Here is a 60,948-nt window from a genome sequence, read left to right on the forward strand (position 1 = left end):
CTTCTACATTCAATTTAGTTTTCCCCACCTACCTCTGTTCTGCCCTGCTATAGGCCCAAAACAGCTTCTTTATTAACCAATGAGAGTCACAGAATACAGAGGAGAATCCCATGTCATATTTCTACTCTTGTTTAAGGTATTGTGTTTATGCATCTCAATTAAAAATATAATGTGTAATTAAGAAATAAAAATTAATAGTTATTTATACATAATAGTCAAACCTGTAGCCATGTTAGATAGTTTTCAAAAAAAGATACTTTCTTTTTTTGTTTAAACAGAAAAGGGGAAATGGTGTAGGGGAGTCCTTTTGTTTGTGTGTTGCTTTCATTGGTTGAAAAAAGAGAGTGCCTTGGTCTTTTGATAGGGTAGAACTTAGGTGGGTGGAATAGACAGAACTGAATGCTGAAAAGAAGGGCAGTGTGGCAGATGCCATGAATCTACTGCTTGAGACTGACGCTGGTTAGAATCTCTCCCAGTAAGCCATGACCTTGTGGTACTATACAAATTATTAAAAAAAGGGTTAAATCAAGATGTGAGAGTTAGCCAATAAGAGGATAGAACTAATGGTCCAGGCAGTGTTTAAATTAATACAGTTTTTTTTTGTGTGTGATTATTTTGGATGTAAGCTAGTGGGGCGGCCAGGACAGAACAAGGGGCCCTGCATTGTTTAATAAAACCCATTTGAACTTAAAACTATTGAAAGTTTTAAAATTGCAAACCATTTTGTTCAAGCAATAATTTACACAGACACACATGAACTACATAAACAAATGCCACAAGTCATGCTTAGCACCACAAATAAATAAGGAACTACTAATTTGAATAAGGAAAGATACCTTTTTTGGGAAAATATTTGCTTAAACAAGCAAAATCTATTAACAACATACTCGTGATGAAAATATGAAGAATCAAGTGTTGCTGAAAATTACAGTTTGGAGAATGATAAAGGTACAAACAATGTGAATATTATTAAATATCTGATAAAATTTAAAAAATGAGACAGAAATTAGAGTAGCAGAGGTTTATTATGGAAATATTCTTCATGCTACATAAAACTGTGTAAAGTTTCACTCACTCCAGGTCTTATGTAATGGTAATTCTAGAGTAAGCTGAAATACCATTTTTAAAGTACATTTTGGCACATCTTTTTCTAGCATAATACTCGCAGATGCTTCCAAAAAGCCATCTCCTTTATGTCTTGACAAATAACCAGTCTGCAATGTCTAAATATTGAAAAGCACATGTGAGGCTGGGGGTACACACCTGCAATCCAGCCTTCAGGAGGCCCAGGGTGAGAGAGTCACCATTAACTTCATTATTCTGTTCTATGTGAGTTTCAGGCCAACTACAGCTGCATAGTGAGGCATCACATGAAAACCAAACTCCCCATAAGTGAAAAATCCTAGACCACAGTTTAAGCATTTGCAACGTTTGCTTTATAGATAGAAAACATTTCCATATAATATCCTTGAAATGATATTCATAATCTAGTTGTTTGAGTCGGAGAGTTTTTGGAAACCAAGGAAAGAATAAGTGATTTTACAGTTCAATTTTTCTTTCTTTTGTGTTTTAAACACTGCAAATCTATCACTCATCCACTGAACTAAATTTACCTAGATGATTAGGAGAAATAGATACAAGGTCTTTTACCAAAAAAAAAGTGTTTCCTAGTTTTCAGTTTATTGATTTTTGCCATTTTACCATATATATATATATATATATATTAGGTAATATTCTGTATATAATATTATATATAGTGTATATATTATATATATGTACTTCTTGAATTTATTTCATTTACTGCCTAAAAATCTTTGCTTTATCATTTCAAGAGAATAAGGCTTTCTAAATCATGAAGAGTTTCCTGATTTGGGTCAATATTCTAAGCTCTTTGATTTTATTTTACTAATAGCAATTAAGGAAAAAACAGAAAAAATATGATTTTATCAATTCTTTGAAGTAACAATGAAGGGAAAGTTCTTTTCACAAATGTAACGGAAATATCGACTACATACACCAGAACTGAGGGCCATGGGCTTGAGGTATCCACATTCTTCAGATGTTGAATGTGTTGTGAGAAAATGCCTGAGTCAAAAGAATTTTTAAAATCAGTCATTCATTAAGCATAACTTTTATTATCATAATATAAAAATACTCATGTGTGATTATTCCAGTGTGCATCACAACCTTCTTAGATAAGACTGCTAAATGATAAGGCCTCATATGGGGGTTTAAAGACATTTTCTTTTCTTTTTTTTTTTTATTGCGAAAAGAAGAAAGAAAAAAAAACATAAACAAAAAAACAAGTTTCCACCTCCTCCCAGCCTCCCATTTCCCTTCCCCTCCTCCCACCCTTCTCCTCCTCCTCCCACCCTTCTCCCCCTCCCCCCACTCCTCTCCCCCTCCCTCTCCAGTCCACAGAGCAGTCCGGGTTCCCTGCCCTGTGTTAAGTCCTAGGTCCTCCCCCCTCCGTCCATATCTAGGAAGGTGAACATCCAAACTGGCTAGGCTTCCACTACTTCCACAAAGCCAGCACATTAAGTAGGATCAAAACCCCCTGCCATTGTTTTTGGTGTCTCATCAGCCCTCATTGTTCGCCATGTTCAGAGAGTCCGGTTTTATCCCATGCTTTTTCGGTCACAGTCCAGCTGGCCTTGGTGAGCTCCCCGTAGATCAGCTCCACTGTCTCAGTGGGTGGATGCACGCCTCGTGGTCCCGAATTGTTTGCTCATGTTCTCCCTCCTTCTGCTCCTCCTTGGGACCTTGGGAGCTCAGTCCAGTGCTCCTGTGTGGGTCTCTGTCTCTATCTCTATCCATCACCAGATGAAGAAAGTATGGAATATATACACGCTAGAGTACTACGCTGCGGTAAAAAACAATGACTTCTCGAATTTTGCATGCAAATGGATGGAAATAGAAAACACTATCCTGAGTGAGGTGTCCCAGACCCAAAAAGATGAATATGGGATGTACTCACTCATAATTGGTTTCTAGCCATAAATAAGGACCACGGAGTCTACAATAGGTGAACCTAAAGAAGCTAAGTAAGAAGGTGAACCCAAGGAAAAACATATAGTTGTCCTCTTGGCTAAGGGAAGTAGACCAAATTTCCGGGGAGAAAATGGGATCTTGGGGGTGGGGTGGGATGGGGGTAAGGGGAGATGGGGAGAGAAAAGGTAGAAGGGAAGGAGGGGGGACCTGGGGAAACAGGAGAATTGGGATAAAGGAAAGGTGGATAGGGGAGCACGGAACCACAATTCTTAGTTAAGGGAGCCACTTTAGGGTGGGCAAGAGACTTGACCCTAGAGGGGCTCCCTAGTGCCCAAGATGAGGTTCCCAGTTAGTTCCTTGGGCAGCTGAGGATTGGGAACCTGAAATGACCCTATCCTAGAGCAATACTGACGAATATCTTGCATATCATCATAAAGACATTGTCTTAATGGAAGGGTTAGAGAGATGGCCCAGCAGTTAAGAGCACTTACTACCCTTTCAGTGGACTGTCTCCATTCCTGCACCCACTTGGCTGCTTCTCTGGAACAGTTCCAGAGAAGCCAATATCACCCTCTGGTCTCTGAGTGCATCAGATATGCACATGGCACAGACATATGTGAATCATGCATACACATTTTAAAACAATAAAATAACAAATAGAAAAATAAGAAACCTGGAATAATCTTTCTTTACTCTGATTAATTAGGTCTTTAGCTTTCCATGAGGTTCCATGCATAAAAAGCTATAGTAGTGAACTAACATGATCTATTTTGCCAGGGTCTTTCCTTTATAGTGAACATTTGTTAAGGAAGTATATGAAATAAAAACTCACAATTCTGAAGAAAGTTTAGTGTCCTTCTGGTTCACCCACTGGAATTGTCTTTCATTTTTACGTAATCCAACCCAATAGTTGTAATTCAATCGTGACTGAATAAAGTTCTGTGGGAAAATTAGAATTTTAGTATTTCTTATTGTATCAACAATACCATTTAAGATAGTATACATTAAGTTCAAAATTTAGCTACACCACATTTAGAATTTTTGAGTATCAAAAGACAGTTTAAAAAACATGTTAAAACAAGTCTCAGATATGGAGATGTTTGTAGTTATTTAAAGGACAAATAAAGACATCTTGTAAGTCAATGAAGGAATAAATCCCATAGGAAAAAGTGTAAAAACCCAAGTAGATATACTTCATGTAAAGAAAGCATATATAGAACAGTACACAGAGACATGTTAATGGCAGTTCAAACATTCATGTTAAAGCTGTAATAATTTCCAACAAATCACCTCATGAGATATGGAAATAATGAGAAGAGAAGTTCTGTGGGTAAGGAGATCAGAAGATTTATTTACTACTGTTATTGATATCATATTGAAAAGTACTGGGGAATGTGAAAAAATTTACATGCTCTATTATTCAAGTTGTACTCCTACAGTTATGTATGAAAAAGAAAAGACATATTGAACAATATTTCACAGAAGATAAGTCTAAGGGTGTTGAAGCAAAAGCAAATGACTATGACTAGCTAAAGAAAAAAAAAACCTGCATCCATCCATGTCATGATGTCTTATGTCATGTGAAACAAGAAACTTTAGGAAATTTTAAACTAGAAGTCATTTATAATAAGAAAATTAATTACCTTGCATTTTCCTTATGTGTAAATGTAAATCATAGAATTGATTAAATCTGTCTGAAGATTTTATGTGCTAAAATAGTTTTTTATATTCATATTTCTCTTTCCAAGTCATATATATTGTTCACTTCAAATTTTTTCTTATACATCTATGACAGTTAATCATTTTTACTTATCTTCTTCTCCTCCCTGTACTTCTGTCTTTCTCTTTCTTTCTATGTGTCTGTATCTATGTTTGTATCTCTCACTTTCTCTCACACACACACATGCATGCACGCACACATACAGACACACATAGACACACACGCCCCTAAAGTAAATCTTTGAAATAAATTTATTGAAAATTAAATAGTTATATGTAAATTGTGCAAAATCATGCAAATGTCATCATAGTAAAACAACATTCCAATTTCTAATGAACTCATTTACAACAATAAAAGTTCAAAGGTATATATAAATTATAAATTGATCTTTGTATTTCTTTGTCTCCAACTTCTACTTCTTTATGAAGTATCTACTTTAATAAAAAATTATATATTAGTAAACACAGTGGCATTGTATACATCCTGCATAAAAAACTATTAGAAACAGCATTTCTAAAAGTAAATATTAAAATGGACTTTAGTGCCTAACTGAATTTTTCAAAATAAATCTACAAAATATGCTAGAGTGACCCTTTTCTTCTTAAATTTTGGGAATAATGGCAAATGTCATACAAACAACAGAGAAACTTATGTCATTCTGAGCTATGAATAAAATAAAAATTATTTCAGAGGAATAATTCTATCATCATCCTAGTATATATTCTGTTTTTATTTTAAATTCTGTTTCTTCATGTCCAATGATAAGGACTCATGTTCCATCCTAGAAGTAAATTATTTTTCCAGATACTGATGATAGAAGACCAGAACTCAAAAATAATTGCTTCTTTTGGACTGCTCATATCAACAAAGACAGCTTTTCTCACTAGCTTTTCATTCACAATAAATGGTCTGCTCTGGCTAAATTCTGAAGATGCAATGCAAATGATGTGGCTCAGAATTATCCCATGGAACCCTCACCAGGGCTATTTCTCATGACATAAAAATTTTCTTCTAGGTATTTTTTATGTCTCTGCCCTTTTCTTTGCACATAAATATGTACTAACATACACATGTGCTTCTGTTCAGTAGGCAAAATACTGTAGAAGGAACATAAATGATTTTTCCAGCTCAAGATATATGAACTTCCCCAGAAACACTCAAGGAACCCATTCCCCGCACCTGCTCCTCTCTGTTGTCAATCGTAGCCAGGTGAAAACCCAGGAGTCTGCAGGATGCCTCACTCTCATTCCATGTCTTTTCTTCTTCTGAAAAGTAGTAACATTTTTTTTCCAAAACATGACCATCTTCCTTGACATGTGCAATAGCCTTTTTCTGAAAATAAAAGCAACTATTATCCTCAGACTCCTTTCAAGACATGGACTTTTGGTGCTTCATTGTTGGCTCCAAAGACTAATTGAACTCTAAAGAGCAATTGCTTTCACTAAAAATAGCTCTCCTGCTCAATTTTATAGGAAAGAATATTGTGAACACAGAAACTGTCTCTGACAGACACAGGGCTTTGTTATAGTTGCACTGACAAATCCTGACTTTTTAAGGAGAAAGACAACAGCATTAAGCATTTCTATCTGCAAGAAGAGATTCATCAAAATGAATAATGGGAGTGGCATTGATATAAAAGACTTTCCATTAGGTAAATAAACCTACAGTATACACCCACATTAAAAAATGTATAAAATGTTCAATAAATTCAAGTGAAAACCAATAGCAACCCCTTCTATGAAGGCCAAAAGTTTAATCAACTATAAGAAAACAGACCGACTTGGTAAGAAGTGAATAAAGTTAAAATTTTAAAATATAATCTGAAATGAGACAGAAACATAAATGTCTTTAAAAGTATGTCAGTTTTCAGTCCAGGTTTTGATGCATACCTGTAGTTGGCGGTAGAGTTGAAGGACCCGCTTCGTCGACTGAAGAGACAGCAGTTTTATTTGCATCTTTTTCATGTTGAAATTTGAAGTTAGAAGTGCACTGAAAAACTAAGTCCATGCTATGAGATTAGAACCACAAATGGTGATAAGTCTCCAGAATTCAATTAATTGTAATTGTAAATAGTAGATATTGTTCGTTAAAGAACAGTAAGAAAAGTATAAAATATTTTGAAATGCTAGAATATAAAATAGATTTTTAAACACAGCTGTTTATAACTTGCAACATACTACTTTTAAAGTATTTAACATATTTATAAAACAAAAGTTCAACTGTAAAGAAAATTTGTTTAAACAGAATCCATGCTTTGTATCTTCCAATAATGCTTTGAAGATTATTATTCCATTTAATGATTAAATGTGTAATTTAAAGGATCTGGCTTTATATTTCAATTTATAATGGCCTCTTTGAAAATGGATGGAGAAAATCAAACACATTTTTTAAGTGCAAACAGAAGGCCAAGTCTCTGTAAGGAATCATTGGTTTGGATATGATGAGAGAGTTCAGTGGTTAAGAGTATGTACTGCGCTTGCAGAGGAACCAGTTTTAGTTCCCAGCACTCACATCAGATAGTTAACAACTCACTGAAACTCCAGTTGTGGCAGAGCTGAGGTCCTCTCCTAGCTTTGACAGGATTTGCACTCCTATGCATTTGTCTCCTCCACACACATACGCCCATGACTTAAAATAAGTAATAAGTCTTTTAAAGAAGGAAGTAATATATGCCTTACAAAAACTCACGAACTAGCAATGTAAGATCATGGCACATGCAACTCTGTTTTCTCACTTCTTTTTTCATGATTATTTAGAAAAAAAATATTGTTTGCAATTCTTTGTAGATAGGGTGTTATCATCATTGTTCCATGAACTTTTCTGTTCATTTAGTTATTCTATTCAGTGTTTTCCCAAACCGGCACTAGAACCTTAATAATTAAATGTATTTATTTATATATTATTCCTTTGATTAGGTTTACAGCTACTTTTAGAGTCTCTTATTCCTTAAAATTGTTCTTACATTACTCCTTTAAGGCTATAGTTTTATAAAAGTGCATCATGACATGCAAAAATGGCTGCTTTTTCACTTTGTATTATCAGGCTAATATTCATCCACATTGTTACATGTCTCCATAGTTATTTTTGACTACTGCAAAAATTCCATTTTGTGAATCCACAAGAGATCATGTAAATCAAAATACTTTCACCATTTGATAGTTTAAAGGATACAATTTTCTATGCTTAATGATTGCTAATACTAAAAGTTTCAGGTATTGCAACCTGGTTTGGGGTCAAGTCTTTGTTCTACCAAATCCACATCAGCAGGAGGCTGTAATCTCCCTCTTGATCAAAGTTCTCTCTGTATGGACTGTCATATCACTTCAGAATTGGCTGTCCTTAACACACAGTGCCTGGTGCCAGATAGCATGTTTCTGACTATCTACTAATCAGATTTTTCTGTTTTATTTTTTATCCCCAATCATTTTCACCTATTTTTGATCTTTATTTATCTAAGGATCATCATCCTGACTTCTTGTCTTTTAACATGGCAACATTACCCCCCTGGTTTTGAGATCTGCATGATCTGCATTCCATCTCCATTGAGCATGTTCTCAAGTAACTTGATGTATCAACTGGACACAATTCAACACATTTCAAATCTCCAATCTACATATTTGTCTTGATCTCATGTGTGAGACGAACCTACTGCCAGCAGCTAACTATGAAGAAATAACCCAACATGAACTTGGTGGGTATGTCCACTGTTATGCCAGATGCCTCTGCATCTTTATCATTAATCATTACTCTTTCTCTTGTCTCTACCCCCTCTCTCCTCTCTTACACACACACACACACCGTAACTATTCAGTGTGTCTCATCACTGTCCTAATTCTTGCTTGTTTCTTATTTAGCCTCATTCACTGACTCAGCCAGGAAGGCTTCTTGACATCAGGATGTCATATGTCATCCATATAAAATAGAATCATGTCCTTGCCATAGAATTCATTTTATTTACGAGTAGTTTTAAAATACTTACTTACATACATATGTTTTCAAATAAACTCATTAAAGGCTTTTTATTCTTTAAATTTCTGTGATATTGATGCTATACATAGTTTTTACTCATGGGAGAGAACCAAAATTGTTTATTGAATCAATGAACCAAATAATTTATTTTAAACCAAAATGTTTTTAAACAAACAGGAAAAAGATGTTGAAAAAAATTATAGAGTCCAATTTTTAAAATCTGTTAGATCAGGTGTATCACTGTAACTCTGTAATTTCAGCACTGGGAGCTAAAGGCAGGAGATTGAGGAGTTAAAAAACAACTTCACTCAGGTGTGACAACCAAGCTTTTAATCCTAGAACTGAGGGTAAAAGGGACAGAGGCAAGTGAATCTTGGTGAGTTCTAGCCTAGCTAGGCTTACAGAACAGGACCCTGTCTTAAACAACAACCAAATCAACTAAATAAACAATAAAACTAACTGATTATAAATGAATCAAAACTGAATAAAATGCATATTCATGGAGCAAAGAGGTCAGATTTATTCTCCTTTGTGCTTCCAGCAGTATTTCAGGAAATTGAGACTTAAAGTGCTCATACATAGTACATTTATTAACTAGCTTGCCCATTTACCATACAGTGTATACTCTGCTTAATGGAGATTTTTGTTAAACATTTGTATGACTCTTTAATTTTTTACTTTATTTTATTTTATTTTGTGTGTATGAGTGTCTTGCTTGAATATATGTAGGTGAACCACGTGCATTCAGTGACCTTGGAGGCCAGAAGAGGGTGTGGACTCTGCCCACTGAAACTAACGTTATAGATGGTTGTGAGTTACCATGTGGGTTCTGTGAACTGAAGCCAGGTCCTGCAATTACTGTGCTCTTTACCATTACAAGAACTGCAAGAATAAGAGATCTTAACCACTGAGTCCTCTCTCCAGCCCCTTGTCTGACTCTTGAGTGTTTGGAAACCAATCTAAAAACTATCTATATTATAAATAAAGAAAGAAACAATCATTCCAATCCAAGAAGCTCACTGAAATTTTGCTTACTGAAACTACATACGGATTTCAGTTTTGTTCTTATTGTAAGTTGGTCAATACATCTGGAAGAATTTGACTTCATGCATATTGTGTTTACTACATGATATATTAACACTTATTTTCATTAAAAAAGAGTTCAGTAAGAAAATATAAGTATTCCCAACTCACTGATTATAAACAAACTAGTTCATACAAAAGTTATTCTATATATTAACTGGCATTATACTTACACATGGTATTTTTGTGTATTTAGAGCAATATAATGTTTTATGTGTCATAAAAATAGAAATATAAGATATTAATAAAGACTTTATTACCATCACCATTATCATTAATACACATAATCACTAGGATGTTTATAGAATGTCAAAAATCACAAAGGTTAAGCAGTTGTAACTTTGTTTCTTACCTCATATTTACCATAAAATATATATGTATATGTAACATACTCACATACATATCCTAAGACTGCATTTGACACCGTAAGACAAAGACATACTGTTCCCAGGATTGCAGCAGTCATGCGCCATTGATTGTCTACACAAGAGCAAAAAGCAAGATACATAAAAAGCATAGGAAACCTTGTAATTAGAGCAGATGGATAATTATGCTTGAGGTTAAAATTAAGATCAGTCCACTCACTGGCTATTTACCCAGTAATAATTTTTAAATAATAGAAAGAGCCAGATATATAACATATATAACATCAAATATCAATGAACGTATTTAATATGAATTCATGCTTTCATATTTGATATTGTGTTTTCAGCACACACACAAAGGCAGAGAAATGTTACCTTCCTTTTTCTTAACTGGCTGTTTTTTGTCTTTGCTCCTAAGGGATATTGTCAGCTCTGCATATGTTGTTCTTTCCTTGCTCATTTCTGATGGCTGCAAACAGGAGCACAGAAAACATCCTTACCAGTGTTTCACAAGGTAGAATTAATCCAATTAATAATGCAAACATGAATAATGAAATAATAACAAAAAGAATGATCTGGAAAAAGTGAATTTCTCCATAAATGTAAATGATTTTTAAAATATTTTCTCTGTGATACCTTATATCAGAAATTTAACATAATTCAGTAATGGTTTATAACAATTTTCAAATATGTTATCTTATGATGACAATTTAATTCTATAGGTTTCTAAACTTTAGAAAGTGAAGTCCATCATCGCCAAATAATGAGATTTAAGAATTTTGTTGAAAAATTATACCTGACCACTGAATGCCTGAATTAACTAATGGCAACTATAATAGACCTTGTATGGAGTCATTTTTATCAAAGGCACACTCTTATATAAACTCTACTATTGCATTATACCAAAACAACCTTTTGTTTTCCTATCTTGTTAATTTTGTAATCACTGGACTTCATGGTCCTTGTACAATGTGTGAAAAATAAGAATTCATGCCACAGAGACAAAGCAGCCAAGAGAACAGCTCCAACTCTAGCTCTAACAACAAGCATAGTGATGACAGCTCTTGCCTTGTTTTATAAATGGGGAAAGTGAGCATCAAGGAATCCAAATGCTATTGCCTATATCAGACAGTCAATTATTGACATTACTTAGTTTGTATAGATAACCGAAATCCAAAAATATTATTCTTCTACACTTAACTCATTTAAGTAACATGTCTAAAAGGGTATAAAATAAGCTTTGCTCCCCAGAAAGCAAGGAAAGAATCGGAATTAATGGGAAAATATTTCTTCTGAGTTAAATACTATTAATAAGAGAAGCAAGTATACCCCTTCTTACCAGATAGGAGCAGGTATTCAAAAAATATATTGATGGATTACTCTAAAACCAGATTATCAGAACTAGAGATACAGGCCTGAAAACCCAGAGCTCTTGAGGCAGACCCGTAATGCTTCTAGAAAAAAAATGGGTCAAAAGAAACAGGAATATGCCAATATTTTGAACTTTAATTTCTTTAAAACCTTATCTACTAAAACAATAAACAGATTACAGGTGATTAAGAATAAAAGGTGCTGGGGATTTGGCTTGATAGTAAGAACTTGGCTAGCATTTGAAATCTGGGTTTGATACCCAGAACTGGCAGAAAGAAAAGCAATAAAAACATTCTTAAATCCCATAAAAATGATTAAATGTTGCTGCATTCATATTTTAATGTACCTCATAAAAGTCATATTTAGGATACTGTTTGTAATGGAGAAAAATTCTTATTGGAACGAAAGAATATAAAATTAAAACCATATATATTAAAATGGGAAAGCAAATTCATAAAAGAAAGTAAAAGAAGCAGACAATAGCACAAGTTGTTGGTTTATAAAATGTACCCTTTGGAGAAGGTTTGATTTTACCGATGTGCTTTATTTCTAGAGCTTTTTACTTGAATAGATACAATGTTACTTTGCTATATTTAATGAATTTTCCCACATGGTCTCAAATATTTAGGTGCACTTAGATATAACTAATTTGAAATCACTCGCTGAGAAAAAAGGGATAATTAGTGATTTAAGCAGACAAAGCTACTTTCCTCATACAAAAGCTTCAGGCGATTCTGAAGATAAAGTCAGCGAACTATTCATGAGAAAAGATGAATTCTTAAAATATACTACTATCTAACCTTGTTATTTCTTTTAGAATTCAAAGTAAACTTATTTAAATGATTGCCAAAAGTAGTAAAATGCATTGCTTTTTATGTTAAATTATAAGATATATATTATTTAAGTACATCTAACTTACTAGCTATTTTTTTATATTAGTTATCTAGCAGACAATCTATAAAATGTAACCGGATCAGCAAACTACTTGAAAGTTTTGTTTTACAATTAATTTCAGTTTGTGGAAATAACCTTTTGGAAAACTCACTGCTGATCAGCAAGGTATTATCCTGTGAAGGAAATAATGCCTATTTAGAATGTCTACAAAGTGCATAAGTATTTTCCAAAATATCCAATAAATTCAAAATAATCTTCACGTTGCGCTGTGAATAATTTTTTAAATATACTCTCGTTTTGGTCCAATCTGATCTTCACCTCTGTGACGAAGTTAACACCAGATTTGAAGTGGCAGCTCAGGTCAGTTCTCTCTTGCAAAAACTCAAAGCCCTCTGAACTTTCTGCCCAGCTTCCTATGGCATTCTTCTTTATCCCTCTGTCCCAGGCAGTGTGCGAGCACAGCCCCAGGCCCACACTCACAGACTCTGATGTCATCTGGGTCAATTTTCTTTGGTTTTCACTAGCTGGAGAGCAGGATTGGTCTGGCTGCTAGCTGAAATTTATGATTACCTGACTCTATTAGTTTTTAACCTCCACAGTGACGTGGGGAGGAGCCTGCTGATAGGTATCACTGACTCTAGGAGCTGATAGTGTATATGATGTCACTCTGTTCCCATATCAAAACGTCTCACTGAAGTGTCAGCATCAAATTTTCCAACAATATCTGTGTCAGTCTTGGGTAAAAAAAAATAATAAGCCTGTAAATGTCAGGAAACATTTATTTCCTGAAAACTTGAATTTGTTGAGTTTGAGAAAGGTATAATCTTGGAATTCGATGAACTTGGGAAATCATTAACAACCAAATTTTACAAATGATTAAAACTAAAAATAGTGGTACAAACGTGTTTTCTGCCTGAGTGGTTTATGTATTTTTATAAAATTGAAAAACTCTGCAAAAGCTTCTGATTTCAGTAAAAACATGAATACCAAAGCTCTAGCCAGTACTTCCACCACGCTGAGCATGCCAGATTATCTGATCAGCTGTAGCAAATATCAGAGCAGACAGAACTGAACGAGTGCTGAATACTAACGTTACTTGGAATTAACTAAGAACAATGCTTTAGAGATTTCCAGCTTCTAAGATAGACTTGTGTTTGGTTTAGTCTATTTTTTGTTTGTTTGTGTTGTCCCCTTCCCCTTGTATAAAAACTAATTGATTCTTTTCAGACAGTGGGTTTCCAAAAAAGTAACGATAAAGAAGCATAGTAGAATTTTTCTAGGCAGGTGGAGTGTCTTTTAAAGGTGGGCACCGGTCTCTAGACACTGTTAAACGCCATACTCTGTGCTCACAGGTATTGATTACTCTGTGAATGATGTCAAATTCAGTGTGTGACTGCCAAGATGTGTCAATGAACAGGTGCATATTTAACAACACTCTTTTTTATTAGAATTATATATATGTGTGTATTATATATATATATATATATATACATGTATGTGTGTGTGTGTGTGTGTCTGTGAGAATGTATACTACATACATGCAGTTTATAAAGAGGCCAGAAGAGGACATTGAATTCTCTTAGCTAGAGTATGGAAAACTTTGAGTCATCTGGTTTAATTACTGAGAATCAAACTCAGGTCTTCTGCAAGAGCAGCAGGCATTCTTACCTGCTGAGCCACCTCTCCACCCTCTTAATAGCAAAGAGAGAATTGATTTTAAATTTAGCATATAAATAATTTCAATAATACACCATTTCTCTGTTTCTTAACATTAGCTACTCTTACGTTTATGATTTTTAGCATTATCAAATCATCTGATACATAGAATATGTACCTTGTACATGATAATATATGTTATATATTATGATAATATATATATATGGATTATGTATAAATACATTCAGTTCTTTAGTTCTTAGGGCTTTAATAATAAACTACTGTTTTATTAAATTAAAATAAACATAAAGTATTTTAAAACATCTAGCAATTTACAGAACTAAACTTTTTACTAATAATATTTACTGTGAGTAAAATACAATATAATCACCAGAGTATATATTGATTATAAAGCCATATTCACTAAAACTATTTCCTTTCCTTAAAACAAACACACACCGACATACACACACACACATGTACCCAAAAGCATTTCTGTGCTTCTTAGAATGTTTCATTAATAAACAAACTCTTTTGTATATTAACTTTCATTTTTCTTTTAAAGACATGTATGTTTGACTATTTCTATTTTACATCCACCCAAATTTTAGTCCAAATTAAAATAAAAATGTAAATGAAATTGAATGAAATTATGACAAGGTTGTTAAAGTCAACTACTAGATGAAAACCAATGAAAAGATACATGAGACATGAATGAATAAGTAAGGAGGGCAGAGATACTCGTGATAGAACTTGTAATCAGAAGATGGAAGAGTGACAGTAGGATACAGCTAAGCTAAGGTGAAGGTGTAATTTTCAGAGCTAAGGCAAATAGTGGCTATAAGAGAGGGAGATTAAGCCCAACCAGTTATCAAAGAGGTAGCTTCAAACTTTCAGTTATTAAGAGTCAAGCAATTCTCAAACACCTTAGCTCAAAGTGAACCAGAACAGTAGCTTGGGTCCCTGAACTGCCCGCAAAGCTGACTTTTAAACTAATAGCAGTAAATAGACAAGCTGTGCTTTCATGGCCCCCAGCAAGCAAAAACTACAAGGGGTACTTGTGGTAGCAAATGTGGTTGGCCACACAGAATAGCCTTTAACTGACTTCTTAGTTAAACCAAGATGATGGAACGTGGTTAATTGTTTATGTCTCCGTTGGCTCACAGAAGTGGAGGTCAGTTTTCACACGCATGACTTGCATGGTCCTGGGGAGAAGAGTTTCCATTCTCACCTTTGTAAACTACCCAGAAGAGAAAGGTTCAGCCACCCTGCTACTTGTGTTAGCTGCCGTATCCACTTTGACCTTTCAAGATACTTCTTCCTACATCCACCATATTGTAATCTTTTTATTCTTGTTTTGTGCTTCATTCTTTGGGGAAGTGATCAGGAGTAGAGTTTCCTAACTTCAGAACATCTCACCCAAAGACTGAGGTGAATCTCCAGTAATACTATCATGTGATTTTGGACAAGGAAAGAGTCAAAATGCAAAATTTAAAGTGGGAATTCTAAGGAATGTATATTGCCTTCACATTATTTAAAGCTAATAATAGGTCATTCCACAGCAAGTTATGAGGTCACTGGTATTTTCAGATGTGAATTTAAGCAATGTTTCAAAAAGCATTTGTTTTCTATATGCACCACAATGGTAATGAACTATCAACTTGGTGAAATTCAAAGTCATCTAGGAGACAAATCTCTGGGCACATCCCTGATGTTTCCACAGAGGTTCAACAAAGGAGAGAAGGCCCATCAAGAATGTGGGCATCGCTATTTCTTTCAGTGAGGTTCATTCTGCACTGAATAGAAAAGACAGAGACCTGAGCTCCAGCCATATTACTCTATTGCCGGACCTTCTCTCTTTCTCACACTGTGAGCCAGAGTAAGTCCTCCCAGGTTACACTGTGACCTGAATAAGTCCTCCCAGGTTGCACTGCGAGCCTGAATAAATTGTCCATGGTTAAGCTGCTTGTCTCAGGTGTTTTGTCACAGCAATAAGAAAATTAACTAATACAGTTGTTTACCAGTAATTTCTGATAATTGCAAGCTTAAAATTCTGAAATTCATCTGTACAAACTTATTAGATTAAAAGATAAAATATAAGCCGGGCGGTGGTGTCGCACGCCTTTAATCCCAGCACTCGGGAGGCAGAGGCAGGCGGATCTCTGTGAGTTCGAGACCAGCCTGGTCTACAAGAGCTAGTTCCAGGACAGGCTCCAAAACAACAGAGAAACCCTGTCTCGAAAAACCAAAAAAAAAAAAAAAAAAAAAAAAAAGATAAAATATAGAAATCCTCTTGAAAAACCAAAAAAGATAAAATACTGTTAGAATGAAATCCCACTTTTGTTTTCAAAATAAAAAAATATATTATCAGGAAAAATAATTTTTCATAATTTAACCTTTAAAAACCATATGTTTTCTGACGACTGAGGAGAGTAGGCATACATGTGGTGCATATAAACACATGCTGACCATATTGTTCATACACATAAAATAAAAATAATTGAATATTTTTTAAAAGGAAATTTTTCCATTCTCTCCTTTGTTCAGTTCATGAAGAACTTGTTTTGTCATTGTCCAAGTTCTGCCTGAAGATTGTGGTTGTATCTTGTCAAGGGATGGTGCCTGTTACCATAGTCTTTCTCTAAGGCGTAGCCTTGCCTGGCCAGGGATATGTGTTCAGCTCTCTGAACCCTAACATCAACAACTTCTACAGTTGCTGTTTCTCTTTCTTACAGTGAGATAAGGTTTAGTCATTCTGAAGAAGGAGACTGTTAAGGAACTTGCAAGCAATTCAGAACATGAATGGATGGAAGGAAACTGTGCTCATACACAATCCACGGAATCTAATCATAATGAAAAATATGATTTGGGGTTTGGTGTGGCTCACCCCTTTAATTCCAGCATTAGGGAGGCAGAGGCAGATAGATCTCTATTACTCTGAAGACTGCCTGGATTTCACAGTGAGTTCCAGGACATCCAGAGCTACATAGAAAGACACCGTCTCAAAAAATTATATAAGATTGCATGTAAGACTTGGTTTTAAAGGTGGAGTTATAAAAAATAGTTACAGGCTGAGATACAGGAGAAAAGAAAGTATAGGCCGCTGTGAGATGTTTATAGAACACTTTGCCACAATTGTAATCTGCATAAATTAAGTGTAGGCATAAACTGAGTTGACTATCACTGAGAACTTTCTATTCAATATGATGGCTTTTGGTCACCTACAGCCTCTGGGTACCTGGAATGTGCCTGGTCTAGATTGTAGGGATAAGTCCCGCCCCTTAGGGGGCATGTTTGCCTCGAGCTAATGTTTGCCTATAAATTTGTCAAGTGTGCTCCCAGCCACTGCTTCTGCTTTCCTGGTCTCCACTGGAACGGTGGTTCTGTAAGTCTATTTCACCATTAAAGATATATATATATATATATATATATATATATATATATATATATATATATACATATACAATCTATCTGCATTCATTTACGCTGTTACACTAGATTTAGAGATGTCATAAACATGTAATGTACACTGAAGCTGAAGATTTGATTTTAGAAAAGCAGGCAAACTTTCTCAACAATATTTACAGTACCTGAAGAACTAATGACTTCTTAGTGCTTAGAATAAATAATGTAAAACATCAGTTTTTTAAAGAAGAATGGAATTTTTGAAAATATATGAGACAATTTTAGTCTGCTACATAACTCTTCTATACCACAACATAGTCTTTAATGTCATAGCACTAACGAGTTCACATATAGTGGCCAGCACTTTTCATGACTGGTAAGTTTCTTATAAACAAAATACCCAAATATCCTGAGTGGTGGGTTTGGGCATCTATCTAATAGCAATACTATTCATTCTGTAGTTTCATTTTTAATCTATATTCGTCTGTTAGTCACACTTTATCAGATAACAGCTCATTTGAAAACTTGCGGACCCTTTTTCTGTAACTGACACATCTGTCTGTCGGGTGTATTTCTACAAGGATTCTAAGAATTATTCTCTCTGTTCTTATGACAATGTCAAGAGGAACAAAATGGAAGTCTTCTATGGACAGCTCATTTCCTTATGGAGGGCAGGGTGACTTATCTTAAAACAGTAGTTCTCAACCTGTAGGTTGTAACCTGTTTGGGAGTTGCATATCAGACAGATATTCTGGATAGCATATATTTACACTATGATTCATAATGGTAGCAAAATTACAGTTATAAAATAACAAATCATTTATGGTTGGGGGTCACCAGAATAGGTCAAAGCATTAGGAAGGTTGAGAACCATTGGCCTAAAGACTTTGTGCTGATTCTTGGACCCCATGATGGCAGGAGAAAACTGACTGCTGAAAGGTGTCCACTGACCTCCACATGCTGTTCTTTAGGTGAGTGTTTCCGTGTGGTAGACCACGATTTAATGAACAACCAGAGTGTGTTCTGTAAAGCCTCCTTGGTTTATGGCTCTTCACACCCTTAAAAGCCCCCTGCACTATTTTGTGTTAAGCACTACCTGTTTCTACCTTATACCCTGTCTCACTGGAATCCACTCAAGAGAGATCACAAAGACTAGAGAGATAAGTAGAGCTGGGAGTGCAATTCCAGTAACAACTGGACAATTACTTCATCAAAGTTTACTCAAACCAGTAGGAAAATATGACATATAGTTAACTAACTGATTGGTTTTAGACAGCCTATGGCTTGTCTATGCTAACTCCCCACCATCGCAAGAATTGAAAGGCCATTATAAAACATTGTACGTATTGATTCTAAAAAAATAAGACATAAAAATAGACCAGGTGTTTCCTGAGAGGCTAGCTCAGCAGAGGAAAAAAGTATCTGGAGTTACTTAAGGCATTTGTGCTAAACCACACAGGAAGCCGCTGCCTCAGAAGCTTACACTCCACACCCAGGGCAGAGAACTTTAACAGAATGGGCAAGATGACCTTCACAGTGCCATCTCTTTTCTTCCTGTCATCCACATAGCAGCAAAGGTATAAAATTTTTAGAAGTAGTATATAACATATGATTAATATTTTTTCAAATCTTGCATTAAATTCTTGGAATGATTCAAACTTGGGTTCTTCGGGTGTAGATTCCCACACATATTCATTATAACATTCACGAAAGAATATGGTATTGCACTAAAGTTTCAGTTTCTATAACAAGACACCATGCCCAAGTGAATTTATAAAAGAAGCCATTAAAGTTGAGGGCTCATGATTCCAGAGTGTTAAAGTCCATGACCATCTTGTTGGGGAGCAAGGTAGGGGATATATGCTAGAGCAGTGTCTGAGAATTTACATCTACAGGTATGAGACAAAAAAAAAAAAACTAACTGGAAATAACATGGGCTTTTGAAAGTTTTAAGCTCCCCCCTCCCAACGCCCAGAGACATACTTCCTTCAACAAGCTCTTACCTCTTTATTTATCCCAAATATTTTCAAAACCTGGGACTAAGCAGTCAAATATATGAGTCTATGGGTCAATCTAATTCAAAATACTGCAGCAGGTAAACTCACTGACAACTCTTCCAGAATACTTGAGCTGGGTTTTCAACACCCACATGCCAGCTAACAACTCCAATTCTAGGGTTCGGACACCCTCATTTGTCCTCCACAAACACTGAACAAATGTGATGCACAAAAATGTAGGCAGGCAAATTATCTATACACATACAAATTAATTAATTGAACAATATAATCCAAGAATTGTTTGGTTTAAGAAATCATTTCACAAGGGGGTGTTCAATATATTTTTAATATAAAATATATTATATATTTTTATTTTATGTTCATTGGTGTTTTGCCTATATATATATATATATATTCCTGTTTGAGGCTGTCAGAAGTTCTGGACTGGAGTTACCAATAGGTGTGAGATGTCATCTAATTCTTGGTAATTGAATCCCGAACCTCTGTAAGAGCAACCAGTGTTTTTAAGTGATGAGCCCTCTCTCCAGTGAAAGGCCCAGTGTTTTTAAAGTAATTTTTGACAAAAGTTTTACTTTATATTTTATATTATGTGAGTTATTGGTTTTATCATCTATTTTACTGAAAGAAAATAACCAACTCCTTTCATCACTATTTGCTCTTTAGAAATTAGCCTTGGGTCATTGTCGGTGCTGGTATCCCCATTTCATCCTCTGCGAGCTCAGTCAAAAAGGTCTAGACCAACGTCCAAGTCCAAATAGTTTGGTTTAGGGGAGGATTAAGGGTATTTTATTTTTCTAGCTTTGCTGTTTGATCCCACAAATTGGATAATAGAGGTGTTATTATAATTTCTTAGTGAGAAAAATTTGAAATGTAAGCTCTTTGGTGGCTCACAAAAGCATCCTCAGTGGGTAAATACAAATCTATACATTGTGCTGCAAACCTGTTTGTTGGTTATTTGTAGATAAGGAATGAAGGCCAATAGTGAACACTGAACCAATAAAAAATTAAAATAAAGTAAAATAAGAGAAATGAAGAAAAAAGATAGGAAAGCTTTTGGAATCTTGTTACAAAATTATACCACTATATTGCCTTCCTTTCTTCTACAGAACACAGCAAGATTATCACATTACTTTGTAACCTTGTTTTCTAGTTAGCATTGCATCATAAGCATCTACCAAAGCTTTGACTACTTATTTTAAATTTTCATCCTTATCAACTGTATGTTTACAGTTATCAGATATTCTTTTTTGTTTGTTTGGTTGAGTTTTTAATTTTTTTAATTTTAGCTTTGCTGTTGTTATTGCCATCATTGCTGTTTTCTTAGTTTTGATTTTGTTTGGTCATTTTTTTTTTTTTGTTTTTCAACATAGGATTTCATTGTGGATACCTGATTGTCCTGGAACTGGAACTTTTCTCTGTCGACTAGAATAGTCTCAAACTCAGAAATCCATATGTCTCTGCCTTCCAGTGTTGGAATTAAAGATGTGTAAAAGCACACCCAGATTGATTTTGACTTTTTGTGAAAAGATATCTCTCTGTAGCCAAAGCTTGTCTCAAACTCATGATGGTCCTGCTGCCTCAGCTTCCCAAGTGCTGGAATTATGGGCATAAATATTGTAATGGCCTCTATAAAATATTTTTAACTTTTACTCTAATGTTTTATCTGGTATTGCCAATATAACAGATGTTAATGATAAGAATTATGGGCATTTTGTAATACATGTTGTATTCTGGAAATGGATTTCAAATTTTACATTATTTTTAAAATATGAATATATTTGCCAAGTTTATGTGCAATGATGGCCTAATAATATTCCAAATTGCAGCATCTGAGAGTAAATTTATTAATTCTCATCAGAGAGATTTATTTTCAAATTTATGAGCCTTGAATTTGTGTAGTTCATTGAAGATACCCTTTAGTAGTCACTCTGTAAAAGTCACAAAATCTGGTGTGCTCTTTGGCCAATTTAGGACAAAAGTGGACAAACAGCACAGGTCTCAAAGGTTCAAAAGACATACTTCCTATTTGAACTAAAAAATTCCTCAAAACCATTTAAAGCCATGTTACAATCACATGGTAGTTATTAATTTATCCATTCCACATGGTGAGCTTTCTACTCATTGGCTTAACAGTTCACTGAGGGTATGTATAAGTGGATGTATCATTAAAAGACTTGACTAGGGTCTTTTTCTAATATGTGTAATTATCCTCCTTTATAAAATGTACAATATTTAGTTTTTGTTGGCAGACTTTAAAATAGTCATTACCAATCATCATTACAGCACCCCTTGTCATTTATGCCACTGTGTTTCTTGTGTGAGTTTTCATGATACCTGTGGTGGCCCATTAGTGAGTTTTACCACTCAGAAGATAATGGCAGGAGGATCAAGAGTTTGAGTCCAAGCTGAGCCACATAGCAAAGTCCTGTCTCAACAAAGAAGCAAACAAAAACAAAAAAAAATATATTTTCATAAACACATACCATGTCTGTGTATAGAATATCCATACACATATTTGGATGTAAGACAAACTTCTACCAATTGCTTAGTAATAAATTGATACTGTGCTGATTTTAACATTTAATCAACCATTGAAGTAGAATTATTTAGTTCAAGTTTACATTAAATAAAACTTCTAAGTTTTCTTCACCAAAAGCACATTTTTTTTCATGTTGATATTTTAAAAAACCTCTAGGTTTATGTTATTAAAAATAATTACAAATAATAATTTTCATATACAAGCTGATTTGAAGTTTTCCAGAGCCAAAAAAGATAAGACAATTTCTGCTGAATGTCAATATGGGTCCATTTGTAACTGAATAAAGCTGCCAATATTATTGTCTTCATAACAACAAGAACTTGACCCAACTCTATTGAAATCTATGTTCAGTAAAACAGATCTTTCTTTTTATATATATATATATATATATATATATATATATATATATATATATATGATGTATGGTAGCAGTTGAAAGATCAAAGAGAAGATCCTCTTATTTGGAATTGTTGGACTCAGCCTTGAAAATCACTATGGGTGTTTTGAATATCACTTCTTCACCACTTAAGGTTCTAAGTAGCATTTGTGTGTATCAAATGCAGGAGGAAACATAGTTGATAGATACTTAGCAGTTAAGCTGTAAAGAGAAATACACACTTTCTTGGGTTGTTGGACCTGTGTGTTCCTGTTCTAAGCTAATGATTCTGAAAGCATAATATTTATCACAATAGGATCAACTCTCAGAATTTGGGAGTTACATTAGTTTTTATCTATTGTCATGAGATTTTACCACTGTGAAAACACCCTCCTTGATCATTTCTGGAGTGGAGAGAAAAGTGATGAGATAGAAAAAATGGAAAGTTGCTTCTGTTGACAGAGGTTTCTGTCCCACCAGGTCATCATTAACTTTTATAATTTATATTAGCCCATAATTCTTTCCTATGTTAGCCATGGGGCTTGGTACCATTTTTGGAAAGGAAGTCACATCTTGCTATTGCTTCCTCTGTGGCTGGGTGACAACTGCAGACGGAGTCTTTCCCTGAATTCTCCTGTTCTCATTGTTCTGCCTATACTTCCTGCCTGGCTACTGAACAATCATCATTTTATTAAACAATTACAAGAAACAAATCTTTATAGGGTAAAACCACAGCACTTACCAGGCCCCATTTTCAATATAAGAACTCTGAATCAAATCTTCCTTGTTTAGCTTTCTTGTAACAACTTGTAACAACACTCTAAACAAAGAAAAATATCCATATTTCATTTTTGGCGGGGAATGTGGGTACAGTTTTCCAAGCAACTTCCTTCTGATTGGGGGTGCTGATTATCTTATGGGGACATCAAGAAAATTTAGAATTATGATTAAATCCTGATTAGAGGTTTGTGAGGCTTGATCGACTCAGTTAGCAGTCTTGTGGCTGTTCTGGATGGAGAAATCAGACATCCAAGCCATCTGCTCCTATTGGAGATTTCTCAGAGAGTTTTCCTTAATCAAAACTTATTTTTCTTAGCCCAGAATGAATCCACAACCTCTCATTTCCTGTGGAAACAAAAGCAAAACCTCTTCTCCAAAGTAACATATTTTTTTTGGCTTCAATTTAAAATCAAGGCATTTACAAATATTTATGTTTGATTAATCTAGAAGCATTTATATTCAGATGTCTTTTAGCAGCTTTTGCTCCTTCCTCAGGCATCAAACAATTTAAAGACAACACAATAACATACAGTATCCAGACTCTCTGTGTATTTTTCATCTTTACAGGGCTTTATTTTAGCCTCTATTTTATTTTTATTTTTAATTTTTGGCTTTTTGAGAGAAGGTTTCTCTGTGTACCATTAGCTATTCTGGAATTCAGTCTGTAGGCCAGGCTGTCCTTGAACTCACAGAGATCCATCTGTCTCTGCCTCTCAAGTGTTGGGATTAAGGAGTGTGTGCCACCACACCTTGAACTCACAGAGATCCATCTGCCTTTGTCTCCCAAGTGTTGGGAATAAAGGTGTGTGATACCATACCCAAATACTCTTTTTTTTTCTTTTTTCTTTTAGGATTTTATCCTTTTTTTCCTCCCAGGCTTACATATAATTTTAAACACACAGTAAACCATTTAGAGGTGTTTTTTTTTTCCATCTTTGAGTCTATCTTCACTGTATATCTCCCTTTTTCTGACCACATGAGTCTTTAATTTGCTAAATGATATGGGTAGAATAAAAGTTTTGGCTTTGATGGCTGGATCCAGCCCATTCCTTAGCTATAGGAGATTTTACCCTCATGGCAGAGGTGCTGGCCAGAGCCATATTTATTGCCACACTCTATGACAGCATTTCATCAACACCATTTAAGTGTTTCATGGCAGGACGTCTTAAAAGAGCTGCAAGATTTTGTACATAAAGCTGAGTCAGGCAGCTTCTCTTAAATGAGAGTGCTTGCCTCTAGCAAGCAGGGCCCACCCGAGAGAGTGCTATTATCAATAAGCTATGCTTAATTCTATTCTTTTATGGCTAGAATTACTTCTTAGGCTCTCTCAGGTTCTATGTGGATGCAGTTATGCACATGGGTGCCATTTGTTGACTGAGGTTTCTGTCCCACCAGGTCCTTATTAACTCTTATAACTTATATTAGCCCATAATTCTTGTCTGTGTTAGCCATGTGGCTTGGTAACATTTTCAGTAAGGCAGTCACATCTTGGTATTTTGCTTCCTCTGTGGCTGGGTGATGACTTTAGACTGTGTCTTTCCCTGGATTCTCCTGTTCTCATTGCCCCACCTCTACTTCCTGCCTGGCTTCTGGCCAATCAGAATTTTGTTAAATAAATACAAGAAATAAATCTTTACAGTGTAAAATCATTGTCCCACAACATGCTTCCTCTACAGACATGCAGAAAAAAAAAACAGCACAGCACACACATCCATAGTATATGTCCCATAGAATTTCTAGTAAATGTCATAGCACAGAGCACACACATCCACACTATTAGCCACATAAAGTGGCTAGTATAAATCATTGTTCCTCAGATTTTCTTCTCCATCTAAATTCTTCTGAGTGGCTTTCTTAAGTGCAAATTGCTTTGGCATCCCTATGTACTTGAGACCTGAGCAATGCTGTCTATTAGTGATGGATGAAAAACACTTTTTGGTCAAAGGAATAAAGTTTTAAGGTGTTATCCCTTCAAAATAAATTATCTTTCTATGGGTGAAAAATTCAAAATAACAGACCAATGCACATAAAGCAAAGATCTCAGGAAAAGACCAGGGTTCTGCAGCTTTGATCACATGTACCTAGGGTCCTCTTAATTCTTTAACCATAAACCATAAAAATTTCTGTTTCAATTGCCATCTTCTGTGTGCTGTTTTTCATCTTAGATCATCTTATTTTTCACTGTGGTATATTCTCTACATACTGCACTGCCAGATTGTAAGACCAAAGTTCATAGTCATGGAGATAATAAATCCTGCAAAGTTATGATGAATCCATATGCCTTACCTTGCCTATGAGGCCATTCCTACTTCTAGAAACTGCATGCACTCTTAAATTCTTCTATGTGATGTAGAAGCCAACTGACATGTATAACAACTATTACTATGTAGTTCTTTATCATGTATTTGCACATGTATAATGAAAAATCTATTTTGTTGAGTTGCTCAAAATCATTTTCAAGGCAACTGACTTTCTAAATCTCCCTAATCTTTGGCACTTGTCCTACTGGCAATATGTGGCTCTAGCATACCTGCCATAGTACAGGTCAAAATAGCTAAAATTTAAATATAGAGAATGCAAGGCATCCATAAAGTCCGCAGCCAACTTTATCATAGGTTTTCACAGAAACGGTGGTATCAGGGGCCATGAGAGGAACCGGGCAGCTGGAGGAGTGAGTAGCTGGTATGGTTGGCAAAAGAAAATGTAGTTTGGATGGTTGTAGTTAACAGTTGCTACCAACATAAGTTAATGATTGTGTAAGATTCATCTAAACACCATTAAAAATTTGAGGCCCTTCTAGAACATGAAAAAGAGAAACTTATACTGTAGTAATCATATTATCTGTTTGTTTTCCTATAGTAAGTATCAAAGAAAGGGAAACAAAGAAATATGGGTTAATTTAAATGTAAGAGTTAGCTAATAAGAAGCCTGAGCTATTGACCAAGCATTTATAAGAATAATAAACCTCTGTGGGATAATTTGGAAGCACTCACGGCGATGAGCAGCAGGCAATCAGGACAAGAAATATCTGACTACAGAATTCATGTCTTTTCTCTGCTTTTCACTATACTTGTCTTTTTAAGCCTCTAAGAAACATGACTACCTGGTGGATAACACCCTCTATGGTTTAAATCAGATATACCCCATAAGTTTCAGGCATCTAAATACTTGGTCTCAAGTTGATGGCTGTTTAGAGAAGATTTAGAGGTGTGGTCTTCCTGAAGGAACTATGCCACTGAGGACAGGCTATGTAATTTCAAAAGATTTCATTATATTGGAGTTAGCTCGTTCTGCTTCCTGTGTGTGATCTGAGATGGAAGTTTTCTGTTATTTCTTCTACTATGTCTCTGCTCAGCCATTAAGGACCCTAACTTTCAAGAACCATAAGCCTAAAACAAACCCTTCTTCCTATAATTTGTATTGATCATGGTGTTTTATCAAACATTGAGCAGTAGTTCTAATACTAATTTTGCGGGGAATGAATGGAAAAGGTTTTCTAAGCAAATGGAACTAAGAAACAAGCAGATGGACATATTCTATTATCTGACAAAAGAGATGTCAAACCAAAACTTGTGAAAAGTAACCAGGGAGGTCATTTCATACTCATTAGAAGAACATTCCACCAGGTTACTCCAAGAAACATTTGCTGGCTTCATTAAAAGAATTTGTATGTATGGATGCTCACCTTCCTGGACCTGGATGGAGGGGGGAGGACCTTGGATTTCCCACAGGGCAGGGAATCCGGACTGCTCTTCAGACTCGAGAGGGAGGGGGGAGGAGTAGGGGTGAGAGGAGTAGGGAGAGGGGGAGAGGAGTGGGAGGAGGGGAAGGGAAATGGGAGGCGGGGAGGAGGTAGAAATTTTTTCTACAAAAAAAATAAATAAATTAAAAAAAAAAGATAAAAACCAGACATCTAAAAAATAAAAAAAACAGAATTTGGAAGTGTTCCCACTTTGTGCTCCAAGTTTTGGGGCAGCCAGTTTTCACTTGAATGAAATACAAGATTTTGAAAAAAGTTTGTCCTTATGATTTCCTAAATTTCTTCAGTGTTTGTTGTAATGTCTCCCTTTTCATCTATTTTATTAATTTGACATTATATTTGTATATTTTAGTTAATTTGGCCAAAGATTTGTCAATTTTGTTAATAGTTTTAATGAATCAACTTCAGGGCTGGCCCCATATCCAAAAGTAGCTGGGCAACACAACTGGATTTAATGTGCTTTGAAAAAAAAAAAGAGAACGAAAGCAGGGAGTTGAGTGGGTAGGGAGGTGGGAGTGAATTGGATGGAATTGAATGAAGGGAAGTGAATATGATTAAAATACATGGTATGAAATTATCAAAGAATTAATAAAAATATTTTTATAAAAAAGAAATTATAGGCTAATATTAAAAACTTGATATGCACTATGAAGGCAGATACAAGCTGTAATGGGAATAGAACTAATTTCCAGTATAAGAAAGTACAGCTCAGACAAGAAAGGAATTGAGAGGAGATGGAAATATTCTGTTTGTATTTAATGGAGAATAAGAAGTATACTTATTAAGTTCCACATTTCTCACCTGGACTTGGCATTGCAAGTCTTTAATCCCAGCACTTGAGTGGCAAAGACAAGTGAATCTCTATGAGTTTGAGAGCAAGCTTGTCTATATAGCAAGATTTATGCTGATCAAGACATTTATGCACACATCTTTAATCTCAGCACTCAGAGGCAGGCAAATCTCCGAGTTCCAGGTCAGCCTCTTCTACTGAGAGTTTCTAGGACAGATACAGAAACACAGAGAAAAACTTTCATGAAAATAAAAAAACCAAGCAAGCAAGCAAACAAAAACTACCAGCAGCAACAAACCACCAGAAAACATAAAACAAACAAACAAACAAAACTATTCAGGACTAAAAGACACTAAAATGACATCAGCACTAAATGTTTCTGAACTTGAACATAGAGGAAACACCAAAGTGACATTATACAATCAGTAAATGAGTATACAGATCCTAGATTAGAATAAATTACAGTATCAATGTTAGATGTCCTGAGTTTGATCGTTTGGGTATGGCTGTATAAAATAAATTTTGCCCCTTAAAAATATTTGGGAACATTTGGGACTCTATTTTGTTTTGTTTGTTTGGTTTTATGACATAGGCTCTCACTGTATTAATTTTGGCCCCCAGCAATCTTGTCTTAACCTCCTAATGGCTAAGATTACAAGTGTAAGCCACTACATCTAGCCATCTTCAATTATTACCACCATCTCTATAAAACCTCAACTAATGATATACGGATTAAAGAAGGGTGGGTAGGATAACTGATATCTTAGATAAACTATAGTCAGCAGTTCCTTGAACTATCCTTGTAATTGTTCACCAAATTTGAACTTATATTTGATGGCCATAAGAAATGTTTATAACAATGAAGAAATCTTTTATATGAAACAAAATACACAAATAAAATAGAACAGAAATCAACTAACAACTAAGAAACTGAAGGCCAAAACTACATTGTAGTTCTTAATTGCACTTTCAATTAAGATGATTTATCCTAGTGATAAAGAAAATTCAGACTCTTTATTAGAATTCTTTATTTACTTCTATGAGTATATAAGAAAATAGAAAGTATAGATTCTTTTTTTTTTTTTTTTAATAATTTTTTTATTAAGAAAAGAAGAAAAAAAACATAAACAAAAAACAAGTTTCCACCTCCTCCCAGCCTCCCATCTCCCTCCCCCTCCTCCCACCCTTCTCCCCCTCCTCCCACCCTTCTACCCCTCCCCCCACTCCTCTCCCCCTCCCTCTCCAGTCCACAGAGCAGTCCAGGTTCCCTGCCCTGTGGCAAGTCCTAGGTCCTCCCCCCTCCGTCCATATCTAGGAAGGTGAACATTCAAACTGGCTAGGCTTCCACAAAGCCAGCACATTAAGTAGGATCAAAACCCCGTGCCATTGTCCTTGGCGTCTCATCAGCCCTCATTGTTCGCCATGTTCAGAGAGTCTGGCTTTATCCCATGCTTTTTCAGTCACAGTCCAGCTGGCCTTGGTGAGCTCCCAGTAGATCAGCTCCACTGTCTCAGTGGGTGGGTGCACGCCTCGTGGTCCCGACTTCTTTGCTCATGTTCTCCCTCCTTCTGCTCCTCATTGGGACCTTGGGAGCTCAGTCCAGTGCTCCAGTGTGGGTCTCTGTCTCTGTCTCCATCCATCACCAGATGAAGGTTCTATGATGATATGCAAGATATTCGTCAGTATTGCTCTCGGATAGGGTCATTTCAGGTTCCCCATCCTCAGCTACCCAAGGAACTAACTGGGAACCTCATGTTGGGCACTTGGGAGCCCCTCTAGGGTCAAATCTCTTGCTCACCCTAAAGTGGTTCCCTTAACTAAGAATTGTGGTTCCGTGCTCCCCTATCCACCTTTCCTTTATCCCAATTCTCCTGATTCCCCAAGTCCCCCCTCCTTCCCTTCTACCTTTTCTCTCCCCATCTCCCCTTACCCCCATCCCACCCCACCCCCAAGATCCTAATTTTCTCCCCGGCAATTGGGTCTACTTCCCTTAGCCAAGAGGATAACTATATGTTTTTCCTTGGGTTCACCTTCTTACTTAGCTTCTTTAGGTTCACCTATTGTAGTCTCCGTGGCCCTAATTTATGGCTAGAAACCAATTAAGAGCGAGTACATCCCATGTTCATCTTTTTGGGTCTGGGACACCTCACTCAGGATAGTGTTTTCTATTTCCATCCATTTGCCTGCAAAATTCGAGAAGTCATTGTTTTTTACCGCAGCGTAGTACTCTAGCGTGTATATATTCCATACTTTCTTCATCCATTCTTCCATTGAAGGGCATCTAGGTTGTTTCCAGGTTCTGGCTATTACAAATAATACTGCTATGAACATAGTTGAACAAATGCTTTTGTCATATGATAGAGCATCTCTTGGGTATATTCCCAGGAGTGGTATTGCTGGGTCCAGGGGTAAGTTGATCCCGAATTTCCTGAGAAACCGAAACACTGACTTCCACAGTGGTTGCACAAGATGGCATTCCCACCAGCAATGGATGAGGGTACCCGTTCCTCCACAGCCTCTCCAGCAAAGGTTATCCTTGGTGTTTTTGACTTTAGCCATTCTGACAGGTGTAAGATGATATCTCAAAGTTGTTTTGATTTGCATTTCCCTGATTGCTAAGGAAGTTGAGCACGACTTTAAGTGTCTTTTGGCCATTTGAACTTCCTCTGCTGAGAATTCTCTGTTCAGTTCAGTGCCCCATTTTTTAATTGGGTTAATTAGCATTTTAAAGTCTAGTTTCTTGAGTTCTCTATATATTTTGGAGATCAGGCCTTTGTCTGTTGTGGGGTTGGTGAAGATCTTCTCCCAATTAGTAGGTTGCCTTTGTGTCTTATTGAATATGTCCTTTGCTTTACAGAAGCTTCTCAGTTTAAGTAGGTCCCATTTATTCAATGTTGCCCTTAATGTCTGTGCTTCTGGGGTTATACATAGGAAGCGATCTCCTGTGCCCAGCTCCTGTAGGGTACTTCCCACTTTCTCTTCTATCAGGTTCAGTGTGTTCGGGCTGATATTGAGGTCTTTAATCCATTTGGACTTGAGTTTTGTGCACGGTGATAGATAAGGGTCTATTTTCATTCTTCTACAAGATGACATCCAGTTGTGCCAGCACCATTTGTTGAAGATGCTTTCTTTCTTCCATTTTATACTTTTAGCTCCTTTATCGAAAATCAGGTGTTCATAGGTTTGTGGGATAAAATTCGGGTCTTCTATACGATTCCATTGGTCGACTTCTCTGTTTTTATGCCAGTACCACACTGTTTTCATTACTGTGGCTCTGTAATAGAGTTTGAAGTCAGGGATGGTAATGCCTCCAGAAGATCCTTTATTGTATAGGATTGTTTTGGCTATCCTGTGTTTTTTGTTTTTCCATATAAAGTTGATTATTGTCCTCTCCAGATCTGTGAAGAATTTTGATGGGATCTTGATGGGGATTGCATTGAATCTATAAATAGCCTTTGGTAGAATTGCCATTTTTACTATGTTGATCCTCCCAATCCAAGAGCAAGGGAGGTCCATCCATTTTTTGGTATCCTCTTCAATTTCTTTCTTCAATGCCTTAAAGTTCTTGTCAAATAGATCTTTCACTTCCTTGGTTAGATGTACCCCAAGATATTTTATGCTGTTTTTGGCTATTGTGAATGGTGAAGCTTCTCTGATTTCCCTCTCTGCTTCCATATCCTTTGTGTATAAGAGGGCGACTGATTTTTTGGAGTTGATCTTGTATCCTGCCACATTACTAAAGCTGTTTATCAGCTGTAGGAGTTCTTTGGTGGAGTTTTTGGGGTCGCTTATGTACACTATCATATCATCTGCAAATAACGAAAGTTTAACTTCTTCCTTTCCAATTCGAATCCCCTTGATTCCATTATGTTGTCTTATTGCTATTGCTAGAACTTCAAGCACTATATTGAAGAGGTATGGGGAGAGTGGACAGCCTTGTCGTGTTCCTGAGTTAAGTGGGATGGCTTTGAGTTTCTCTCCGTTTAATTTGATGTTAGCTGTCGGCTTGCTGTATATAGCTTTTATTATATTTAGGTATGACCCTTGTATCCCTAATCTCTCCAAGACTTTTAACATAAATGGATGTTGAATTTTGTCAAATGCTTTTTCAGCATCTAATGAAATGATCATATGGTTTTTTTCTTTCAGTTTATTTATATGCTGGATTACATTGATAGATTTTCGTATGTTGAACCAGCCCTGCATCTCAGGAATGAAGCCTACTTGATCATAATGGATAATTTTTCGGATGTGTTCTTGGATTCGATTTGCCAGTATTTTGTTGAGGATTTTTGCGTCGATATTCATGAGTGAGATTGGCCTGTAGTTCTCTTTCCTGGTTGAGTCTTTGAGTGGTTTTGGTATCAGAGTAATTGTGGCTTCATAAAAGGAGTTTGGTAATGACCCTTCTGTTTCTATCTTGTGGAATACATTAAGGAGTATAGGTATTAGATCTTCTTGGAAGATCTGGTAGAATTCCGCATTGAAACCATCTGGTCCTGGGCTTTTTTTGGTAGGGAGGTTTTTGATAACCTCTTCTAATTCTTCGCGACTAACAGGTCTATTTAGATTGTTCACCAGGTCCTGATTTAACTTTGGTATATGATATTTATCTAAAAAAGTATCCATTTCCTTTACATTTTCCAATTTTGTGGCATATAGGCTTTTGTAGTAAGATCTAATGATTCTCTGAATTTCCTCTGTGTCTGTGGTTATGTCCCCCTTTTCATTTCTGATCTTATTAATTTGCAAATTCTCTCTCTGCCGTTTGATTAGCTTGGATAGTGGTTTGTCAATCTTGTTGATTTTCTCCAGGAACCAGCTTTTTGTTTCATTGATTTTTTGTATTGTTTTCTGTGTTTCTATTTTGTTGATTTCAGCCCTCATTTTGATTATTTCCAGTCTTCTACTCCTCCTAGGTGAGTCTGCTTCTTTTTTTTCTAGAGCTTTCAGGTGGGCTGTTAAGTCTCCAATGTGAGCTTTCTCTGTTTTCTTTAAGTGGGCACTTAGTGCTATGAACTTTCCTCTTAGGACTGCTTTCATAGTGTCCCATAAGTTTGAGTATGTTGTTTCTTTATTTTCATTGAATTCCAGGAAGACTTTAATTTCTTTCTTTATTTCTTCCTTAATCCAGCTATGGTTCAATAGTTGACTGTTCAGTTTCCATGACTTTGTATGCTTTCTGGGGGTAGCATTATTGTTGAATTCTAACTTTAATCCATGGTGATCTGATAAGACACAGGTGGTTACTAATATTTTTTTGTAACTGTGGATGTTTGCTTTGTTACCGACTATGTGGTCGATTTTCGAGAAGGTTCCATGAGCTGCAGAGAAGAAGGTATATTCTTTCCTATTTGGATGGAATGTTCTATAGATGTCTGTTAAGTCCATTTGATTCATTACCTCCACTAGTTCTCTTATTTCTCTGTTAGGTTCCTGTCTGATTGACCTGTCCATTGGTGAGAGAGGAGTGTTGAAGTCTCCTACTATTAGTGTGTGCGGTTTGATGGCTGCCTTGAATTTTAGCAATGTTTCTTTTATGTACGTGGGTGCTTTTATATTAGGGGCATAGATGTTCAGGATTGAGACTTCATCCTGATGAACTGTTCCTGATATGAGTATAAAATGCCCCTCTCCATCTCTTCTGATTGATTTAAGTTTAAAGTCAACTTTGTTAGAGATTAGTATGGCCACACCTGCCTGTTTCTTAGGACCATTTGCTTGATAGGCCTTTTCCCAGCCCTTTACTCTGAGTAGGTGCCTGTCTTTGTGGTTGAGGTGTGTTTCTTGTAAACAGCAGAATGTTGGATCCTGTTTTCTTATCCAATCTCTTAGCCTGTGCCTTTTTATAGGTGAGTTGAGTCCATTGACATTAAGTGATATTAATGACCAGTGGTTGTTAACTCCGGTCATTTTTTTTTTAGTCGTAGAGTTTGTGAGTTTCCCTTCTTTGTTTTGTGTTGGTGAAGGGTCTCTAGATGTCTGAGGTATTGTGGTCATTGTTGGACTCCTTGGTTAGTGATTTTCCTTCAATTACTTTCTGTAAGGCTGGATTTGTGGCTGCGTATTGTTTAAATTTGTTTTTATCCTGGAAAATTTTATTTTCTCCATTTATAGTGAATGAAAGCTTGGCTGGGTATAGTAATCTGGGCTTGCACCCATGGTCTCTCAGTTTCTGCAGTACATCTAACCAGGACCTTCTGGCTTTCATGGTTTCCATGGAGAAGTCAGGTGTAAGTCTGATAGGTTTACCTTTATAAGTAATTTGGCCTTTTTCCTTTGCAGCTCTTAATATTCTTTCCTTATTTTGTATGCTTTGTGTTTTGATAATTATATGGCGAGGGGATGTTTTTTTTTGATCCAGCCTATTCGGTGTTCTGTATGCTTCTTGCACCTTCATAGGAAAATCTTTCCTTAGGTTGGGAAAGTTTTCTTCTATAATTTTATTAAATAGATTTTCTGGACCATTGAGCTGCCCTTCTTCTCCTTCTTCTACTCCTATTATTCTTAGGTTTGGTCTTTTTATTGTGTCCCATATTTCCTGAATGTTTTGTGATGAGAGTTTGTTGGACTTGCTGTTTTCTTTGATCAGTGTGTTTATTTTCTCTATGGTATCTTCAGAATCCGAGAGTCTTTCTTCTATCTCTTGTATTCTGCTGGTTATGCTTGTTTCTGTAGTCTCTATTCGTTTACCTAGATTTTCCATGTCCAGACGGCCCTCTGTTTGTGTTTTCTTCTTTGCCTCCATTTCAGTTTTCAGGTCTTGAACTGTTTCCATTATCTGTTTGATTGTTTTTCCTTGGTTTTCTAGGGTATCATTCACTGATTTATTCAATTCTTCAAACTTTCTGTTATATTTCTCATCCATTTCTATAAGGGCGTTTTTTACATGCTGTTTAAGGGTGTCAATCACTTTCATGAAGTCAATCTTTTCTCCTTCCTCTTGATTAAGGGGTTCTTGTCCTCCCGTTGTGAGGTCGCTTGTTTCTGGTAGCTTCATGTTGCTTTTCAGCTTGTTGGGCGAATTCTTGCCTTGACGTCGGCCCATCTCTTCTTCCAAATGCTCCCTATGGATCTTCTTTTACCGGATTAGGTCTCCTTGCCTACCAAACGCTGTCTCTCCCCAATGTTGGCTCTCCCAATGCTGGGTCTCCCCAATGCTGGGCCTCCTGGCGCCGAAAGATCAGGCCTCCGTGCTGGTTGGGCAGCCCGCAGACAAAGTGCCTACCCCGCTTGGTGCAGGCAGGCCACAGAAACAAAGGAACTGCTGCCCGCCCGGGAGCCCCGGGTACTCGGACCCAGCGCCCAGATAGGCTGCGCTGGGCGATGCTACGCGCCAAAAGAGGGCAGTGGGGGCGAAGTGGGGAGGGGTCTGGACGGAAGCTGGGTGGGCCAGGAAGAAAGAGGCAGCAGAGAGCCCAAGCAGGACAGGGGGCCAAGAAACCCCCGAGCTCCCCGTCCCAGGCTGGCGCCGTGGGCCAGAAACTCACCCCAATGCTGGGTCTCCTGGCGCCGAAAGATCAGGCCTCCTTGCTGGTTGGGCAGCCCGCAGACAAAGCGCCTACCCCGCTTGGTGCAGGCAGGCCACAGAAACAAAGGAACTGCTGCCCGCCCGGGAGCCCCGGGTACTCGGACCCAGCGCCCAGATAGGCTGCGCTGGGCGATGCTACGCGCCAAAAGAGGGCAGTGGGGGCGAAGTGGGGAGGGGTCTGGACGGAAGCTGGGTGGGCCAGGAAGAAAGAGGCAGCAGAGAGCCCAAGCAGGACAGGGGGCCAAGAAACCCCCGAGCTCCCCGTCCCAGGCTGGCGCCGTGGGCCAGAAACTCACCCCAATGCTGGGTCTCCTGGCGCCGAAAGATCAGGCCTCCGTGCTGGTTGGGCAGCCCGCAGACAAAGCGCCTACCCCGCTTGGTGCAGGCAGGCCACAGAAACAAAGGAACTGCTGCCCGCCCGGGAGCCCCGGGTACTCGGACCCAGCGCCCAGATAGGCTGCGCTGGGCGATGCTACGCGCCAAAAGAGGGCAGTGGGGGCGAAGTGGGGAGGGGTCTGGACGGAAGCTGGGTGGGCCAGGAAGAAAGAGGCAGCAGAGAGCCCAAGCAGGACAGGGGGCCAAGAAACCCCCGAGCTCCCCGTCCCAGGCTGGCGCCGTGGGCCAGAAACTCACCCCAATAAAGTATAGATTCTTCAGGGGCTTGGGGTAATGGGGTGTCCATGTATCTGAGAAGACATACTCCTCCCGGAAGGAAGATGGCCTCTGTTCTGTCAAGTCAGATTCGGGAGAATGTTTTGAACTTCTTCCAGAACATCTCTCCATTTGCACAAAGGACAAAATCCTGGGATAAAAAACACCTTTTCATAAGGAATCACAGATTATTACAGGAAGCAAATAAAAATCAACACTTCCCATTTTACTTTTACCTCTTGCTGGAGGTGAATTGGGGAATTTATCCATTCTCATCTCACAGATACAGGGGTAAGAATCTTCACACTTAGTATCAACTAGTCTTGTTCTAGATAAAAATGCACATCTTCTGGTTTTACGACTGGAATTTGCTATTTTCAAGTCACTAAAGAAGAAAAACAATGGGCAATTGTTTAATTATGAGCAGTCACTAAAATATCATGGTTTGTAAATTCTATATAGAGAACATATGAAGAATATGGCAGCTATTACTATGTGGGACAATGATCTGTACCCTGTCTCTTGTATTTTAAATAAATGCTGTTGGCTAGTAGTCAGGCAGGAAGTATAGGTGCGGCAACCAGGCAGGAAGCAGAGGTGGGACACCAAGAATTCTGGGAAGAGTAGAGAGTCAGTCTGTAGTCATCATCCAGACACAAAGGAAGTAAGATGTGACAGCCTGGTTGAAAAGGTACCAAGCCGTGTGGCTAACACAGACAAGAATTATGGGCTAATATAACTTATAAGAATTAATAAGAAGCTTGAGATAATAGGCCAATCAGTTTATAATTAATGCAGACCTCTTTGTGATTTCTTTGGGATTGAACGATCGTGGGACCTGGTGGGACAGAAACCTTGGTCAACATAACTATACTATTCTATATGAAGAATATGGGAATTATTGCTCACAATTTCATCACTAAAATGTTTTTTCTCTAAGCTCATTAATAAGAAATGGTCTCTTGGTCATACCAAAATTCCTGTCTTATCCCACTTTCACAGCTTTTGGTCATGACATAAAATTGATTTTTAATATTTCCAAGGAATTATTTTATGCTAAACCTGCTTTCCCACTTACATTTTGTCAGTTAATGGACTATGTAGAAATAAAAGTGTGTAGCACATGGAACAAGTTCTCATTTGCTTGTGCCTTAAGGAGAAAGGGAATATTTGTAGTACAGTCTCAGGTAAGGGCTTATCACTAATGTTTGGGGCTCTTTTCCCTATTTCTTTCCCCCACCTCCCACCGCTTCACAGTTAATGGGTCTTCACTGAAGCATAGTAGTCTCCAGAATTCTCTGCATGCATATCACCCCATACTTCTGCAGAATGATAGATTAGAAACGATAACTCTCCTTTTGTAAAGAAGAAAAAAATGCTGCAAAATAAAAAATGATTAAAAATTAGAAGACATAGCAACTAGTAAATGTGCTAAAACAGAAAGACTGTCAATTTCAGTTCAACCTGGGTTATGTAGCAAAGCTAGAAGTCAAAAAGTAATTAATTAATAATTAATATAATCCTGTAAAAACTGGCAGAAATCAGATTCCTACTCAGGCTGAGGTTTTAGCAGAAGTTTGAAAAAACCATAAATGATCATGGAAGCACTTTAGCCAGGTTTTCCCTTAATAGATAAAGGAAACTGACTAAAAATGCACTCAAAATGCATATCCTCAATAACAAATCCTGATGGAGGAGGATCATCTGTCAATCTGTTGCTTTCATTGGTTAATTAATAAAGAAACTGTTTGGCCTGATAGGTCAGAACATAGGTGGGTGGAGTAGACAGAACAGAATGCTGGGAAGAAGGGAAGTGATGCAGATGCTATAGATCTCCTATCTAAGATGGATGCAGGTTAAGAATTTTCCCAGTAAGCCACCACCTCATGGTGCTACACAGATTATTAGAAATGGGTTAATCAAGATGTGAGAATTAGCCAGTAAGAGGCTAGAGCCAATGGGCCAAGCAGTGTTTAAAAGAATACAGTTTCAATGTAATTAATCTGGGGCTAAGCTAGCCGGTGGCTGAGAGCTGGGTGGCTGGAACCAGCCCACAGCACCCTACTACAAAATCCAACCAGGCATAGTGGCACACAATTCGAGTCCCAGTATTTTAGTAATGAAGATAGGAGGATCACAGTTCAAGACACAGGGAGTTCAAGTCTAGTCTTAGCTAATGAGACTGTGACAAAAAAAAAAAAAACAGAGAGAGAAAATGAAACCCACACATACTACATGGAACTGAGACTTCAAAGGGATCAGTTTTTAGCAAAATAAATCACTTTTTTGAATCTTAGATATTAGGTGGGAAGAAATGGAATATTCAAATTTACCATAGAAATTTAAGAGAAATAAAGGTAAATGAAACTCAGTGGATTGTAGGACAGAAACAGAACAGGTTAGATACATTATGAATGAAATATACATTAGCCAGCCATGAGAAATGCACTTTTATTAGGGTTCTGTATTAACTTCTGTGTGTCATTCAGGAAAACAAGACACTGATTGTTCAGGGCTTTGGACCAAAGGTATCCATTTCTCAGACTGCTGTGTGTATAAGGGAGAAACATGACTTCTGCTCTCTGTTAAGTCAGATTTCACAAGAACATTTCTTTTCTTTCCCTTCCAGCTCATCTCTCTATTTTCATGGCAAACTGAGACCTGTGTTTCAAACTGTTAAGTAGTCACAATTCATCACAGGAAACCAACAAATAAGACCACATTCCATTTTCACCTTTCCTTTCCTTCTCACTGGACACGGAAAGAGACAATTTATCCACTTTCTTTTCCAAGATACAGGAGTGAGTTCTAACATAGTCATCATTATCTACACCTGGTGACCTGAAAAATGCAGTCTCCTGTCTTATGCAATGACTCCATTACTGTCAGATCACCATAAAATGAAAAATAAAATGGGCAGTTATTTAAATTCAAAGCTTATATTAATTCAGGCCAAGGTTTTTAAAACAAGGTTTGTCAGCCAAAATGTACAGAATATTGAATTAATCTTAAGTACATCAATAAAATATTTCCATTTTCTCTACATTCATAAAAAAATGTTCTTGGGCCAGTAACATGGCTCAGTGGGTGGCGGTCATTGGCTTCAGACCAGTCAACCACAGCTCAAATCACAGACCCCATACAACAGGAGAGAAACAACTCCTTCAATTCTCCTCTAACTACACCTGTGTTGTGACCTGTATGTCACAGTATTTTGACTATATACACAAAAATAAGTAAATTGAATAAAATGAAAAATAAAAGTGATCTTTGATCACAAATATCTTTTTGACTGATTCCCACTGTCAATTTTTTTGTGAGCAAGTTAAATAAATTTTCAATATTTCCTTTGAACAACTTTACATTGAAATTGTTTTAATCTGATACTTTTTGCAATAAAGAAAGTTTTAAAAGAAGAAAAAAAGAAATAAATTCATATGGCACATAGAAAAAGCTCTTATATGCCTTTGTTCTAAGGAGTAAAGGGACATTTGTAGTATAGTCACAGAAGAAGATTTGTGAGTGCTCTTTTGCTTGTTTATCTTTTTTCTTCCACTCCTCAGAGCTATTGGGACTTTACTGAAATATGGTGATCAAGTGACTTCCCTATGTGAAACACAACCACAACCTTTGATGGATGGTGACTACTAAATCCAAAGCTACCTTTTCATGGAAAAATAATGCAAAATGATATATAAAAAATAAAACACAAAGAAAAATGATATATTAATGTAACCTGGCATTGGGAAGCCTGGTATAGGAGGATTATAAACCTAGTCAAACTGGCCTATGGAGCAAGACACTAATCAAATATTAACTAATAATTTAACTTAATTCAATTATATGAACAGGCAGAAAGCAAATTCTTATATAGATTGAGGCTTCAGTAAAGGTGAGAGTCCCAAAGCATCAGTAAAGCATGGCAGCCATATTTCTACTAATAGTAGGCAAAAATAAATAGTGAATCTTTGGAAAATGATCATTCAAATACCAAATAACTAATCCAGGAGCACCAGGAGTTCAGGGCTGGCTTGGGAAATACACTGCGTTTGAATGAGGTTAGTCTCATGAGAATCTATGTCAAAGAGCACCAGACAGAGAAATAAATCTACCAAATTCCATGGGGCTGAAAGGACAAAGAGGTAAAATTTTAACAAAGGTTGCCTTCGTTTAACATTGTATCTAAAACAGGTGGAAGCAGAGACTTTAGATTTCACAATAGGAACAGAAAAGGATCTAAATAAAATTAAGTGGCCCATGGATCACAGACAGAACATAGGTAGAGATGTTGCATTAGGAATGAGTAGACACATTAATTATCCATGAAATGTGATTATGGGTCCGATGAATAAAGCATGTGTGTTGAACATGAGCAAAGAGGAAAAGACCCAGCAGACACTAAGTATTCATAAGATACACATGGAACACATATTCTGTACCATGACCTCTTTGCTTTACTCCATGGTGATGCCTGCTTGAACCTTTACCCTAGAAGCACAGCTCGCAGCTGCTCATGAAGTTCATTTAGAAGCTGACATTGAGTAGTACAAGCTTCTGTGTCTTCCCACTGGAGAAAATGATATGGAAGCCACAGAAACCTCTGACCACTAGGCTTCCATGCCTCATGTTTGGCCGTAGTTACCACACCATCATCAGGGAACACTTCTGCAGCATAGTCAAGAACTACAAAGATCATTTAACCTGGATACAGGCATCCTCTCAGCCCTTGGCACCTCACTTTACAAGTCACCACCTGTACATTTGACTCTGAATGGTGCTGTAGGATACAAACAAATTTATTATCTCTGGCTTTCACAGTGCAAGCACCAAAAATTCTAGTGCTTGGGAGGTAGATGCAAACAAAAAAACAAACAAACAAACAAAAAACAGAGCTAGCCTGTATAAAATGATACCTCATATAGAAAAAAAAACAAAATTAATCAATTGATAACAATGGTATTGATCTGTACAACTTGAACATAATAATGCATCTTATAAGGCCTTCTATCTTCTTGTTACCTATGTGACAGCCTACTTGCCAGTGTCCTTGGAGGAGAGAGCAGAAGTTATTTTCCTGCAGATTTGGGGCCTAGGTGTCCACTTTGGCAGAACCATGTTTAAATAGAAGAAAGCCAGACCTGCTATAATCTTGGGCACTGAATGAAACATTCCTGAGACAGTTAACACTATTGATGCCTCCAGTTCCTCCAGCTGCTGAAGAAGAAATTCACTGAATACCACAAAAATATACTATCATGAACAAAATCTAGCAGAAAATCCACAAAAGTAGGACAACAAGACTATCAACCGATACATGTAAATTAATTATGGTAATATCTTTAAAGAGATAAATGACAGTTACACCTGCCTGTAGTATCAACACTTGAGAGATGGAGATGAAAGGATCAGGAGTTCAAGACCAGACTGGGTGATACAAATCCCTATCTCCAAACAACAACAACAACAACAAAACAGTAAAAATTAAATCTATTTTTAAATGATATAATAAGCAACTTAAAATGTAACTAGCTAACAATGTTATTGAAGACAAACAGAATTATTAGGAGATCTTTATAAAAAAAACCCTGTATTTCTAAAAAAAATCAATTATCAGGAAATGATGAAGATGCAATATGAAGGCACAAGGGCTTCTGAGAATTAAGGGATAGAATGTGTATGAATACTGCAAGAGAATGAACAGGAGAGAGTAAAGGATGGATCAACCAAAACTAAGGATTATAAAAAGCTTTGTGGATACCCACTAGTTAGTAAATTCATAGTTGACTAACAGAAAACAGACTCCTTTTTTTCTTTTGTTATTTGTGAGTGTGTTTGTTTGGTACAATTTTTTATTTTATTGTTTTTTTTTTGTTGTTTTAGTTTGATTTTATTTTCCTTTTTTGTTTTGTTTTTGTTTTTGGTGAGAGAGAGAGAGAGAGAGAGAGAGAGAGAGAGAGAGAGAGAAATAACATGAAATTGAGAGAGTAAGGAGGGAGGTGGGAAAGAACTGGGTATTAAGTGGGGATGAAAACCTGATCAAAATAGATTCTATGGGAAAACTTTAATTTAAAAAAAAACCAAGATAAAATTTTAAAAAGAGTTATATCCACAGAAGATGTGCGTTATTAAATGATAATAAAGTGCAAGGCAAGTGACACATCCAAAGGAGTTACTGGTCAGAGACCACAGATGTCTTCAAATAACAGTCTGTTGTCATGCCTTTGGTTTTTCACAGTAACTACATAGTAATACCCTCTTGCTGAAGACACCATATGTTTGGTGTCAGGACATAGATAAATCAATCTATTTTCCCCCTCTCTTTTTCCAGTCTACACAGCTTTTCTTCATGCCTCTCTCATGATTCTCTTTATTTTTCAATTTGACAGGAAGGAAAATTATTGGCTCACCATCTTTCCTTTTGACACTTCCCTGACTTACAGGTCTCCAACATCTGTTAAGCTGTGGGTCTGCACTGATTGCTTCCTTCTCTAACATAGGTCTTTATTCTTTTTAAATTTGTACACAGCAAGCTTTCTGGAAATCCCATAATTTGTTGGTATGAGTTGTTGAAAGATATTGCGTTTTTTATTTTATTTTTTTATATTATTTAATTTTTATTTATTTTTAATTAAAAATTTCCACCTCCTCTCCTGCTCCCATTTCCCTCCTCCTCCCACCATCCCCCTTCCTCTCCCTCTCCAGTCCAAAGAGCAGTCAGGGTTCCCGGCCCTGTGGGAAGTCCAAGGTCCTCCCGACTCCATCCAGGCCTAGGAAGGTGAGCATCCAAACAGACTATGTTCGCACAAAGCCACTACATGCAGTAAGATCAAAATACAGTGCGATTGTCCTTGGCTTCTCAGTCAGCCCTCTTTGTCTGCCACGTTCAGAGAGTCCTGTTTGATCACATGTTCCATCAGTCCAGTTTTATCCCATTGCTTTTTCAGTCCCAGTCACGCTGGCCTTGGTGAGCTCCCATTAGATCAGCCCCACCGTCTCAGTGGGTGGGTGCACACCTCATGGTCCTGAATTCCTTGCTCACGTTCTCCCTCCTTCTGCTCCTCATTTGGACCTTGGGAGCTCAGTCCAGTGTTCCAATGTGGGTCTCTGTCTCTAGCTTCATCCATCGCCAGATGAAGGTGATATGCAAGATATTCATCAATATGGCTATAGGATAGGGCCATTTCAGGCTCCCTCTCCTCAGCTGCCCAAGGATCTAGCTGGGGACATCTCCAATGGGAATCCCGCTAGAGTCAAATCTCTTGCCAACCCTAAAATGGCTCCCTTAATTGAAATATATACTTCGCCGCTCCCATGTCCACCCTTCCTCCATCCATCCCATTCCCTCAAGCTCTCCCCTTCCTCACATTCTCACTCTTTTCTCCCCATCTCCCCTTTACCCCATCCCACTCCCACCCCCAAATTTCCAATTTTTGCCTGGCAATCTTGTCTCCGTCCAATATCCAGGAGGATAAATATATATTTTTCTTTGGGTTCACCTTCACATTTAGCTTCTCTAGGATCACTAATTATAGGCTTAATGTCCTTTATTTATGGCTAGAATCCACTTATGAGTGAGTACATACCATAGTCATCTTTGTGGGTCTGGGTTACCTCACTCAAGATAGTATTTTCTATTTCCATACATTTGCATGCAAAATCCAAGATGCCATTGTTTTTTACCGCTGAGTAGTACTCTAATGCATACATATTCCACACTTTCTTTATCCATTCTTCCATTGGGGGGAATCTAGGTGGTTTCCAGGTTCTGGCTATTACAAATAATACTGGTATGAACATAGTTGAACAAATGCTTTTGTAGTATGATAGAGCATCTCTTGGGTATATTCCTAAGAGTGGTATTGCTGGATCCTGGGGTAGGTTGATCCCGAATTTCCTCAGAAACTGCCACACTGTTTTCCAAAGTGGTAGCACAAGTTTGCATTCCCACCAGCAATGGATGAGTGTTCCTCTTACTCCACATCCTCTCCAGCAAAGGCTATCATTGGTGTTTTTGATTTTAGCCATTCTGCCAGGTGTAAGATGCTATCTCAAAGTTGTTTTCAATTGCTTTTCCCTGATTGCTAAGGAGGTTGAGCATGACCTTAAGTGTCTTTTGGCCATTTGAACTTCTTCTGTTGAGAATTCTCTGTTCAGTTCAGTGCCCCATTTTTAATTGGGTTAATTAGCATTTTAAGGTCTAGTTTCTTGAGTTCTTTATATATTTTGGAATTCAGACCTTTGTCTGTTGCGGGGTTGGTGAAGATCTTCTCCCAGTCAGTAGGTTGCCTTTTTGTCTTAATGACAGTGTCTTTTGCTTTACAAGAGCTTCTCAGTTTTAGGAGGTCCCATTTATTCAATGTTGCCCTTATTGTCTGTGCTACTGGGGTTATACATAGGAAGCAGTCTCCTGTGCCCATGTATTGTAGAGTACTTCCCACTTTCTCTTCTATCAGGTTCAGTGTGTTCAGACTGATATTGAGGTCTTTAATCCATTTGGACTTGAATTTTGTGCATGGTGATAGATATGGGTCTATTTTCATTCTTTTACAGGTTGACATCCAGTTCTGCCAGTACCATTTGTTGAAGATGCTTTCTTTCTTCCATTGTATACTTTTAGCTCCTTTGTCAAAAATCAGTTGTTCATTGGTTTGTGATTTAAAATCTGGGTCTTCTATTTGATTCCACTGGTCAACATCTCTGTTTTTGTGCCAATACCAACCTGTTTTCATTACTGTAGTTCTGTAATAAAGTTTGAAGTCAGGAATGGTAATGCCTCTGGAAGTACTTTTATTGTATAGGATTGTTTTGGCTATCCTGGGTTCTTTGTTTTTCCATATAAAGTTGATTATTGTTCTCTCAAGTTCTGTTAAGAATTTTGCTGGGGATTGCATTGAATCTATTGATTGCTTTTTGTAGAATTACCATTTTTACTATGTTGATCCTCCTAATCCAAGAGCAAGAGAGATCCTTCCATTTTCTGGTATCTTCTTCAATTTCTTTCTTCAAAGACTTAAAGTTCTTGTAAAAGAGAGCTTTCATTTCCTTTATTAGAGTTACCCCAAGATATTTTATGCTATGTTTGGCTATCGTGAAAGGTGATGCTTCTCTGATTTCCCTCTCTGCTTCTTTATCCTTTGTGTATAGGAGGGTAACTGATTTTTTGGAGTTGATCTTGTACCCTGCCACATTGCTAAAGGTGTTTATCAGCTGTAGGAGTTCTTTGGTAGAGTTTTTGGGGTTGCTTATGTACACTATCATATCATCTGCAAATAACAAAAGTTTGACTTATACCTTTTCAATTCGAATCCCCTTGATCTCCTTATGCTGTCTTATTGCTATTGCTAGAACTTCAAACACTATATTGAAGAGGTATGGAGAGAATGGACAGCCTTGTTTGTTCCTTATTTTAGTGGGATGGCTTTGAGTTTCTCTCCATTTAATTTAATGTTAGCTGTTGGCTTGCTGTATATTGCTTTTATTATATTTAGGAATGAACCTTGTATCCCTAGTCTCTCCAAGACCTTTATCATAAAGAGGTGTTGAATTTTGTCAAATGCTTTTTCAGCATCTAATGAAATGATCATATATTTTCCTTCAGATTATTTATATGATGGATTACATTGATAGATTTTCATATGTTGAACCAGCCCTGCCTCTCTGGGGTGAAGCCCTACTTGATCATAATGTATAATTTCAAATGTGTTCTTGGATTTGTTTGCCAGTATTTTATTCAGAATTTTTGCATCGATGTTCATGAGTGAGATTGGTCTGTAATTTTCTTTCTTCATGTGTGGTTTTGGTATTAGGGTGACTGTAGCTTCATAAGAGGAGTTTGGGAATGACTCTTCTGTTTCTATTGTGTGAAACACACTAAGGAGTATAGGTATTAGCTATTCTTGGAAGTTCTGGTAGAATTCTGCATTTAAACCATCTGGTCCCGTGCTTTTTTTTGGTAAGGAGGTTACTGATGACAGCTTCTAATTCCTCGCGACTCACAGGTCTATTTAAACTGTTCACCTGGTCTTGATTTAATTTTGATATATGGTACTTATCTAAAAAAGTGTCCATTTCTTTCACATTTTCCAATTTTGTTGCATACAGGCTTTTGTAGTAAGATCTAATGATTCTCTGAATTTCCTCTGCATCTGTGGTTATGTCCCCCTTTTCATGTCTGATCTTGTTAATTTGGATGTTCTCTCTCTGTCATTTAATTAGCTTGGATAGGGGTTTGTCAATCTTGTTGATTTTCTCCAGGAACCATCTTTTTGTTCCACTGATTCTTTGAATTGTTTTCTGAAGTAATAAGGGCGGTGGCGGGGCTGCGTCCCCAACACCCCAGCCGCCTGCCCGGCTAGCTTATGCCCCGAAATAATTGCACGGACATTGTATCCTTTTAATCACTGCTTGGCCCATTCTCTTCTTGGCTAATTCTCACATATTAATTTAGCCCATTTCTAATCATCTGTGTGTAGCACCCCAAGGTGCACTTACCGGGAAGATTCTAGCCTATGTCCATCCTGGGTCGGAGCTTCATCCCGGGAGCAGGGCATGGCGTCTCTCTCGAGACTCTGACCTCACTTCCTGTTCCTCCCAGCGTTCTGTTCTGTTTTTACTCCTCCCACCTATCTTCTAACCAATAAAATGGGCCAGGGCAGTTCCTTTATTAGCCAATGACCTTCCTCCATCAGTTTTCTGTTTTTCTATTTTGTTGATTTCAGCCCTCAGTTTGATTATTTCCAGTCTTCTCCTCCTGGGTGAATCTGCTTCTTTTTTTCTAGAGCTTTCTGATGTGCTGTTAAGTCTCTAATGTGTGCTTTCTCTGTTTTTTTTTTTTAAGTGGGCACTTAGTCCTATGAACTTTCCTCTCAGGACTGCTTTCATAGTGTCCCATAAGTTTGAGTAGGTTGTTTCTTTATTTTCATTGAATTCGAGGAAGACTTTAATTTCTTTCTTTATTTCTTCCCTGATCCAGGGGTGGTTCAGTAGTTGACTGTTCAATTTCCATGAGTTTGTAGGCTCTCTGGGGTTAGAATTGTTGTTAAATTCTAACTTTATTCCATGGTGGTACTATAGTACACAGGTGGTTACTACAATTTCTTTGTATGTATGGATGTTTGCTTTGTTCCCAATTATGTGATCAATTTTCTTGAAGGTTCCATGCAATGCTGAGAAGAAGGTATATTCTTTTCTGTTTGGGTGGAATGTTCTATAGATGTCTGATAAATCCATTTGTTTCATTACATCTGATAGTTCTTTTATTTCTCTGTTAAGTTTTTGTCTGGTTGACTTGTCCATTGGTGGGAGAGGAATGTTGAAATCTCCTACTATTAGAGTGTGGGGTTTGATGTATGCTTTGAGTTCTAGTAATGTTTCTTTTACATATATTTGTGCTTTTATATTAGGGGCATAGGTATTCAGGATAGAGACTTCTTCCTGATGAATTGTTCCTGTTATGACTACAAAGTGTCAATCTCCTCTGATTGATTTTAGTTTGAAATCAATCTTGTTAAATATTAGTATAGCCACACCCACTTGTTTCTTTGGTCCATTTCATTGGAAAACCTTTTCTCATCCCTTTACTCTGAGGTAGTGTCTGTCTTTGAGTTTGAGTTGTGTTTCTTGTAAATAGCAGAATGTTGGATCCTGATTTCTTTTTTTTTTGTTTGTTTTGTTTTGTTTTGTTTTTCAAGACAGGGTTTCTCTGTAGCTTTGGAGCCTGTCCTGGAACTCCCTTGGTAGACCAGGCTGGCCTCGAACTCACAGAGATCCTCCTGTCTCTGCCTCCCAAGTTCTGGGATTACAGGAGTGCGCCACCACCGCCCGGCTTGGATCCTGATTTCATATTCATTCTCTGTCTCATTTTATAGGTGAATTGAGTCCATTGATATTAACTTATATTAATGACCAGTGGTTGTTATCTCCAGTTACTTTTTTGGTGGTAGAGTTTATGTGTTTCCCTTCTTTGAGTTGTGCTGGTAGAGGGCTATCAGATGCTTGTCTTATTATGGGTGTTTTTGGCTTCCTTGGTTTGTGATTTTCCTTCCAGTATTTTTGGTAAGGCTGGGTTTGTGGCAACATATTGTTTAAATCTGTTTTTGTCCTGGAATATCTTGTTTTCTCCATCGATATTGAATGCAAGCTTTGCTGGGTATAGTACTCTGGGCTTGCATCCTTGTTCTCTTAGTGTCTGCAGCACATCTATCCAAGACTTTCTGGCTTCCATGGTTTCCATTGAGAAGTCAGGTGTAAGTCTGATAGGTTTCTCTTTATATGTTACTTGACCTTTTTCCTTTGCAGCTCTTAATATCTGTTCTTTATTCTGTATGTTTTGTGTTTTGATTATTATATGGCGTGGGGATGGTTTCTTTTGATCCAGTCTATTTGGTGTTCTGTATGCTTCTTGTACCTTCATAGGAATATCCTTCTTTAGGTTGGGAAAGTTTCTTCTATAATTTTGTTGAATATATTTTCTGGGCCTTTGAGCTGTAATTCCCCTTCTTCTACCCCTATTATTCTTAGGTTTGGTCTTTTCACAGTGACCCAGATTTCCTGGATGTTTTGTGTTAAGAATTTGTTGGATTTGTTTTGTTCTTTAATCAGTGAGTTTATTTCCTCTATAGTCTCTTCAGTGTCTGAGATTTTTTCTTCTATCTCTTGTATTCTGTTGATAATACTTGTCTCTGTAGTTCCTGTTCATTTACCTAGAATTTCCATATCCAGCCTTCCTTCAGTTTGTGTTTTCTTCATTGCCTCCATTTTATTTTCCAAGTCTTGAACTGTTTCCCTTACCTGTTTGATTGCTTTTTTCTTGTTTTTCTTGGGTATCTTTGAGAGATTTGTCCATTTCCTCTCCCTTTTTGTATGGCATCTCCATTTCTTTATGGCAGTTTTTCACCTCTTGTTTAAGGTCCTCTATTACTTTCTTAAAGTTCCATTTAAAGTTGATTTCTTCTATTTCTTCTGGAGTAGGATGTTCAATTCCTCTTGTTTCAGGATCCCCGGATTCTGGTGATGTCATGTTGCCTTTCAGGTTGTTGGAGGAATTCTTGCATTGGTGCCTAACCATCTCTTCCTTCAAATGGAGCCAGGAGAGTCTTGGTGTCTTGGTCCAGTCTTGGCTGTGACTGACTCTATGGGTGGATCTCCTCAGTGCAGAGCAGGAACTGTTCCTGTCTGGATGGAACTCCTCAGCACTGAAACAGGGGTGCCTGGTATCCCTCTCTGAGTGGATAGCCTGAGTGCAGGAGCAGGATGCTGTTCCTGGTCCAAGGACCCATCTGGATGGAACTCCTCAGCATTGAAACAGGGATTCCTGGTAGCCCAAGGATTCTGCGGACAAAAGGGCAAATATAGGGGCAGGGCAGGGTCAAGTAGAACATAGAAGACCCTGCAACACAAGCTAAAGGTGGCCGCACTCCCTTATGGGGACCTTCAGGCCTGCCTGGCAGGCAGACACTCACCCCTCTGTGTGGATAGCCTTAGTGCAGGAGCAGGAAACTGTTCCTCTATAAATCAATCTTAAACCTATCAGAAGACATGTTCTCTCGGGCTAGCTTTAAATGGGTCCGAAAGTCATTTGCAGTGTGTTAGAGGGGTACCTTAGGATTTTCATTGCTGTGAAGAGCAATGACCTTGGCAACTCTTATAAAGAAACCATTTAATTGATGCATCTCCCTTACAGTTTCAGAGATTCAGTGCATTAACATAATGGTGGGTAGTATGACAGCATGCAGGCAGACTTGATCCTGACTGTATCCTGATATGCAGGCAACAGGAAGTTGATTGACACACTAAGTGGTACCTGGAACATAGGAAAACTCAAAGCTCACCCCCACAGTGACACATTTCCTCCAAGACTACCAATTCCAATAAATCCATGCCTCCTAAGTACCACTCCCTTTGAGATTATGGAGGCCAATTACATTCAATCTACCACTGAGAGAAAATATATGAATGGTCTTGTCCAGCACTGGAATCTGTGTGTCAAAATACCGACCTGCTATGCAACTTGTGCCCAGTGAAACTCTTGCTATGGGATAAGTAACTGCTTTCTTATTGGAGTTGAAGGATGCCAGGTTTACTCTTGTAATCCAAATAAAAAGTCTATTATTGTCGATGTCATTGGCCTGAGTATGGAACCTGCTACTATCGTTTTGCCAAGTGGACATGTGGTCAAATTGTGCTCTTAACAATTATATTTATGGCCTAGATCTGGGCTGCTTTCAACCACCATCAGAAAAACTTCTTTTTACAGTGGGTAGTGGGCAGTGCAGGGAAGCAGAAATGGCCAAAGTGCTTAGGAGAAGTGAATACATGTTCAACCATAATGAGAACATCTTCATAAACCCATTTCCCCGAACTCTACCTCCAAGACTCAAGAAATAGGAGGGAAGAGGAAAGAGAAAGAATGTAAGAACCAGAGAAGGGAAAAAAACTTGTGAAAAATAGCCTTCTAGACATGAAAAATCTCCCATATAGATGGGGTAGATATCCACTATCACTTAAGGAATCACTATTGTTAGGTGACAGCAGCTGGAAAACGGAGATTCATTCTTTTTGGGGAGTGTGGCCACTGATGGCTAACCTAGCTCCAGTGGCTATACTACCATGCACCTAGGGACAGCATCAATTAAGTACAAAGGAGTTAGAGTGGAACATTTTAGGACAGAAGCATAGAAAGCTTGCATTGAGGAGGAAGGGTATAATCATATTGTATTTTATGCATACACAATATATTAAAAAATAAATACTATTAATAAAGATAAGCAATAAATACCAGATTACAAATTAACATAAAACTTGGAGTTTGCACAATATAACATCTCAAAACTGAAGGTAAATATATATGTATGCATATGTATTTTTTCTATATATATATATATATAAATAACAAGTTATATAAACTAGTTAGAGACACAAGTGAAGTGAATGTTTCAGATATTCACACTGATAGTATCTGTCAGGATGGTCCAGTTAACTTCAAATAATCTAAACTGTTTATTTGCTTGTGCCCTCTGCATCTTAGAATATAAAATCTTGAACTACGTTCAGTATTACATCACTAGCAGTCAACTTCCCTGTCAAACAGTTGTTCAAACACTGCCATAGGCAACTTGTCCTTACCTGTGAGCAACATATAAAATGAGAAAAGTCTTGTGAAATGAGAGAAAAGTCTTGATAGAGTGTGAGGATTCAGGAAACTCACAGGTTAAATGGGCCACCGTCAATCCATTGCCATTTTTTTCCTTTTTCATTATATGATAATCCAATCCAGTACTTGTTTTGATTAATTTGGTGCTGAAGAAATTTCTGTAAGGGGAAAAACATATTTGATGATAAAACTTTCCTCTGTTTGGTGAGAAGAGAACAAGTATAACAGGTCTCAGCTATTCTTATGTCATTTCTCTGCTGTCCTGTCCTCCAGTGCTTCAGTCCCAAGTTCATTTTATTGATTTACCACTAGTAGCTCATTTATGTCAAAACTGATGTCAGTTACATAACTTAATTGAATGAAAATTTTAGGTGTCTAGGGATGCTGAATTCATGAAATGACTTGTTGACTGTGTTTCTCAAAGAAAGTCATAATGTGTGACCAAGGTTGACCATGAACTTCAATATTTCTGTTTGTGGCTCCTAAAAACAAGCACATCACATATATAATTCATTAAATAATTTCTGACACTGTAAAATTATTCAAATGTGCATTCCCAAACACTACAGAGGCATGTGACAAGAAATGTCCTGTTTTTAAAGCAAATTCATTAACACAAAAAATCCTGTGTGAGAAGCTGTACATTAAGCCCCATCTCCAGAGAGGAAGCTGTTCTAAAGTTTAGACCTGGAAGTGACAGAAATTGAGGAGGAAAGGAACAGATATTTGGAAAAATTAGTGACTTACATGTGACATGCAAGTGGCATGATGTCCTATTAAATTACTGTATATATTCTAAAATATGGGCATATATTTAATTATGATTACTATAGCAAATGTCAATTTACATTATTATTTGACATTAAGATACTTTTATATTGCAATTTTTATACCTGTATTAAATTGGTGTATAAATTTTATACCATGTTCTAAATGACAAGCTTTCAAGCTGATATTTCAAGCATTTCTCTAGAAAAATATAGTCTTCATATTAGAAGAGATTTTATGAGTAATAATTTAAACAAAAAATGTCAGCATCTTGGCATCTTTGTTTTCTTTTAATGATTAATTCCTAAAACTTGATATACTTTTAAAAACATAAAAATAGTATGAAGCAAAAATTTTGGACAGTTTCATTGAAAATCCACATGGAGCTAACAGGTAAAACAATTTAATTCCATGGTTCTCATCTTATCTCCATTTTGCAAATAGGTTCAGAGATCAGTTACTTTCTCTACTGTCAACCAATCATTCATCTTAGACAGTCCCATTTATGGGTGCCAAAGAGCAAGTATTAGACTTCAGCATCTTTAGGTATAGTTGACAGTACCTATGTGGAGAAACAGTGTTAAACTTACTCAGGAAAAGCATTCTTCTCTGAGGTACTGTCTTTCAGAATCCTGAGAAAGGGAGGAGATTGCAAAGTTATGATTATCACTTTATTAATGAGTCCTCTCATAACAGACCCTGTGCCTCCATGTTAAGCTAGGAGCAGGAGGGATACTCTTACTGCACAGCGTTTGCTCACATTACAGGGAAACCAAATACAACAAAGGTTTCTCTTTCAATAAGCCTGCCTGGGCTCAGTATCTCACTATCCAAGGATCAGAGAAGGAGTCTTAAGAATAAAGAAGCATGTAAAAGTCTACGGTACCAGTTCATCATCATCATCTATCTTCAAAAGGGATAATCTGCAATCCTGGCAGGTTTTATTACATCCTTTCCATTGTTTTTTGTCCATGATGAAATAATGACATTTTATGCCACAGCAGAACCAGTGTCCTTTAAAAGGTTTGCCTACAACAGAGAAGGGAATGGTTAAAATTTTTACTATTTAGTGTTTTGTTCTTAGAGCACTGGCTTGGTTTGGCTTTGTTTTTTTTTTTTTTTCAAGATTTGTATCCTGTAGATTTGGAGCTTGTCCTGGAACTCACTCTGCAGACCAGAGTGGCCTCAAACTCTCAGAGATTCACCTGCCTCTGCCACATGAGTGCTGAGATTAAAGGCATTTGCCACCACTGCCCAGCTTTAGAGCACTGTTTTCATTAAACATCCATAACTAAGCAAAATTTCAGAGCTCCCAGAAATTAAGATCCCTGTATGTCTATGCTCTATGAAGCATTGTTTATAACAGTAGAGATATGGAAACAGTTTATGTGTCCATTATGGAGAAATCAGTAGGAAAAAAAATGCAGCATATGTATACAAAACCATACTATTCCCTTTTAAAGGGAAGTAAATTATCTTGGCATCATGGCTTATGCCTCAGCACTCCACAGAGTGAGACAAGGGGACCACCACCAGCCTGAGGTCAGACTAGGCTAAGTAGTAACTTCCATGCCAATCTTGGCTATGAAGTAGACTCTAAGACATCCTGGGCTACAGAATTAAACTATGTCTCACACCTCAACACAACAAAAGAAAGATTTTGAACTAAGTGACAAAGCAGGTAAAATATAAATCAACCGGTAAAGTATACAATAATCAACAAATACAGTATATTAGTTTTAATTCAGCTATGGCAAGTGTGTATATTAAATGTAAAACTTATTCTACAACAGTTTTATAAAAAATGCTGTTTATGGCTAAACCTTCCCAGTTTTGCCAGTTAAGATATTAAACTCTTAATTTAAAACAGTAGCCTGTCTGAAACAAAAGGACAGGATAAAATCTGGAAGATGGTTTGACAAAATGTTGACTATGATCAATGCTTCTTATACTAAACAATAGATTCATTGATAATTTTAAGATTGATTCCTGGACAATTGCCTTTGCTCAATTCAAAGACAAAAACAATGATCTTTTCCCAGATGATCATTGCTACAATTCACACAACCGTATTTTACTAATGTTATATCTAAAAATCCCTTAACGGATTTTATGCTAAATTTTACAAATGGCTCTTCCAATGGAAGAACTGCATATATGGTTGATAAAAAAAATTGTGGAGTGTAACAAGGCTCCTTGAAAGCAACTCATAAAAGTTACAAGCAGATCCTGATGCAAACGGATCTGGAGTGATAACACCAAGCTGACCTTTACTATGGCAAGGTAAAAAAAGCCCTTGCAATGCATTATGAAAAAACCCGACCTATATATATTTGGGGTCGAGGATATGTTTATGCTTTTTTCACAGAAAGAAAATAAAATCTGGACCTGATGATGTCATGGTTGTGGACATCCCACAGAGGAGTTCCAGAGGCGATTGGAGAGAGGTCCTTAGTCCGGTCTTCCCTACCCCCAAGGAAAGGAGTGCCTGATAACAGGACCTGCTACAGCACTCTGCAGGGTGTCATTCTGCCTCCAGAGTCCAGGGAGTCCTGCCTGAGATAATTGCTAAGATGTGCTTCAGGTAGCTGTATCCAGCTCACCTCACCCAGGAATCCTACCTGCCCTGAAGCACAAATGCTGAACTGCCTCTGCAGTTTGAATTCTGGTTTGCTTTGGAGCTAAGGTGCAGACTAAACATCTGACTGTTTTAATCTTTGGGACACAAAACTCATTTTAATTAAAATACTAACCCCTCTTCACTTAAGAAGGGGGAAGATTGGGGGTTCCTGTCACTGTTGCTCAGAGACTGGAACTGGTGGTATTTAATAACAACAATGTATGTCATTGTGCTCTTACTGGAATTGACCTAATGATATTTGTAACTGCTTATAGATGTTGGGAAAGGTTTGACACATGCTGTAAAGTGTTTGGGTTTAATGCATATGTTAAAAATTTTAGATTTTGATCCCTTTACACTGCCCTAAGTTTTGGCAGGCAGTACTCATAATCTTATTGTGGAGTAGGCATTTAGGAAGGAGGATATACCTTAGGCCAGGCTAAAAGGTGAATACTGGGTTTGGAAAATGCCCTTTCTTCTTGTCTGGAAATGGAGTTATTGGTGCCCAAATTGTATCATTATATCTTTTATTTGAGGAGTTCCTCACAGTCTTTTCATTAATGATAGACGCAGGGGCCTAACGACGGGAGATAGTGTGGAGTTCTTGCCTGAATCGCAGACCATACAGAGGCTATAGAGCCCGGCTCAACAAGGCATGATGTCAGGACGAGAATCGCCCTCCACACGGCTTAAGACAGGGTACCCTGTTGTCAAAGACCTGCTTACTTTAGGTCTTGCTAGATACCCTTTATTTGAGGAGCTCCAAGGATGGGCAACTTGTGGCAGGACATCCCCCAACCTAAGACAGGGTCCTGGGAACCCAAGGACGAGTAAGGGGGAAAAAAGACCTGGTCCCCACTTGACCTAAGAATCATAAGGCACCCCTCTGTTCCCAGGAGAGTTAAATTGCTTCACCACTCGAGAGGAGGGTCCCTCCTTGTCTCAGTCCCTTCTCCTTTAGATCTGACACCATGGTTGGACTCTGACCTGGTGCCCTCCACTTGATAGCTGCCTGTCTTTATAAAAGGAAGGGGGATATGTCAGGAGCCGTTTCCCCCCAAAATTATTACAGGAACCATCGCCCTGGGGAGTCTGCAGAGAACCCCACACCCCCAATTGTATTGAGAACTGTTCTATTGACAGAGCCTACCCCACACCCAATTATCTGTTAATAGAGAGCTATCTGTTAGCAGAACCCGCCCCACATTCCAAACTATCTAGAGAACTAGGTGTGTCAACTCATGGCTTCCTGGCTGAGGAATCAAATCGTGACCTGACCTATCGTAACCTCCTGGCCTACGTGACCTACGGGGACCACAAGGCAAGAGCTCAGGCTCCTGCCCCCCCCCCCCAATTCTTCATCCTATATAAGTTGTAACCATACTCTAATAAACGGAGACTTTGACAAGAGAACTTTACTTGGCCTTCTTCCTGTCTCCTGCCCATATTTTCCAGATAGTGCCTCTCCGGGACCCTGGAATTACTGACCCTACCAGGCAGGTTACAACCCCTAGACTGAGTAACCCGCCAAGGCGGTTTGCAGTTGAAGATGGTGTGAAAAGTTAAATAAACCAGGACCAAATTTTATGACTCAACTGATGAAGGTTCTAACACAGCCCAGCTCTAAGAAGCAAAGGCTTGTGAGATACCAGAGCTGGAGTACATGGAACAAACACTTGTTGCACAGAGGCAGTTACAAAGTGATGGAATTCTAGACCTGTAATATACTGTGTCCCTAGTTCATCCATACATACTGTCTGTGCACATAAGATTGTGCTGTGGTCTGTGTTAGATGTTCTTGCCTTAAGAGACACATGAGGGGGTCTTTTGAAGGTGATAGTCTGTTCTCTTGATTATGTTGATGCCTTCCTTGGTATTTACACATGTCCAAATATATTAAGTATATATTAAAATGTGTGCAGTTTGTGTAACAATAACACATCAATATTGTTAACAAAGTTTATCTCCAACCTTTGTTTTTCTGTAAAGATTAATCATTGTGTAGCACAGATTGGCCTGGAATTTTCTGAGCTGTCCAGATTGTCCTCAAATTTATAATCCTTCTGTCTCAGCCTCCTAAAGATAGGGACTACAGCAATATACTACCATTTACTGATGCTAAGATTATTTTAAAATAATTGCATAAAACATGTTTCATAGGTCTGCAATATTTAAAATTTTGACACTTCTTGTTTCAAACATATATTTTATAATGTAACAGTTTTAAAGATATTGTTAGCCTTTGCATAATGAAAATTATCAACACCTATCATGGCATAGAGAGATCCTATGCAAAAGCTGTTTGTAAATTTTAAATTCTGAAAAAATATTTAATAATTAATGATAAAACTGTGTCAAATAAAGTTAACAAGTCACAACAGATGGGATCATTGTAATGCTTGCCATTTTCATCTCTCTGGCCTCATTCACTGTGTCATTGCCAGAGTAACACAGTGTGGACACCATTTTGAAGCTCCAAAATGTGCTTTAGGGAACTTCATCATGGCTTTAAATGGGCCAATTCTCTTATATCAAAGCGGAAGGAAAATGCACACACACACACACACACACACACACACACACACACACACAATTATTTTTATGACTGCATCCATATAAATGTTCCAAGTACATTTCAGATTAAGAATTTGTTAAATATGCTCTTACTGGAAATTTCTATATTCTCTCAACAACAAAGTTGGTTACAGGTCCCTCCATGGATAAAGAAACACCAAGTCAATAACCCATAGATCACCAGTATTGTAAGCTGCTAATTGGACTTCAAATCTTCTGGAGAAGAAACAGTACAAAATTAATGCAACTTTTTATTAAAAATCCCCTCTTTACCTGGGTGCTGTTCACAATCTAAAACAAGCTTGGCTTCCCCATAGCATCTGTTCTGTTTTCTTTGGAGGGACTTCAGATGGTCTTTGAGGGCATCACACTCTACGAGGGCATCACACTCTACAGACTTATTTCCCGAAATTTCTTTCCTTAAGTATTTGTCATTTTTTATGGCTCTGTACTCTTGATCAATATTATTTAGAGTTTTCTGCAATTCATGTTTTTCTTGTTTATACTGAAAAACTAAAATTATTAGCAGATATAACACCAAAAAATGCTCATAAGAAGTAAATATTGAAATTTATGATACCAGAGAAACCCCTGTTGACAACCAACACATATCATTATTTAAGTGGAGCTTTGACATTTAGAAAGTATCACCTCAATTAAAACCTACAAGAATGGGAACAGGAACTTCCCTCTACCATGATAACTTTAATGTAAAGCAAAAAATACAGCTGAATAAAACTCTGGTGGATGAACCACAACGTCAAATTAAGTTTTCATGGCAAAAAACTTTCAAATAAATACCTAAATAAAACACGTAATGAATACTTAACACAGCATGACAATGTGAACTAAGACACATTAAGAAATGGCACAATTCTCATTGGACCAGAGGGACAGCAAAATATTCAGATATGTATCCATTTGTTAGCATAGCCTGAGAATAAAATGTGAAGGAATCTAATAAAACTTAAGCTTTAATGTCTCTGTAGAGATGAAATATGAATATTAACCGTATTCTCAATATACACAGAGGAAAATGAATAGAAGATCATCATTTCTTTTGCACAACTGTTTCTCACAGAATGTTTACATAAAGTTCACAATCATCCATGCTCAGAAGTCATGCTACCACAATGTCTATAAAAGGAAGACTATGAAGAAAAGGACAGAACAAGGCAACTCCCAACATCCCCAGAAGTAATAAAATATGTATGTATGAGAACAGAACACTGTATTGTATCAAGTAAAAGAAAACAAAACAAAAACCTAAAAAGCAAAAACAATGTCCAGAGCTAACTGGCACATCCCCCTGATTATAGGGAGCGCAAGGGATAGAGTGTGTTAACAGCCTAATTTGTGTCTAAAGTTATTACTTAGGCAGAAAGGCAAAAAAGTTTTATACCAGTTACTCACTGTGTGTCACCAAAACTGCAAGAGCCACCAGAAGAATGGAACAAAGGATTCCCAGAGGTATTGCAATGAGGTGCCATGGGACTGAGCACTCTTAAACAAACAAACAAACAAAGCAAGAAAATAATTACAGTAAAAAAGACCATGTACCAATACTAATTATAATTTTTGTAGCATGGAAACAAGAGGATATTGGTCTCTTAAAGTTTTATAAATTTCATCATACAACTTGAATGAACATATGTTTTCTAAGTTTGTAGGTATCTACCTAAATTTTTAGGTATCTACCACTTTAGAAATCCTACATGTGGAAAGTTTCACAGGATTTCAATTTCTTTTTCACCTTTGACCTTGTATTCTCAAGCCTCCCACTTCAGCTGAGAAGTAGCTGGATGACAGGGACATGCCCCTCATCCAATTCTACAAGATCAAAATCCATCCTTCTGAAAGCACTGGAGGCACAGACACAGACCAAGTAGAAGATGCCAAACTGGAGCATGCAGTCCACCAAGTAGGCATAACTGAAGATGAAGAGGAAGGAAAGAGGGATGGACATTCTTGCAAACTATAGAAAACCATGGTTGTTATGGAGCTGACCTGTATACAAATCCATCATTTCTTGGGCCTAGAAGTTAACTCTCTTTCTTTTCCCATAAGTTCTATTTTTCTCTAACAATACTAAACATCTATGTGTATCTTAAAGTCTGAAAGCCAAGCCTCTGATTATCACTATGTCAAAGAAGTTAAAAGTTCTCAGCTTGGAGTTCAACTGTTATAGCTAATGTAGAGTAAACAGAAAAAAGAATAGAAAAGTGAGATTTCCTCTTTTTTATTAATAAACTTATTATCTTTGACATTGCGCCAAATGCATAATGTGGTTTAGGCATGCCCATCCCCACTACCCTCCCTCATTTTCTCTCTTCCTCTTCAGCCTTCTTCCTGGGAAGAGACTTTTTCATCAGATGGACTGCTCTTGCAGTTTCATTGCATTTGATGTTGGAAGTACTCAAGACAATTAAAACACCTTCTCCTAGAGTGGAAGTATTGTTTTTAATTCATACATTGAATTTCAATAAGATTTTATTCATCTAGCACTTTTGGTGTTTCTTCATTGTTATAAGGAGAGGGGGCCTTCTTTTGGTCCTGGCCACCCTGCTAGCTTATACCCAAAATAATCACACAGAAATTGTATTAATTAGATCACTGCCTGGCCCATTATCTCTAGCCTCTTATTGTCTAACTCTCACATCTTGATTTAACCCATTTTTAATAATCTGTGATTACCATAAGGTCATAACTTACCGGGAAAGATTTAGCGTGTCTGACCTGGCATCTCGATGGTGGCTCTCTGTCTCCTTTCTTTCCAGCATTCAGTTCTTTCTACTCTGCCTACCTAAGTCTGCCCTATAAAAAGGCCAAGGCAGTTTCTTTATTCAACCAATGAAAGTAACACATGGACAGAAGAACTTTCTACACCACTTCAGAATCTACTTTGTCACTTTTCAAGGTTTCAAAATTCTCCATGACTAGATTAAATAGTAAAAACCTCCTAAGCGTTTTTCAATTGTGATGGGATGTATTTACTTCTCACTTGTCAATTTTCAAGAACTCCTTTATTATAGACTTTTATTAATCTCCTCTACCAATCTGGCTTTTTATGTTACTAATATCACTTAAATATAATTTTTTTCTTTTAAAAATTGACTACTTTTTTAAATCTTATGTTTAAACAATTTTCTGCATGATTGCTCTCTCCTTTATACTCACTTATTTTTCTCCTATTCCTGTGTATCACCACATCAAGCTAAAATGGAGAACAATAGTTTTCAATAGAAGCCAATAGAATATTGTTTTTAAATGTCAAAAGTTAAGATGCCTAAATAACAGAAAAATTTAGAAACATAAAACACTTACCTTTGTGGCCAGCTTTTCTGGGCCCTTGAGTCTCATCAGACTTTCCTTCATTCTGCAACCCTGAAGAAGACTTATGGAATCTTATAGTTGCATAAGTGATCTCTTCATCAGTCATCTTGAGAGTAAATAGAGTGCTGTCTGTGTTAAAACCTGACCTAGAGTGATTTCTAAAGAAAAAGTTAAAATATGCATCTTTAAAAGCTACCTGGATCTGATGCTGCAGTGGATTGGGAAGGGATAGTGTCTTAAGATACCCTAAATCACATGAACTGTCCCTGATTTCCACTGAAAGTAAGAAGATTTCTGTCATTTATACCTCTAATATTTGCAGCACTTATTATTAGGAAATATAGAAAGAATGAAAAATTTACTAATAAGTTATTGTGATATTGGCACAGCATATATAAATTGTTAGGCAAAATTGGAACTACTGCAAATCATTAAAACACTTTTAAAATAACAATTCAAATAACAGTCAAAGTTTTCTATATGAATAAAATTTTGATTTAAAATTATTTACACATTTTGATAAATACAAAAATATAAAAACTGTTCTTGCAGTCTTTTCAATTATATATGACTCTCAATGTTTCCCAGACATCACCTTCAAAA

The 60,948-nt window shown here is 37.2% G+C and overlaps 2 protein-coding genes across 2 annotated transcripts; both read right to left on the bottom strand.

The window, feature by feature from the left end:
* Positions 1-1,914: 1,914 nt before the first annotated feature.
* LOC121465997 (natural killer cells antigen CD94-like) lies at positions 1,915-10,597 on the bottom strand. Its single transcript, XM_041679419.1, is given in 7 exon segments — positions 1,915-2,085; positions 3,824-3,930; positions 5,891-5,998; positions 6,000-6,043; positions 6,601-6,708; positions 10,160-10,243; positions 10,504-10,597. Coding segments are annotated over 7 exon segments (675 nt in total). The 5' UTR covers positions 10,589-10,597; the 3' UTR covers positions 1,915-1,946.
* Positions 10,598-35,910: 25,313 nt separating this feature from the next.
* LOC121440836 (killer cell lectin-like receptor 2) lies at positions 35,911-60,451 on the bottom strand. Its single transcript, XM_041641802.1, has 7 exons — positions 60,337-60,451; positions 58,426-58,515; positions 57,286-57,525; positions 52,705-52,847; positions 51,105-51,208; positions 36,136-36,284; positions 35,911-36,050 (listed from the first exon to the last, which is right to left on the bottom strand). The coding sequence occupies exons 1-7, from the start codon at positions 60,449-60,451 to the stop codon at positions 35,980-35,982; spliced, it is 912 nt and encodes a 303-aa protein (XP_041497736.1). The 3' UTR covers positions 35,911-35,979.
* Between the last annotated feature and the right edge of the window lie 497 nt (positions 60,452-60,948).

The sequence above is a fragment of the Microtus oregoni genome, unplaced genomic scaffold (genome assembly GCF_018167655.1).
Source record: "Microtus oregoni isolate MIOR12 unplaced genomic scaffold, Mior012 000002F_ref0000024, whole genome shotgun sequence".
In the NCBI taxonomy this organism is placed as follows: Eukaryota; Metazoa; Chordata; class Mammalia; order Rodentia; family Cricetidae; genus Microtus; species Microtus oregoni.

Coding starts and splice junctions, on each gene's coding strand:
- LOC121440836 (XM_041641802.1), bottom strand. CDS start 60,451: ATGACTGATGAAGAGATCACTTATGCAACTATAAGATTCCATAAGTCT. Junction 51,209..52,704: donor TAGATGATGATGATGAACTG/GTACCGTAGACT, acceptor TTCCCCTTACAG/AAATTTCTTCAGCACCAAAT. Junction 36,285..51,104: donor GACGGTGGCCCATTTAACCT/GTGAGTTTCCTG, acceptor TTTCTTCTTTAG/TGACTTGAAAATAGCAAATT.